This window comes from Daphnia magna, unplaced genomic scaffold (genome assembly GCF_020631705.1).
Source record: "Daphnia magna isolate NIES unplaced genomic scaffold, ASM2063170v1.1 Dm_contigs160, whole genome shotgun sequence".
NCBI classification, from domain to species: Eukaryota; Metazoa; Arthropoda; class Branchiopoda; order Diplostraca; family Daphniidae; genus Daphnia; species Daphnia magna.
Window position 1 is genome coordinate 96,136 of NW_025533146.1, and position 72,089 is coordinate 168,224.

Sequence of the window (72,089 nt, forward strand, 5' to 3'; positions counted from 1 at the left end):
GAGATGCAGAACTTGTGGTAAGTCTTTGCGCTTTTTCATTCTATTGTGCTCTAGTTGTGCGGAGGCGGAGGCTCTTAGGGGCTTCCGAGGGGGAGGTGGGCAATTCCCTGCTTCCTCGGCGGTTGATCATCCCCGGTAACGATTGAAAAATCGGTAGTTAGGACGAAGAGGGGTTCTTCGGGAAGCGGCAGGTGGTCGTGGGTGACGATCTAGGGATCGTGGGTAGACGGAGTGTCATCCGTCAGGCAACGACGGTCGGTCGTTGGTGGGGGAGTAGGAGTTTCGTGCAGAAGGCGGTAGATGAGTGGGGGTACTGGAAGAGGCAGGGGAAGACAGCGCCCTCGAGACGAATTTGGGTTATTTACGCCAAGGAGTGATCAGGCAATCGTAGGCAGTGCCAGCGGAATCCTCAGTCGTTTGGACGACATTGTAGGGGAGCCGGGAGGATTAGCCGAGAGAGAAGACCGTTCAGGGGTTATAGCAAGGGAAAGTAATTTGGGACAACACCAGGCTAGTATTAGCGAGGAAGGAACTGTAGCGTGGGCTGACGGCGAGGACAGCTTCGGAAAGCATTGAAGGTGGGTTAGAGTGGGATTTTGAGGTTTTTCGGCGCAGATCCTCGGTGGTAAGCGCTCTATTGCTACGCAGCAGGGCCGCCAGAAATTCTGTTGTAGCCGGGGTAGTCGCACCCCTTAATCCCGTAGGGATGGCAGCCCAGATTAAATTCCAGACTCCCCCCACATTCACCGGGCGGACTGGCGAAGACGTAGTAAGTTGGATCCATCGCTACGAGAAGGTGGGGAGATACAACCGGTGGGGCGAAAACGAGCTCAGGGACCACATCGAGATGTCGTTAGAAGGGGCTGCGGGTAAATGGTATGCATGCATGGAGGCATCAGGCAACCTTCCTGCCGCGTGGTCAGACGCACAAGGGCACCCGGTGATCGCAGGAGTAAAATCAGCGCTGTTGACACAGTTTACGCCCGTAAACTATGTGCAACATAACGAGATTAAACTGCGCGGGAGGAAGCAGGGAATTGAAGAATCGACTCTAGAATACTACTACGACGTGCTCGATCTATGCCGTAGGGTAGATCCGCAGAGGGCTGAGGCCACGAAGCTAGCACACCTCTGGCAGGGATTGCGTCCTAGTGTCCTAGAAAATCTATGATGAGTTTAAAGCCCATCAACTGCAATGAGTTTCTCCAAGAAGTAAAACGCTTCCAGGAGATGACCGATCGAGAAAAGCAAGACGAGTGGGCGATGGGAGTTATGGGAAGGGAAGAAAGAACCTAGCATAGCCCAGCGGGGCAGCAAGATGCGTACCTAGCTACAAGGTTGGAGAAAATCGAGAAGATGTTTGAAGAATTAATGCAGAAAGGCGATAATTTCAACCAAGGGAGAAACATTAATAGAGGGAGAGATCCAAATGCCACGCCAAATTGGACACCCGATGGTAAGCCCATTTGTTTCAGGTGCAGGCAGCCGGGGCACCTAAAACAAAATTGCCAGATTCCCATGGAAAATCGGCAAGGAAACGGGAATGGGGGGAACCACCGTGCTATGAGAGATACTCAAAGGACTAACCCCACGTTCCTCGGCCTCCTAAGGGAAGAGAGTGGCTTAAGTTTTCCATTGCTTCACAGTGACGTAACGAAACTTGTCGTCCAGGATGTTATGTGTAATGGGAGAAAGATACCAGCTGTCATTGACACGGGGGCAGCAGTGTCCGTTTGTTCACCCGGGGTAGCCACGTTATTACGCCTTGAGATAAAACCCTGGCTAGCGAACAGGCTCGTGTCAATTAACGGCCAGGAAATACGTCCCGGAGGAGCGGTAGAGTTGGAAATATCGGATGGCGAGTCAAAAGTAGTCGGCGGAGTTCTGGTGTTAGAAATGGGGGGAGTTGACCTCTTGCTCGGTAAAGACTTCCTGGAGAGATTTGGAACGAGAATGAAAATAGGGGCTCTGCCTGAATTCATCATTGGAGACATTCCAATGGGGATGATATCAGAGAAAGATATTGAAACACCCGAGCTGGAGCTGGTGTCCCGAGTAGGACGCATGAGACCCGCACGTTCATCGGTGGTTGTCGAAATAGAGTTGACATCAGGAATCCCGGGGAAGAACGGGGAAATGATAGAGCCCTCGACTAGCGTACTGGAGCGGAACGGCGTCTCAACGGGGCGATTGTTGGTAGCGGATTGCGAGACGTTCAATCAAGTGCTGGTATCCAATTTCTCAGATCGAAACCAGTGGGTACCGAGAAAGATGGTCCTGGGGACGCTAGAAGAGAGCACCGTAGCTTAAGAGGTGGTGAAAAAACTGGGGGAAGCTCAGCAAGTGGTGGCCCAATGGTTACATAGAGTGCAATAAAAACAAAAGGACGCTTATGATGCAGGACGAAGAGTTGCAACAAATTTCAAGGTTGGGGATGAAGTCCTGGTGTATGAACCTTTTCGCAAAATAGGGTGGTCTGAAAAGTTACTACATCGATGGCGAGGACCCTACGTGGTTAAACGTGAAACGTCGTCGTTAAATTACGAGGTAAAGTTGCCACGGGCGCGGAAATCAGAAATTGTTCACGTGGTCAGCATGAAAAAATTTGCTAGAGGTTCGCCAGAGGTGACGAGTAGGCCTAACGAAAAAAACTTCCTAGAGGATACTTTACCAGTAACGCCACCACTGGAAGGGAATCAACGGCCAGTAAAAACTGAACCCCGACGTGGAAAAGACCTAATCGGCGAGCTGCGTCAGCAGAGAGAGGAGAAAGGGGAAAGAACTGCACGGATAGAAGCAATCCAGGAGGAGCCAGAGGAGCAGGAGGGTGTCGATCCTGAAATATCCCACCCGGAACCACAAGCACCTGAGCAAAGTAAGGGAGGGGAGAGGAGATCAGAGAGAAGTCGAAAAAAACCCAAGCGCTATGGCAACCTAATAACCTTCAGCCCCTTTATGCTACTCTTGACGCTACTATGTGTGGCAATGCCATGTGGGGCATCTCCTCGGGAAAGATTCGTAATGAGTGGGGTAGTTTTTCAAAATCTTGGGGAAGTCAACTTCAGCTATTCGGAATGGGTAGTCGTGACTGAGGTGTCTTTTCGACAAGTTGAGGCTACCCTGGGCCATCTTGGACAATGGCTGGCGGATAAACTAACACAGCACGAAGGTGGGCCGCTAAACGGGGATTATAAGATCGGTAATCGAATCGAAGAACAATTAACGGAACGAGTGACAGGCTGCCTAGAGGAACTAGAAATAGTCAAGAGTAGATTCAATCACCTGAAGGAAGCAATATCCGGGAAACAGCAGAGGGCCAAGAGAGGATTAATTGATGCCGGTGGGAGTGCCCTGAAATGGCTTTTCGGTGTAGCGACGGATCGAGAACTGGAGGGGCTTAGTAAACATCTCGACTCTCTGTCAAAAGAGACATCCGGTATTGTGAGCACTCTGGCTGAGCAAGCGACCCTTGTCAATGAAAGCTTGTGGGAACTACATGAGCACACTGTAGTCTTGGGTCAATTGGAGCGAGCCCATCAGACGCTGGAAAAGGAATTAAATAGAGCCAAAATAAATTTCGTAAACGCAATGAATGTACTGGAACGACAATCAATAGTCACGGCAAGAGTGGATGAGGCTTTTCGAGCAGCACACCGGTTATTGGAATGGACCAAAATGAGAGTAGACGACATAATCATTGGGTTAGCTCTACTGGCGTCTGGCCGATTGCCTCCCGAGATGTTTCCTCCCGCACAATTAAGAACGGTTCTGTCAGAAATCCGTTCCTCTCTAGCCTCAGGGTGGGCCCTAACACCCGCACTTCAAAGAGGAGATCTTTGGCGGGCTTATCAGGAGGCTAATGTTGTGACAGCATCAACAGAGAATGGTCTCAAGTTATTCATTCATGTCCCTATAGAAGAATTTGAAAAGACTTTTGAGTTATAGGAAATTTTTGTGTTACCCGTGTATGACGCAGAAGGTGGGGTAGGACTTCGTCATTCTTCTTTACCCCAATTTTTGGTAGTAGCAGGGAATCAACAAACGTTCATCGAATTAACCGAGGAAGAGGTAAGATCCTGCAAAGATAACTCGGGTTCGGTATGCCCCCTCGCAAGGGCCATCGAGCGGAAAAATGCAAAGAAAACGTGTTCCATGGCGTTGTTTTTACAAGATATAGAAAAGCAAAAACTTGATTGTGAGCAAGTGTTTGTGAAATGGAAAGGACCCGAAGCTTTGTATCTTGGACAGCGTCAATGGGCGTTGTCAATAGGGAGAACCCAAACGTTGGTAATCACGTGCCCGGCGCGAGCTGGAAGTCGGAAACAGTATAAACGAGAGTTGGCGACCGTCGAAATTGTGGAAATTCCAAAAGGGTGTTCGGGTCAGACGGATGACTGGATCCTTCAGGCAAGCTATCAAAGGGAGTTATCCACTTCTTGGGAGGATTCCCCGCCATCCCAACTGAAGGGCATCAACTGGACACTCCCAACAGGATCGATAGACAAGCCCCAAAAATCGACGTCAACGTCACTACAGGCTATGATCGCCTCGACCCTTGCAAAAAAACAAGGCAGCCAGAACAATGGTCGATATAGTTGGGAAATCTATACGTCAGCTGAAAGAAGAGGATGAAACCCGAATACGAATACGAAAAGCAACAACATGACCGGGAAGAATCGAGGTGAGAAAGCGACTCGAGGTGTTGGAGACAACAGGCAGCGTGGAAGGTGCAGGTGACGGAGAGCAGGCTGCACAAAAGAAAACTCAACTGGCTAAGTTGGAGATTCGAATAATAGAACATGAGCAGCACTGTTTGGTGACGCTTCGAAGTCTGGAGCAGTTAACTAAATAGAAGCGGAAAATCCCCCTACTGATGTTATTCCATGTTCTGATGACTGTTTTATTTTTTCTTGATGCTTCGCATAGTGTTGACCTTGTAATGGGTAGATCAGGTCAAATGACTTCCATAGTTTAGTCGAAAGAGGCTATAGCACTCTTACAGTATCTGAATAAAAGTAAAGAAAGCTTTGAACCGTAGGCCTTAGTGGGAAACAGAAGTAAAGCGAATTGTAGAAATTTTAGCTAAACGGAGAAGTCTCGAAATTTAGATTCGTTTTTCTGGTTAAAAATAAATAATAGCGGTCGGGACGACTCGCTATCTAGGAAGGGAGATGTCGCGGCTATTGAGGTCCCATGGACTAGTTGTCACGTCCGGCGCTTCTGTATCGGCTATTGACCGCAACTCTACCCGATATGTCCGGCAGTCTTGTCAGCAGATATTTCTCCCGGTAGCTGCTGTCTACGTTAGTGCATAAATACTTGTGTGTCCCTTGCTGCGGCCACCCAGTCTAGTTATAACTGTTTGTTAGTACTGTGTGTGTGTGAGCGCATCGACAGTGAATACGATCTTAATCGCTACTTGAGTCTCAGCATTATTCCTCCGTGCTACAGTATTCACATTAAATACAAGTATATTTGATTCTAATTACATGTAGAAGTATAAACTCATAATATAACAGTGTATTCACATTGAATACAAGTATATTTGATTCTGTTTACATGTAGAAGTATAAACTCATAATATAACAGTCTATTCCCATTGAATACAAGTATATTTGATTCTGTTTACATGTAGAAGTATAAACTCATAATATAACAGTGTATTCACATTGAATACAAGTATAGTTGATTCCGTTTACATGTAGAAGTATAAATTCATAATATAACAGTGTATTCACATTGAATACAAGTATATTTTATCCTGTTTACATATAGATGTGAAAACTCTTGGTATCAGAGTTTATTCACATTGAATAGAAGTATATTTGATTCTGTTTACATGTAGAAGTATCAACTCATAATATAACAGTGTATTTCACATTTAATACAAGTATATTTGATTCTGTTTACATGTACAAGTATAAACTCATTATATAACAGTGTATTTACATTGAATACAAGTATATTTGATCCTGTTTACATATAGAAGTAAAAACTCATGGTATCACAGTGTATTCACATTGAATACAAGTATATTTGATCCTGTTTACATATAGAAGTTCAAACTCATGGTATCACAGTGTATTCAGATTGAATACAAGTATATTTGATCCTGTTTACATGTAGAAGTATAAACTCATAATATAACAGTGTATTCACATTGAATACAAGTATATTTGATACTGTTTACATATAGAAGTATAAACTCATAATATAACAGTGAATACAAGTATATTTGATTCTGTTTAACATGTAGAAATATAAACTCATAATATAAAAGTGTATTCACATTGAATACAAGTATAGTTGATTCTGTTTACATGTAGAAGTATAACCCCATAATATAACAGTGTATTCACATTGAATACAAGTATATTTTATCCTGTTTACATATAGATATTAAAACTCATGGTATCAAAGTGTATTCACATTGAATACAAGTATATTTGATTCTGTTTACATATAGAAGTAAAAACTCATTATATCACAGTGTATTCACATTGAATACAAGTATATTTGATTATCTTTACATGTAGAAGTATAAACTCATAATAAACAGTGTATTCACATTGAATACAAGTATATTTGATTCTGTTTACATGTAGAAGTATAAACTCATAATATAACAGTGTATTCACATTGAATACAAGTACATTTGATTCGGTTTGCATGTAGAAGTATAAACTTGTAATATAACAGTGTATTCACATTGAATACAAGTATATTTGATTCTGTTTACATGTAGAAGTATAAACTCATGGTATCACAGTGTATTCACATTGAATTCAAGTTTATTTGATCCTGTTTACATATACAAGTATAAACTCATGGTATCACAGTGTATTCACATTGAATACAAGTATAATTCTACAATTGCTCGAGTTCGCGTAGCGAAGGGCAGTTGGGATTGTATAATAATAGTGAGATCTTGGTTAGGTGTTGACCTTGCAATCTATTCAACAAAACAGCTTTTTTAAAGTACCACAAAATGCAACAAAAGAAGAACGCACACGTCACCTCAGGGCTCGGCCTACCTGGCCACCTCAGACCCTCCGGTGAAGCTTTCCATAAACAAACAAAACAAAAAAAAAGGAAACCAAATATAAATGAACATGATGGCTGCTGCTTCTTGGCAGGCTTCTGCTTCCCCGATTATCGGTTTCCGCCTGTGCCTGAGCCTCCTGATCGGAACCCGAAGTGCCGCTTGCCTCTGAAAATCAATACGCAGAGGAAAAAACAAATTAACAACATATTCCTTGGGATGGCGGGAGGGAATCTAGTGTGAACCAAGGTCTCACTATTATTATACAATCCCAACTGCCCTTCGTTCGCTACGCGAACTCGAGCAATTGTAGAATTGTACAACAATAGCTCGACCTTGGTTAGGTGACTTCAAAGTACTCCCAAAGAAAAACTATGATTTAACGGCCCAATACCAAGGTATTTGCCTCTAAAGACAGATCTATCTGTCTACGATAAAAGCGCGTGAAAGTGGATTCTGAACTCCTGCTTCCCATTTTCAAAATGCCCTCAATCGACATGCCGGAATCCGCTGCTTGAGAAGCGGAGGCACATCGCGTCGAATGAGCGGAGTAGATTGAGGTGTCTATACCGGTCTTCTCTAAAGTAGCCTTCAACCAACGGCTCAATGTTGACGCCCCGACCGAATGATGAGGTGTGCGTAAACTCAAGAACAACGAATCCGATTGAATCCCCTTACGGAACTGGTCAGAAATTAACAGGTAGGCCTCCAGAGTAGCTACCGGGCAAACCCGGCTGACCGGAACTAGCCTCTTTAGGCTAAAGACATGAAGAGGGGCCTCGCCACGCTGCCACTTCCGTGGCCTCGCTAGGGATAGCTTCGCTCCGGTTGCGTCAATGGCAATAGAATTGCGGGCTAGGCCGGCCAACTCCGAGACCCTGCCAAGGGAAGATAGAGCCAACAGCATAGCGCATTTCCGTGACAGGATTGAAAAAGGCAAATCCTCATTTACGTCCATGGCCACAAAATAATCCACAACCGCTGCAACATCCCAAAAACCGGTGTATCTGGGCGTTGGAGGGGTCCTGTTATAAATTCCTTTAAGTAAACGAATAACCAAAGGGTGTTTACCTATCTTAACTCCTTCTATCCCTTGCAAAGTGGATGATAACATCGAACGATAAACATTTATCGTCCGATAAGCCTTACCTTGACTTGCAAGGGCGCCCAAAAATTCCAGAACCTGTCCTATAGAAGGAGACATGGCATCCGAACCCTGTCGAAAGTTCCAACCAAGCCAATTCTTCCACGCTGACTGATAAGCAGCTGCCGTGGACTTACGAGTTCCTTCCATGAGTAGCTGGACCACATCCTCCGAAACGCCCGCGGCTTGGAGCTCTTCTCTGATAACCGCCAAGCGATCAGGATGAGGGATCCAGCAAGCGGGTGACTCTGGCCGAGCGGTCCTGTCAGAATGCCTTCCGTGGGTAGTACCAGCGGTGGCTCGCTCACTAGCTCCAGGACTGTCGGGAACCATGCCTGGGCTGGCCACCATGGAGCTAATAGCGTGATTTCCGCTTCGTCCCTCATGGTCTTGCTCAGAACCTTCTGAATTAGGCAGAACGGAGGGAAGGCGTAGCCCCTGATCCACCTCCAGTTGACGCTGAATGCGTCCACGGCAAGCGCTCCTGGCTGAAGGCACCAGCTGACAAAACTGTCCAGCTGCCGATTCCAAAGGCTCGCAAACAAATCCACTTTGAGCGTCCAACGCCGATGTAGGTGCTCGAATACGTCCTCGCGTAGTCTCCAATCGCTTGCGTCTGGTGTTGATCTTGAGAGGCGGTCTGCAACGAAATTAAGGGCACCTGGGAGATGAATCGCGTGAACTGACAGCTCTCTGGTCTCGCACCATTTGACTATCTGGGCACTGATGTCGGTTAGACATTTAGATCTGGAACCTCCCGCCTTATTGATATAGTGTACTGCCGTAACATTATCCAGCATGATCCGCACCGAAACGCCCACCGAATGCACCGTAAAAACTCGTAGGGCGTACAAGGCAGCCACGAGCTCCAGCTCGTTAATATGGCGAAATAAATCCTGAGATGTCCAAGGTCCTTTCTTCGTAGCGGAATTTAACGAAGCCCCCCAACCCAAGCGCGATGCGTCGGAAAAAATTATCAAATCGGGCTCCGAGATAGCCATAGCCTTCCCGTTAGTCCTCTCGAGATTATTTGCCCACCAAGACAAATCCGACTTGGACCCCTCGTCTAACTTGACGCTGACCGACAAGTCCATCTCTGACAAGAGTGACTGGGCATTGTAAAGCCTCTGCAGATGGCGAAAATGAGCCTGGGCATAGGGAACCGCATGAATGGCCCATGCTAAGCTCCCTAAGATCCTAGCTATACTTCTAAGCTGGATTTTACTCCCGGTAGCTGCCGATCGACAGATCTGCATAATCTGGTGCACTTTGGAAGGCCGTAAAGACAAAGATAAGGACGACGAGTCTATCATAAGACCAAGAAACTCCCGATTTTGCGCAGCTATCCCAACGGACTTTCCCTCGTTAATCAAAAACCCACAGGTCCGTAAAAGATCTGTCACTCTACCAAAATCCCTCTCTGTCCCCTCTTTGTTCTGGTTTAAAATGAGAAAATCGTCAAGATATACTGTGACTCTAATACCGCTTTTCCTTAGAAAGGCGGCCAGTGGCTTCAAAAGTTTGGTGAAGGTCCATGGGGCGGAAGAGAGGCCAAAGCAGAGGGTAGTGCAACGAAAAGAGTCCCCCTCCCAACGAAACTGCAAAAATTTTCTCATGTCAGGATGCATGGGAACGGTAAGATACGCGTCCTGAAGGTCGACTTTAGTGAAATAGTCTCCCTTCCGTACCATGTCCCTGAGAATTGTTACCCCTTCCAATTTAAAATGCTGATGTAGGACAAACTTATTCAAACCCTTTAAGTTAATGATAGGCCTAAAACCCCCTGAACTTTTGGCGATCACGAAAATTCCACTAAGGAACCCCTCCTCTGCTTTCGGAATCCTTTCTATTGCTCCTTTCTCCAAAAGAGCTAGGACCTTTGAACCACAAATTCTTTTCATCTCTGGTGACATATGCATGTTAACACCCGGCCTGGACTGAAAAGGTGTACTCTCAAAAGGAATTCTCACTCCTTCTTTAACCGAATCCAATACCCACTGGTCGTCAGTCAGGCAAGACCATGGCTCCAAAAAATGATCCAATCGGCCCCCAATCTTCTCATTGGGAGGGTTAGAAACATGGGTAGAAAAAAGTGAAACTGACCTTCCAATTCCGCGGCCCATGCTGGAATTAGAGCTGTGGAAGCCTCTGCTGCCACTCCCAAAGCTGAAACCCGAATGGCTGGAGTTCCTCCAATTCCTTCTGTCTCCACGAGAACTATTTCCGTTCCTAAAACGGGCTACCGAAGCAGTCCTGGTGTCCGCTCGGTTCAAGTTCCTCAACTTCTGGTCGTCCGAAGCCTCCTTCACCATCTGCTTCAGAAAGGATCGGCCAAAAAGCGACCCGCACTCCTTCGGGCTGAAGCGGTTGGGCTCCAAAAGAAGGGCCTGGAAACGAGGATCGGTCTGCTTCAAAATATTCTCCCGACGATGCATAGTCACGCTATGAAAGGAATGACCCCACAGCTGGAGAGCCGAGACAGCTGCATCGGCCATCGACGAATCTTTGAGGTCAGGATCACAAGAAAGCTGGCCCCACAAGTAGAGAAGCGGCCTGGCCACGTCCAACAGCCTGAACTGATGGCTCACCAATGTCTTCTCCTTCATCTCCGCCTTCGAACCCTCTCCTCCCTTGAGCTCCTTCAATCGACGACTCATGGAATGGACCAACTTTGGGACCTGAAGATCGAAGGATCTCGAATCGAATGTCGGGGAAAAAATACCTCTCAGTTTTTTGGCCTCTGTGGACTTCAGTAGAGATGACATCCGACCTCTAAGCTCCTATGAAAGAGCTCGATCCAGGCAGAAAACCTTGGTAGGCGGCTGGGCAGCGACGTTGTCTACCTCCGTCGGCAACTGAGAGTTCCCTGGTTGTGAACCGTCCAAATGGATATCCTCCTGATCTGTCTCTCTAGGCCTCCTAATAACCGAACGGCTACGGTCTGGACGGCCTCCACGTGAGCGAGAGCGACTCTTTCGTCGTCTTACCGAGCGACTCCTGCCTGAACTGCGATCTGAACTGCGATATCTCGATGATGTTTCTCTCCGGCTGAACGAGACTGGTCTAAGCTACGACTTCTATCGCGGTAGCGATGTCTCGGACGTCTGGCCTCCCCCGATTCGGACGAGGAAGACGAGGCAGTAGAGGCAGAAGGATCACTCGAACTAGACATGTCGCAACAATGAAAGCTGAAAAAGGTCTGAGGTGGCCAGGTAGGCCGATCCCTGAGGTGACTTGTGCGTTCTTCTTTTGTTGCATTTTGTGGTACTTTAAAAAAGCTGTTTTGTTGAATAGATTGCAAGGTCAACACCTAACCAAGGTCAAGCTATTGTTGTACAATTGATTCTGTTGACATGTAGAAGTATAAACTGATAACATAACAGTGTATTCACATTGAATACCAGTATATTTGATTCTGTTTACATGTAGAGGTATAAACTCATGGTATCACAGTGTATTCACATTGAATACAATTATATTTGATTCTTTTTACATGTAGAAGAATAAACTCATAATATAACCGTGTATTCACATTGAATACAAGTATATTTTATTCTGTTTACATGTAGAAGTATAAACTCATGGTATCACAGTGTATTCACATTGAATTCAAGTATATTTGAACCCGTTTACATATAGAAGTAAAAACTCATGGTATCACAGTGTATTCTCATTGAATACAAGTATATTTCATTCTGTTTACATGTAGAAGTATAAACTCATGGTATCACAGTCTATTCACATTGAATACAAGTATATTTGATTCTGTTTACATGTAGAAGTATAAACTCATAATATAACAGTGTAGGCACATTGAATACAAGTATATTTGATTCTGTTTACATGTAGAAGTATAAACTAATGGTATCACAGTGTATTCACATTGAATTCAAGTATATTTGATTCTGTTTACATGTAGAAGTATAAACTCATGGTATCACAGTGTATTCACATTGAATACGAGTATATTTGATCCTGTTTACATGTAGAAATAAAAACTCATAGTATCACAGTGTATTCACATTGAATACAAGTATATTTGATTCTGTTTACTTGTAGAAGTATAAACTCATGGTATCACAGTGTATTCACATTGAATACAAGTATATTTGATCCCGTTTACATGTAGAAGTATAAACTCATAATATAACAGTGTATTTACATTTAATACAAGTATATTTGATTCTGTTTACATGTAGAAGTATAAACTCATAATATAACAGTGTATTTACATTGAATTCAAGTATATTTGATTCTGTTTACATGTAGAAGTATAAACTCATGGTATCACAGTGTATTCACGTTGAATTCAAGTATATTTGATCCTGTTTACATATAGAAGTATAAACTCATGGTATCACAGTGTATTCACATTGAATACAAGTATTATTGATTCTGTTGACATGTAGAAGTATAAACTTATAATATAACAGTGTATTCACATTGAATACAAGTATATTTGATTCAGTTTGCATGTAGAAGTATAAACTGATAACATAACAGTGCATTCACATTGAATACCAGTATATTTGATTCTGTTTACATGTAGAAGTATATACTCATGGTATCACAGTGTATTCACATTGAATACAAGTACATTTGATCCTGTTTACATATAGAAGTAAAAATACGTGGTATCACTGTGTATTCACATTGAATACAAGTATATTTGATTCTGTTTACATGTAGAAGTATAGACTCATAATATTACAGTGTATTCACATTGAATACAAGTATATTTGATTCTCTTTACATGTAGAAGTATAAACTCATGGTATCACAGTGTATTCAAATTAAATTAAAGTATATTAGATCCCGTTTACATATAGAAGTATAAACTCATGGTATAACAGTGTATTCACATTGAATACAAGTATATTTGATTCTGTTTACATGTAAAAGAATAAACTCATGGTATCACAGTGTATTCACATTGAATACAAGTATATTTGATTCTGTTTACATATAAAAGTATAAACTCATAATATAACAGTGTATTCACATTGAATACAAGTATATTTAATTCTTTTTACATGTAGAAGTATAACCTCATGGTATCACAGTGTATTCACATTGAATTCAAGTATATTTGATCCCGTTTACATATAGAAGTATTAACTCATGGTATCACAGTGTATTCTCATTGAATACAAGTATATTTTATTCTGTTTACATGTTGAAGTTTAAACTCATGGTATCACAGTGAATTCACATTGAATACAAGTACATTTGATCCTGTTTACATATAGAAGGAAAAACACGTGGTATCACTGTGTATTCACATTGAATACAAGTATATTTGATCCTGTTTACATATAGAAGTGAAAACTCATAGTATCACAGTGTATTCACATTGAATACAAGTATATTTGATTCTGTTAACATGTACAAGTATAAACCCATAATATAACAGTGTATTCACATTGAATACAAGTATATTTGATTCTCTCTACATGTAGAAGTATAAACTCCTGGTATCACAGTGTATTCACATTAAATTCAAATATATTAGATCCCGTTTAAATATAGAAGTATAAACTCATGGTATAACAGTGTATTCACATTAAATTAAAGTATATTAGATCCCGTTTACATATAGAAGTATAAACTCATGGTATAACAGTGTATTGACATTGAATACAAATATATTTGATTCTGTTTACATGTAGAAGTATAAACTCATAATATGACAGTGTATTCAAATTGAATACAAGTGTATTTGATTCTGTTTACATGTAGAAGTATAAACTCATGGTATCACAGTGTATTCACATTAAATACAAGTATATTTGATCCTGTTTACATTTAGAAGTAAGAACTCATAGTATCACAGTGTATTCACATTGAATACAAGTATATTTGATTCTGTTTACATGTAGAAGTATAAACTCATGGTATCACAGTGTATTCACATTGAATGCAAGAATATTTGATTCTGTTTACATGTAGAAGTATAAACAAATAATATAACAGTGTATTCACATTGATTACAAGTATATTTGATTCTGTTTACATGTAGAAGTATAAACTCATGGTATCACAGTGTATTCACATTGAATTCAAGTATATTGGATCCCGTTTACATATAGAAGTATAAACTCCTGGTATCACTGTGTATTTACATTAATACAAGTATATTTGATTCTGTTTACATGTAGAAGTATAAACTCATAATATAGCAGTGTATTCACATTGAATACAAGTATATTTGATTCTGTTTACTTGTAGAAGTATAAACTCATAGTATAACAGTGTATTCACATTGAATACAAGTATATTTGATTTTGTTTACTTGTAGAAGTATAATTTCATGGTATCACAGTGTATTCACATTGAATACAAGTATATTTGATTATTTTTGCATGTAGAAGTATAAACTCATAATATAACAGTGTATTCACATTGAATACAAATATTTTTGAGTCGTTTACATGTAGAAGTATAAACTCATAATATAACAGTGTATTCACATTCAATACAAGAATATTTGATTCTGTTTACATGTAAAAGTATAAACTCATGGTATCACAGTGTATTCACATTGAATTCAATTATATTTTATCCCGTTTTCATATAGAAGTATAAACTCATGGTATCACAGTGTATTCACATTGAATACAAGTATATTTGATTCTGTTTACATGTAGAAGTGTAAACCCAAAATATAACAGTGTATTCACATTGAATACAAGTATATTTGATTCGGTTTACATGTAGAAGTGTAAACTCATGGTATCACAGTGTATTCACATTGAATTCAAGTATATTTGATTCTGTTTACATACTGAAGTGAAACCTCATAATATCACAGTGTATTCACATTAAATACAAGTATATTTGATTCTGTTTAAATGTAGAAGTTTAAACTCTTAATATCACAGTGTATTCACATTGAATACAAGTATATTTGATTCTGTTTACATGTAGAAGTATAAACTCATGGTATCACAGTGTATTCACATTGAATGCAAGAATATTTGATTCTGTTTACATGTAGAAGTATAAACAAATAATATAACAGTGTATTCACATTGATTACAAGTATATTTGATTCTGTTTACATGAAGAAGTATAAACTCATGGTATCACAGTGTATTCACATTGAATTCAAGTATATTGGATCCCGTTTACATATAGAAGTATAAACTCCTGGTATCACTGTGTATTTACATTAATACAAGTATATTTGATTCTGTTTACATGTAGAAGTATAAACTCATAATATAGCAGTGTATTCACATTGAATACAAGTATATTTGATTCTGTTTACTTGTAGAAGTATAAACTCATAGTATAACAGTGTATTCACATTGAATACAAGTATATTTGATTTTGTTTACTTGTAGAAGTATAAATTCATGGTATCACAGTGTATTCACATTGAATACAAGTATATTTGATTATTTTTGCATGTAGAAGTATAAACTCATAATATAACAGTGTATTCACATTGAATACAAATATTTTTGAGTCGTTTACATGTAGAAGTATAAACTCATAATATAACAGTGTATTCACATTCAATACAAGAATATTTGATTCTGTTTACATGTAAAAGTATAAACTCATGGTATCACAGTGTATTCACATTGAATTCAATTATATTTTATCCCGTTTTCATATAGAAGTATAAACTCATGGTATCACAGTGTATTCACATTGAATACAAGTATATTTGATTCTGTTTACATGTAGAAGTGTAAACCCAAAATATAACAGTGTATTCACATTGAATACAAGTATATTTGATTCGGTTTACATGTAGAAGTGTAAACTCATGGTATCACAGTGTATTCACATTGAATTCAAGTATATTTGATTCTGTTTACATATTGAAGTGAAACCTCATAATATCACAGTGTATTCACATTAAATACAAGTATATTTGATTCTGTTTAAATGTAGAAGTTTAAACTCTTAATATCACAGTGTATTCACTTTGAATACAAGTATATTTGATCCAGTTTACATATAGAAATAAAATATCTTGGTATCACAGTGTATTGTAGGTTAAATCAGGAAGCCACGCCTAGTGAACTCATCCCTCTCCCGTAGGTAGCTGTGAAGTATGAACAGGGTGTTCTAGATGTAGTGTTCCAAAATGGAAGTTGTCTATCCCGCGGGAGGTCAAAATGTAGTGTTCGTGTGCGGACCACATGAACCAATATGAACTATATCACCCATGTGGTAGAAAACCCATTCTTTCAAGTCCTAAGTTTATTGTTCGTGTGCAAAGCACACGAACCAACGAGATTTGATCGCCATCTAGTGTCAGATTTGCGTGCGGAGCACAATAATACCCTAGTTTTTCCTAACTCTATTTAGGGTTCGTGTTTCCAGTACACGAATCAAGATGGACGCTATCACCTACGTCGTATGTCAAAATGTATTGTTCGTGTGCGAAGCACACGAACCTTGAAGAACTAGAACACCCTCGTGGTAGGTCGCCTATTCTGTCAAGCCCTAATTGAAGTGTTCGTTGTGCACGAAGCACAAAGGGTTTGGAACTACTAAGATTCAGGTCCACGTGTGAAGCACGTGGACACAGCAACTCATCGACTCCTTCCTAAGAATTCCATTCCCCTTTCTTGAAGATTGGACCTAGTGAGCTACCAAGAGATCAACCTGCTCTGAAAGCTAGTCTTGGAGGTTTTTATGGAAGCTGGGGGCCGAGTCGTTCTACTCTTTCTGTGATAAGTGGTGTTTCGTGTAGATTCGTGTAAAAGGATCGTATGCTATTCCTCAGTGGTAGGACGAGCGGTGCATGGAAGTCAGAGACTAACGTGAAGCGCTCGTCGCCTGTGTCTTTATTGGTTCCCCCCTGTCTTCAATAGTTAGGCTCGATCCATAAGGAGAGCTTTGCTATAAGCGCTGTCTAGAACCTTCTGAGGATAGCCCCTTATTCTGAACTTGTGTAGGAGTGTCTCCGGCTCACGGGTGAAATCAGAGTGCTTACTACAATTCCTGTTGATCATAAGGAGTTGGGCGTATGGGATTGAGCTTTTAAGATTTACTGGATGTGCTGAGGTCCAATGTACGAATTGGGTTTCTTTTGTCGGCTTCCTATATAGGCGAGTCGACAGTGAGCCATCATCCTCAATCTCTATTAGCAAGTCAAGGGCCTCAAGTGTTTTACCACCGTAGACAAATGTCAGTTTGATGTTGTCATCAACTACACCCTCAAAGAGGTTTGGAATGTTTTCATTCGCCCCTGTCCATATCGCTACAATGTCATCAATGTACCTCCCAAAATAAAGAAGCTCGGCTGGTGGGTTCTCAATAAGGTGTCGTGTTTTTCTATACATAAAGGCGTTGGCCATAAAAACTGACATCGAGCAACCCATTGCTGTTTCCTTAAGCTTCCTGAAATACTTTTCATTTTGGAAATGGAAGACATTGTTTTGTAAAAGCATCTGTAGTATGTATCTAAAGATCTGGTGTGGAGGAGGAGGGACATGTCATTTTTCTCGCAAAATTCTTTAACTACGTCAAATTGTTCCATATAGAAGCTGGTTGAGTCGTCTACCGCTTCTACCCAGTCGATGGACGAGTAGAGCGATACTACATCAGCTGAAAACAGTTTAGCTCCTGGCGGGAGATTTGGCACTGTTGCCAAATCCCTTAAAAGCGCTGCTGTGTCTATCAGTGATCCCGGGATGCACGGTAGTAAACAAGCCGCAAGGTTCTGCAAGGTACTCATCTAGAGCCTTGAAAGGACTCCTACTGCCGCTATGATTGGTCTCTCTGCGAATGTCCCGGTGTGTTCCCGCTTCTCTTTATGGATTTTTGGGAGAAAATATGTGGCAGGTAACGAGACCTGCTGGTTCCTAACTCTACTACCCTCCGCCTTTGTGATACAGTTATGTTTTTCAAGTGCATTTGTAACTATGATTTTGTGTTTATGTATTTTCCCTATGTATCCCTCTGCCTCTGTTTTTGATAGCTCCATAAGTGTTTTTATCCCCTAGTTGTCTAAGTGCCTCTTTTTTGTAATCTTCCCTACTCCAAATAACTGTTTTTCCCCATTTATCTGCTTTTAAGACGTACCAGCGTGTGTCATTGATCAACTTCTTCCAGGCTTTGAAAGCGCTGGTTGAGAAGTTGGTCCCTATCCTTCCCTTCTGTATTTCGGTAGAGCAGAGCTCTGACCAGAGTACATTAGACTCTTTTAATGCCTCAGGTGGTTCCCAATCTGATTTAAGGATCCTAGATATCATGCTGGTTTTGTAATCCCCCCCCCCATTCACATTCCAGTGTAATTTCAGATTTATGCTACGTCTTAATTTCCCTAGGTCACTTTCTAGTGTTTCCCTATTAAAACTTACTTGTGGGATGAAAGAAAGGCCTTTAATTAAGGCTTCTCTTGCACCCTCATCAAGCTGTGCCCCTACGTCGTTACAAATTATTTCCTGAAGCAGTTCCTCCCTCCCTGTCGGTTTTGATCTTGCCCTTCATTTGGTACGTAGCAAAGAGGTTGGTACCGAGCGACCGAACTCGTACGATGGTCGTTCCGTCCCGTTGGTTCGTCGCGTTGGATCCTTTTGTTGAGGCAGCATTCTACAACCTGACTAACAAAACGGCGCACTGGTTGCGTAAACCGAGGGTTGCTAGGCAACCGTTTGAGAGACACGGGAGTTCGTCTGCTCGAGGGGGGCATAGTAGAGTCACATCGAGACGGACACGAGGAAAGTCCTAGTGGCCCCACACCTAAAACTATATCTGTCATCCATTGTGTAAGTAAATTTACCGTACTGTATTACCAATGGTTGAGTCTGGATTTGGTAAATAAAATTCGATTGCGAAACCTCTGAATGTGTTTTAACAGGTTATGGGCCCAGGCCACGCTAAGCTTTGAACACATTACAGAATGGCTCAGAATTTTTCACTAGATGTGATCAATCACACTAGAAAGTTTGATGGAAAAGAATTTACTACTTGGAAACACAACATGGAGATGTTGTTCACACTGAAGAACGTGAAACTCATTGTTGACGTAAGTTACCCAACTCTTTTAACGTTGGATGAGAATTAGCATATTCTAATACTGGACAATCGCCTTCAAAAACTTACAGGGTGAACTCACTGAACCTGAAAGAGAATTCGATGATGAAGATCCACCTATTTTGTTAAACGGTGATGATGTTGAACAATGGAAAATGAGAGATTGCTATGCAAGGTACCTCATATTTAATAGCTGCGATGAGATCAGAAAGCAAGCTTTACTCAACAGCAGAACTAGCCATGAAATGTGGACTAGATTGGAGACTCAATATTTACAACGTGCTGCAGACAACAAGCACTTGCTGCACAGAGATTTCCTCAATCTACGGCCTAAACCTAGTGAAGACATTATGATACACATAACAGCCCTAGAGTCTATGGCGACTGAACTTAACGACCTAGGAGTAAACGTGACGGAGCACGATCTGATTACAACTATCATGTGTAGTTTACCAAGTAGATTTGGATTCCTATCCTCTTCTTGGGACAATGTGCCAGACAACGAACGATCAATGGATGCTCTTCGGGCAAGAATCGTGTCTGAACAACGGCGAATTGATCTCCGAAAAACTGAAGAGGAAGGTTCAAAGCCTTTAACAAACACTTCAGATATAACTGCTCTGCAAGCGTATGGTGGACAAAAAGGACATTTTCCTCGCGTCTATCGAGGAGGTCGTGGCCGAGGTGGTTCCTCACGAGACACTATAAACCGTGACACAGCAAAATGCACCTACTGCGGGAAAGCACGCCACTACGAATTCGAATGCAGGCTTCGTATTGCTAATGAAGGAGACAAACAAACAACCCCGTTCAAAAGACCCAATCGTGAGAGTGAAGGCAGTTGTCCCCCACGGAAAGTGGATTTCTCCTTCATCTCTGTATGCTATCTCACTACAACGGACCCTGATGCTCTTTATCTTGACTCTGGAGCCACTCGACACATGAGTGGAGTACACGCCTATTTCCAAGAGCTGAGAAACATACCACCCGACAGTTGGCCTATCAATGGAATCGGCGGAACGGTCCTACATGCAAAAGGTGTCGGAACTATCAAATTGTCTGCCCTTGTACACGGTGAGATCACCCATGGAAACCTGAGGGATGTGCTGTACGTCCCTGGATTAGGAGTAAACCTCATATCGGTTGTGTGTCTATGTGTCAATGGGTATACAGTATCCTTCGACGGTGCACATGCAAGCGTTAAACGGAACAACACTGTGATCATGACAGCATCACGGTCAGGTGAAACCCTTTACAAAGTCAATGCGGTCGTCTCAACCCATTCGACCATGTGCCTTGCAGCCGCCACCGCTCAAACAACACTCAACACATGGCACGAACGTTTGGGACATGTGAACCGTCGAGCTGTCCTACGCATGGCATCAGGCATTGGTGTCACTGGGATGGACATTACTCCTGGATCTACCACCCTGGACGAATGTTGTCATGGCTGTGAAGTTGGAAAGATGCACAAGCTTCCATTCCACAAGAGCCAATCCTTGTTCACAACCATTGGTGAATGCATCGTCTCCGATCTAGTCGGTCCATTACAAGTGGAATCCATTGGGGGTGCACGCTATTACGTCATATTCAAAGACGTTTTCAGCAAGTACAAGACTGTCTATTTCCTCAAGCAAAAGTCAGAGACAGCCGATTGTTTTCTTGCATACGTCAAAAAGGTGTTCACTGACACTAGCCAGCGTGTCAAAATGCTTCGCTGTGACGGAGGTACGGAGTACATCAACCGTTATTTAAAAACCTCTCTTGAAAATCTTGGTATCAAACTTCAAACAAGTGCGCCGTATACACCGGAGCAAAACGGGATTGCTGAAAGAGATCATCGGACAACTGTAGAATCTGCTCGCAGCCAAATTCATGCCCGTGGCATTCCGCTCAAGCTATGGGCTGAAGCTATCAACTATTCAGTCTATGTCTTGAACAGGACCCTATCGAATACCAAAACCATTACCCCGTTCGAGCATTGGCATGGAGTGCAACCCGATATCTCCAATCTCCGTGTTTTTGGTTCGGTCAGCTATTTCTTAGTCCCTGATGATCTACGTCAAAAACTGGATCCCAAAGCTACGAAAGGTGCTTATGTTGGTGAAAGTGAAGAACAAAAGGCTAGTCGGGTGTTTGTGGAAACAACCGGACGGACCCACATCACGCGACATGTCAGAGTTTACGAAAATCTCCCGTTTTGGTCACCGGTAATCGAGTCCGACTCAAGTGTCGCACAACCACCGCAACCACCTCAAATTGATGCCAATACACCTGAGGCCACCATCCATCTGTCACCACCGGTTCCGACTCTCGGGACTAAAACTAAGCTCCGCGCTGTTCACCTACCGGTCCGGAAATCCGCCAGAGGTCTAATACCAAAGAAACAGTTTCCGATGGACATGGATTGTACCACTGTGGATACAAATCCCCGAGATGCGTCTATGTACTGTTTCATATCACTGGCATTGAAGTCAACTTCCCTGTACTACGAACCGAAGACATTCCGTGAAGCTGTGGATGGCCCTGAAGGTATTCTGTGGAAACGGGCTGCGGACATCGAAATGTCTTCTCACATCAAGAATGAGACATGGACCCTTGTTCCACTGCCTCCAGGCCGGGACTGCATTCCCAGCGGATGGGATTTCAAGATGAAAACCGACAGATTTGGCCTCCCTTGTCGCCGTAAAGCTCGATTTTTCGCAAAAGGCTATCGACAAGTCAAAGGCATTGACTACCAAGAATCTTTTGCACCTGTCGTTCGCTACGACTCTCTTCGAGTCATCATCTCTATCGCAGCTCATCGTGATCTGGAACTCATTCAACTTGACGTGACAGCCGCCTTTCTCAACGGTAATATCGATGAATTAGTGTACATCGCTCAACCCGAAGGCTATGTAGTCCCTGGTCGAGAAAGCGAAGTATGTCGACTGAACAAAGGAATCTATGGAATATGCCAAGCCTCCCGCATCTGGAACAAAACCCTCCACGACGCCCTCATCGACTATGGATTCATGCAGAGCACTGCGGACCCTTGTGTGTACCACCAGATAACTAATTCCCACTATCTCATCATTGCCATTTGGGTTGACGATGGCCTTGTGGCCGGCAGTTCCATGAATGTTGTCAACGAAGTAGTCCAATTCCTCAACAGGCGATTTGAAATAACTGCTATTCCTGCTGACCTCTTCGTCGGAATAGTACTCACTCGTGATCGACCTAACCGAAAAATCTACATGTCGATCCCTCAGTTCATCGAAAAAGTCCTGGCAAATTTCCACCTCTCCGATGCGCATCCGGTGTCCCTTCCGGTACTCAAAGGTACACCTCGTCTCTCTCGTGAATCATCGCCCTCTTCACCTGCCGACGTTGCTGCTATGACTACCATCCCTTTCCGCGAAGCCGTGGGGTGTCTGATGTATGCTGCACTCACAGTACGTGTAGACATAGCTTTCATGGCTAGCCAACTGGCTCAACATTGCCAAAATCCGGGGATGGAACACTGGAAAGCCGCAACACGTGTGCTGAGATACCTATCCGGAACACGCAATCATGGTCTCTGCTTCGGCGGAAACGGATCCACCAGGCATGTGCTAGTCGGCTATTCGGATGCGGATTATGCAGGAGATCCTAGCACCAGGCGGTCCACCTCTGGCTACGTGTTCACCTTTAATGGAGCAGCCGTCACTTGGTCGAGTCGCAAACAACCCATTGTAGCACTGTCCACGATGCAGTCCGAGTACATTGCCGCTAGTGATGCAACCCGCGAAGCCGTGTGGTTGCGTCGCCTACTTGATAATCTCGGGGAATGTCAGACTGATGCAACTTGCCTCCGTTGCGACAATGAAAGTGCTATCGGACTGGCGTACAATCCTTTAGCCCATAAAGGTGCGAAACACATAGAGGTGCGCTACCACTACATTCGTGAGCAGGTTACTGATGGAACCATTGATGTTGTGTATGTTGACACCAAAAATCAACTAGCGGATGCTCTCACAAAAGCCGTAGATGGTGAAACTTTTTGTAAATGTTTGAGTGGATATGGTCTCGCGCAGGTGCCTAAAGAATCGACCTGAGTTATGGTTTCACAGCCCAATATTTTTTTTTTGTTTGTTTTGTTCATTCTTAACTATCTTCCAAGACATGTGTGAAATGTTTTTCTTTTGTTTCTTTGACCGAGAAAATTTCGTTCCATTCATCCTGTACTGTTCTATGTCATCACACTAAGTGTTATCTTTGTTTTATGTCAGTTTTGAATGAGAGAGAGTGTTGAGGCAGCATTCTACAACCTGACTAACAAAACGGCGCACTGGTTGCGTAAACCGAGGGTTGCTAGGCAACCGTTTGAGAGACACGGGAGTTCGTCTGCTCGAGGGGGGCATAGTAGAGTCACATCGAGACGGACACGAGGAAAGTCCTAGTGGCCCACACCTAAAACTATATCTGTCATCCATTGTGTAAGTAAATTTACCGTACTGTATTACCAATGGTTGAGTCTGGATTTGCTAAATAAAATTCGATTGCGAAACCTCTGAATGTGTTTTAACACCTTTCCCACCCGGTTGGGGTCCAACGGAATGTCGCTGGGGTGGGTAGGAGGGTGCGCCTGTTGTTCGTGTTGGTGGTGGTGGATTTGTGTAACGAGAGTTCTGATTCCCCCTGTTTTCTCTGAGATGTGGTGCTATGTATCTGTGGCCGTTTTTTGACGGTTCATGAGTGCGTGGTTGTATTTGAACTGTTGGTGATAGTGTTCGTCTAGCCGGGGGGTTGCTGTTCGTTCGGGCGGCCACTGGTGGTGTTGGGGCCGCCTGTCTGCTTGTAGAGGGTTGGGGAGAACTGACTCTAGGGGCGGCTATTTGGGTAAGTGCTGTCTTTTCTGTCGTTTTATTTCCCCCTTTACTGATCGTTTTATTGTTTTTATTGTTTTTCCCTGAGTTTTTATTGTTTTTCCCTCTGTTCTTATTCCTGTTTGTGTTACCTTTTCTCTTCTTACTCTCCTTGTTTTGTTATTTTCTGTTTTGTGCGGTGTTGGCATCAGGTACAGTATCCTGCACAAAAATCCGAACACCGATTTAATTTTTTAAAGCCACCCATTTGGCGGGGTAGTGGGTTTTTTGTTTTTTTGTAAAGGGGGAGGGTAGACGGGGTGATGGACACGACAGGGCAGGGTTGGGTAAGTCTAGACCTAAAAAAATGCCTTAAGGTATTACGCTTTAAGGCAAGTTACAGGTCAGGACATTTTTGCAACCCCCAGTGTGGTGTGTTTTTTTTACGACAGTTGGAAATTTAGGGCTTGGGCTTGGTAATGTTGCTTACCGAAACAATTTAGCTTATGGTCCAGCTGCATGTGAAAATTTACGTAGTTGTCAATGGCGTAGGTGTAGCGTTTCTGAATGTGATGCTGGATATCGATGTTCGATTCCAGATGAGGTGATGAATTATTGTGGATTGCCTACGAAAAATTCTCGTTCATATATAAAACAAGTTTTCATCGAGCAATATGTGGTTTTTGTTTATTAAATAACTTAAAAAATAATAATTCACTTCGTTCTAAAAAAATTTTTATTCCCAGCATATTCGAATGAAAATATTATAAAAGATACGAAATATTTCGCAATTCCTTATAGGGAATCGAACATTGATCTACGGCGTCGCAATCAGATGCTCTACGCATATGCCATCGGTATCGATATAATTGTGCACAGGCAGCTCTCTGACTTATTTTGGGTAAGAAATATTACACAGCCAAAATCCAACATTTCCAACTTAATGAATGTGTTAGTTGTACATGTCGTTTTTAAAAAACACATCACCCTGGGGGTTGCAAAAATGTCCCGACCTGTTACTTGCCTTAAAGCGTAATACCTTAAGGCATAAAAAAAAATTTCTAGACTTACCCAACCCTGTCCTATGTGTCCATCACCACGTCTACCCTCCCTCTTAAGGAAAAACAAACAAAAACCCTTTACCCCGCCAATAGGTGGCTTTAAAAAATTAAATCGGTGTTCGGATTTTTGTGCAGGATACTGTACCTTGGTTGCCGAAGCTTCCTTGGTTGCTCCAGTCGCTTTCGCTCCCTTTGCTTTTCCTGGAATTTTATGACCTGATGTGTTCGCCCAAGCATTAGATACGTGTGGTGTGATTCGTAAATTATCCCCCTCCCCCGTGATATAAAAAATATAAGTGGATCTGTGCGTGTGGTGTATGGATGGATGTGAGAGAGTCTGCTTTCTTTTATATACTTGATGGAAGTATACTCATCATGGGAAAACCTCCAACCCTCAGAGAGATCGAGTATCTCTTTCCTAAGTTGTCTTTCAACCTCCTCTTCAGCATTAATCAATGCAAGGCTGCATTCTCTAGCGCAGGACATCATCGCTGCGTTAAGCTTATCAAACAGGTCTTTATTGGCTACTCTACGCATGGATGGACATTAAAACTGTTTGGCTAGTGGGATAATTGGAGGGCAGGTATCAGGTAACTCGTTAATAAACGATCACGTTTTCAACCTCAGCTAAGAGTTTCCCTATATGAATACACCTAGGTACCAGGAGCGCCTCTACCGGCAAATCTGGTGGAGGTAGGAGGTCGAGTATAGATAGTGATTCCGTGTCCTCTGATTGTTCCGCTAAAATGACCAAGTTCTCTTATGTGTCTGTGGATGCATTGTGTGTGTTGGGTGTGTTATTATTGAACGTCAACGGAACCTTGCTAAGAGGCTCCTCGTGGCCAATCGGTGATTCTAATGCCGGCTGTAGTGTTTGTGTTAGGGTTTGCTCCTCGTGACCGCCTGGTGTCAGGTCGATCGTCAGCGGGCTATCCCTTTGTGTGTGTGTGCCCCGGCTTGAATTGTTTGGTGGTGTGGATGTTGTTTGTGATGTGGTAAAACTGACGCTAGGTGGTGGAAGCTGTGGTGATTGCCCTGTGTTTCTTTCTATTATAACCCCCCCTAGATTGCGATGGTAGATATCTGTAGTTGTTTAAGCTGACATAGGTGTTATTTGTCGTGGGGTTGTGTTATTGTAAAGTGCCCAACTAAGACTACCTGGAAGTTCGCCGTCTACCAGTGAGATGAGGGTTCCTTCTATGTTCCCATCTAGTCTCCCAAAATAAGCCCGGTTAATCTTGGTGTAAGTTTTCTTGTTCTTAGTGGTACGGAGAGGGAGGCATGAAAATCTAGAGCTGTCGATGGTAATTGTACGAAGTAACTCGGGATCAATTGTATCATCGGATAGAATTTATTCCTCAGTTGCCCTATAGAAGTAGTCCCAATTACCCGTCTTCCCTTTAGCGCTGGGGAACCTGAGAACTAAGTGTTTCCTGGTTATTTGGCTTTACCATCTAATTCGTATAGGCTCACTCTCATTTTCAAAAGTTGATAAAAAAACTGGAAAACCGCAGTTACCGTTCCGCAAAGTAGCACTTTCCGCAAGTGGATTCCACAAATTAGTGTCCTTCCCGCAAGTGGATTCCGCAAATTATTGTGCTTCCCGCAAATGGATTCCGCAAATTAGTGTGCTTCCCGCAAGTGGATTCCGCAATTTAGCGTTCTCTCCACGAGTGGATTCCGCATTTTAGTACACTTTCCGCAGCAAAAATCCCGCAAAATAGTACCCTTCCGCAAGTAAAATCCCACAGAATAGTACCCTCCGCAAGTAAAATCCCACAGAATAGTGCCCTTCCGCAAATAAAATCCCTACAAATAGTGCAACTAGTGCAAATAGTGCAAGTTAAATCCCTCGTTTAAGTGAAAGCTTGAAATTAAAGTTTCTATGTTCCTGAAACTCCTACTCCTGAACACTACTACCTGAACATACCTATTCAGTCCTCTCTTGACAGTGATACTACAACAACAACAAAAAAAAAAAAAAAAAATCATTAAAATAAAAAAACTGGGCATCACATTCAGCAAATCCAGGAACATCCAATGTACAGAATGGAAAATTTGCAAGACCCAAGTCCATCCGCCCCTGTGTCGTTGAAATTGAGTGATCCAAATTTATCGTTGTGTGATTTATCATACGCCTAAAAGGTGAAACTCACCCAGGAAGTCACCCGTCTCTTTGGACAACTGCATAAGATGCAACCGAATCAAGCCGGCACAGCTCTTATCCTTCACCCCAAAACTACGGCCCAAAAACTCCAAATCTTTGCTACCTCCCAGGTACTAAAGTACAAAGTGACTATTACCAACATAGAAGCAGAATGGCTCAATAAAGGTGTAATACATGGGGTTCCAATCGAATTGCATGGAAGCAACGAACTAGACACCCTCATGGAGGAAGTAGGAGTCACAAACTACACAGGTATCCCATCGAAAGCAGGAAACAGCATCACAGTTATACTCACCTTCCCGACGACCATTATCCCCCGAAGTCTCCTGATTGCTGATTGGAGCTACCCAATTAAACCTTATATACCAAAACCATTACAATGCAAGAAATGCTGGAGACTTGGTCACTCCCAGAAAACATGTAGACAAGAAACAGTATGCCCAAACTGTCACGAAGGTCATCTACAGAACGAAGACTGCAACCATCATAAGTTCTGTATAAATTGTCATAGTAGAGACCATAGCTCCACTGATAAGGATTGCCCTAAATCCAAGAAGAAACAAGACATTATCAGGATGGCTATCAAGATGAAAATTTCGTTTAATGAAGCTGAAGCAAGGCTGAACCAAAATACTTACCAGGACTGGACTTTCGACCCAGAGATCCATCAAGCTGAACACCCCATAAATTCACAACCCAGTAAGCAGCAAATTGAATCAACCCAAGAAATAGAAACACTCAAATCAAGGATCGAAACACTAGAAAACAAACAAAAGTCTACAGAAGAAGCACTAACGAAAATTGAGTTGAACATAGCCAAACTGGTCAAAATTGTGGAAAAAATAGCTTCCTTAGAAAATTCTATTCAAGAGGGCTCGAACAAATTACTCAACCAGCTAGACCAAAAATTTGCCATGCTGCTAAGCAACATAGCAACGAATAGACGTGCACCCTCAAGCAAAATTCCTAAATTGATGGGTAAAACAACCACCAGCAAACAGTATGAACCAGAAGTAACAACACCAGGACGATCATACCTGCCCTCTTCCCCTGAAATCGACATGGATGTAGACGGAATACTATCAGGAACATGGATAAACCAACGAACAATTGAAAATAATGAATAAGAAGTTAAAAATCTTACAATTCAATGCAAGGGGCCTTAAAAAGATAAAAAAAAACGAATTTCAAGCATACCTCTATCACATAAAACCTGATGTCATCCTCTTATCCGAAACGTGGTGGAAGGATAACTTCGTACCAACCATCCCAAATTTTAAGATGCACTTCTGTAATCGCCCATCAGGAAGAGGAGGAGGTGTAGCCTTACTGATACGTAAGGACTGGCAAACTACCCCGATCGCTATACCAACCCTCTCAAACTGTGAAGCAATTGGGGTTACCCTGACCATCTCGGCCTCAAGGAAAATTGAAATACAGTGCTGGTCCAGTTATAGAACCGCCTAGCTATGGAACCGGCTCGGTTATCGAACCGATTTTTCTTTGCCGTGTTTCAGCGCCACCGTTGGCCGTATAATGAACTATATCGATTTTCTATGGCGGGAATGAATGGGTTTTGCCTTTTAAAACATGAAAAAAAATATTACTCTAATGGTTTTTATCTTTTTAGGCAATGTTGTACATCGGTTCAATGACCCAACTAATAATAATAGGCGGTAAAGTTATTCATACCAAATACAATAGAAAAAATTAGTCATTTTGTTACTTTTCTCTGCGTCTGTGTTCTGGTGTCTGAAATGGGAAAGCCCGTGTTGGTAAATGTGCGTAGTAAGAACAAACCAAGAAAATGTTTATCTTTGGAAGACAAAATGAAAGTTATCGAACTTATTGAGGGGAAAAAATCTGAAAAGTATATTGCGTCTTTGTTTGGTGTTTCGAAATCACAGATACATCGAATAAGTGTAAACAAAGAAAACATTAAGGAATTTTCAAGCAGGAAAGTGTTTAAGCCGTCAAAACAACGGATGTCAAATGATTCGTGTTATCCCGAATTGGATGCTGCTGTTTTAAATTGGTTTAACGCCATGAGAAATCCTACTTCTAGATGCAAGCCACTCTCTCTCTCACGAGCTCACATTCAAGCTCGTGCATCCCATGAAGCCGAGAATAGAGGAATTTTGAATTTTAAAGCATCTGACGGGTGGTTTCGCAATTGGAGGAAGCGTTGCTCTATCGGGCCTAGTGTTCGTCTTTTTGGAGAGGCTGGAGACGTTAACCTCACTGAATTGGAACCTCTCATTAAGGTTTTTCCTTTAAATTTGAAATACTTTTATCCTAAATTACGTTAGTTGATTTTTTATAGGCGATTCGTGACAAATTGGTATGCTATAGAGCATCTCATGTCTTTAACATGGACGAAACGGGCTTGTTTTTTCGTGCTTTACCGACACGTACGTACGTAAGCAGTGAGGAAGGATGTCGAAAATCCATCAGGGGTACAAAGGCTCTTCGAGCAAAAGACAGACTTACGCTCGTTTTGTGCGTAAACGCGACAGGCTGTTGCAAAATTGACCCCCTTTTGGTTGGAAGTTCCAAACATCCCCACTGCTTTCGTGATCAACCTTCTCCAATCCCTTATGTATCGCAAAAGAATGCTTGGGTTGATCGTGATGTCTACAAGGGTTGGTGGAATAATGTATTTTTGCCTTCCGTACGCAAATTTACCAACGAGCCAGTTGCTCTTTTAATGGACAACTGCTCTGGGCACGACCCAACTTGCCTTGACCCAAACGGACAGGTCGAAATCATGTTTTTCCCGCCGAATTGCACCTCAGTTTATCAACCCCTTGATCAGGGAATAATTTCTGCCTTGAAGACTCTCTACAAAAAGGAAATGTTAACCAGATATATTGATGCGTACGAAAAATTTGACGAGCTTCAAGAATTAGCAAAAAAGGTACTTTACATACGACAATAACTATCAAATAAGCAAATAATATATACGATATATACAAATAACAATAAATAGCCTAAAATATCTAGATTAATATAAGAATAATAAATATCTGTGTTATCTAATATCATATATATATATACAAAGAAAAATCTACATCTATTATACATATTAAATAATAAACATTTCCTATTTTAATACTATAAATAGGCCAAGCAGGGAAGAAAAGGTCTCCAATTCGGTCTCTCGGCTAATGTTTTAGATGCTGGACAAATTGTTAAGAAGTGCTGGGAGTGCCTGGAGAGTACAACTATTTCTGCGTGTTTTATCCATTCTCGTTGTCTTCCGCACCTTCCAGATGAAATTGGTTTTGGTGAAGCACGCGATTACAGGACACAGCTACAGCGACGTACCATTACTGATATCTGCGACATTTTTTCGAACTTTTCAATTGAGCCATGCAATTTGAATAAGCTTGAGTCTCTGGGTCTAGGGGAGTTGACCGAAATAATCCATAAGGAGGGTGCATCATCAGGAGCTGGTTTGATTGAAAGATGGTTGCATCTTGAAGCTGACCCAGAAGTTGTTGCAGCTCAGGAAGTTGAATGTTTTAATGAAGTCAGTGACAATTTTGACCGGTCCATTTCGAATGAAGCGGAAGCGGAAGCGGAAGCTTCTTCGTTAATGAACGTAGAACCCCCTCCTTCACCCCCTAATCCAGTTTCAGTTAATAGCATTGCAAATTTATCAGACGAAACAATTAAAAGTATGTTATTAAAGTATTGTGTTGCTGCTATAGAAAAAAATATTGAAGATCCCGTGTTATTAGGATTAGCTCAGGGCATCAGATCCCATTTAACTAAGTGATATGATTTTGACTAAGTCTTTTCGTTAAATTTTATCTTTTTTAAATTACCTTTATGACTATAACTCTTTTTGTGTCGTTTTGTTTTGTTTTTTCCAATTTGTTAATCGAGTTTGTACAATAAACTGCCATTTTTTTTACTGGTGATGGGTCATCCTCTTTGTGGTAGAATCCTCTTCTTGGTAAAGAAGTTGAGGAATTGTTAAAACTTATTATGATAGCTTCCACTATTCATTCTTATCTTCTAGCACCATTTTCCATTCCAGTCCTTCTACCAACTCTTTTTTCTTTTTCCTTCTGGTATGACAACAGTTCTTCTAGTTCATCAAACCACTTCCTCTGTGGATGGTCCCCCACCAATGAAGATACACTAGTATCTTACCATTAATAGCCATAGACTATATTACACATATATTAAAAATCTTTTTAAGTTAGTCATAGCAGCGGTTCGAACACGGGACTCTAGATCCATAGCGACCAGCATTACCCCTCTGCTATGTGCCCTTACATTCTAAGACCGTCAAAGTTTGAGGGATGAAAGAACCGACGATAGGTGGCACTAAGATCGGGTGCTTGGTTATTGAACCATTCAGTTATAGAACCGCGCACAGGCCGGTTCTATAACTGGACCAGCACTGTATTTTCAATTTATTGTCCAAATGGAAACTCTACCATCTCTAGTCTCTTATCCTATCTGTCAAACAGGAAAAATGAATGCATTGTCGGTGGAGATTTTAATGGACATTCACCAAGATGGACCAAAGACAATACGTTCAATACGTTGGGCAGGGAAATTGGACAATTCCTAACAGGTGCAGATCAACTAATCTTAATCACTCCGAGAGGCCTAATTACTAGAATGGATCCAAGTACACGCAGGTGCAACACGCTAGACCTCCTAATAACCCATCCAAGCCTCGCCTATCATGCTAATTCCATGGTCGGACCCTTCTTAAGCAGTGACCACTTCCCAATCCTCACTGAATTGAACTCTACAGACCGCATCAACAAAGAAAAAATTCAACCCAGATGGACTCTGGTAGTTGACAAATGGCCGGAATGGAACAGGAAGATATCTGATTACCTCCGTAGAGAGCATATCCTGACAATAGCCAACCCAAAAGAGGCATTCAAAATCTTCTACACTGCTATCACACAAGCAAGTAAAGAAACTTTCCGCCTGAAATCAAATAGAAGTCAGACAAAGTACCCCCAAAGACCATGGTGGAATCCAGAGTGCTCAAAAAGAGTTGCATTATGCCGCAAAGCATGGAGAACTTGGACCAAATGGTTCACGCCTGAAAATAAATCAGACCTCAACAGAGCAATCACGGAAAAAAAGAAAATTATTCTGACCTCGAAAAGAAATGCATGGGATAAGTTCCTCGCCTCCATAAATATGAATAAAGATCCCAAGGCTACATGGAATTTCGTAAAGAAAATGTCCAATTTACCAGTGAAATCTCCCCAGTGCAACCATTTTATCCTACCAGACGGAACGGAAATCACCCAACCGCATCAAAAAGCCCAAATCCTAGCAGAAGTTTTCACAAAATATCAACGAACACCAACACCCTCTGACAACAACTCCAAAACCCACGTTAAACAGATGGAAAGAGAAATCAGGAAAGCCTCACAGGATTGCTGGATAGAAAGTTAAAATCAACCGATAACACTTACCGAAATACAGGAAGCCATAAACCAGCTGAAGAATACCACCATGGGAGACGACCTAGTCCACAACACTATGCTAAGGAACCTAGACAAAACAAACACCGAATTATTCCTTCATCTTTTAAACCTATCCTACAACACGTCATACATACCTAGACAATGAAAAAATTTCCACCATTATCCCTATTCCCAAACCAGGAAAAGTACCTTCGGACCCGGAAGCATACAGACCAATAGCCTTAACTTCCTGCGTTAGCAAGCTGATGGAGAAAATGATCAGGAAACGACTGGCATGGCACCTTGAAACTAATAAACTTCTACCAAGCAATCAAGCAGGATTCCGCCAAGGCCGTTCAACCCTAGACCAGATCCTGACCATGGAGGCTCTCATTAAACAAGGTTTCAACAAAGGCATTAATACCTATGCTGTCTTTCTAGACATTGCTGGAGCGTACGACTCGACTTGGCACCTCAGATTGCTTTTCAAACTTTCCCAGCTTAGTATTCGGGGCAAACTCCTTCTATGGATAAAACATTTCCTGGAAAAAAGAAAGATGAAAGTAACAATTGATGGAGGTAAATCTGACACCGCAAAACAAAGAATAGGAGTGCCCCAAGGATCAGTCCTGAGTCCCATTTCCTTCCTAGTGATGATGCACGATTTCCCATCAAGAAAACTGAACACTAACATCATCTTCGCAGACGACGTAGCTACCCTATGCAGAGCCCAGAACAATCACACTGCACTCCAGATCCTTCAACCCCACCTAAACGCAATAGGAAAGTGGGCCACGAAGTGGAGATTGAAATTCGCCGTCCCCAAATGTGCGTTAGTTGTCTTCTCAAGGCAGAGACATCCCCCAAAAAATCCAAAACTCGTTTTAAATAGCCAGATAATCAACATGACAAACGGATTCAAACACCTAGGAGTGATCTTCGATTCCAAACTAAGATGGGACGCCCAAGTGGACTATGTGTGCTCCAAGGTAGAAAAGAAAGGACTGGTGCTAAAATGCTTGAACCAGCAAAAGCTGCTGGCTGGAATCCACGCAAAATAAATTTCTACGCCTTATCCTGCAAGCCTTCCGCTCCACCCCCATCATACAATTACAGCTGGAACTCGGGATAGAACCACTCCTAGACAGACGTAAATACCTTGCAACAAGATATTTAGTAAGAGCTACAACAAACAACCACAATAACCCAGTTCAATCTTTACTAAATAACTTGGAAAATTCGATCCACACCGAGCCTGATCCTAATCAACGACTACCTTAACGAATGCCTTAATGATAGGGGAAGAATAGAGGCACACCTAATAGGACACTTACCTCCGCCATGGGAAATCAAGCACTTTCCATTCCAAAAACTGGCCATCAGCAAGAGGGAAGCCATCTTGAACCCTCCTAAAACAAGAGCACTCTTTGACAAATTTCTAGTTAACATGCCCAAGTACAGCATGGTATACTTCACTGACGGTTCCCATGACCATATACAAGATGTAGCTGGATATAGTGTATGGTGCCCAAAACGTCATCTGGCAGAATCCTGGAAACTGCCAGAAGCTCGCAGCTCTACAACGATGGAGCTATGTGCAATAGAAAGAACATTAGATATTATCAAAGAGTATGAAGCACAAGACAACGTACTAGTATGTGACTCTCTATCTGCCCTCCAATTGACTACAGGTTCAAAATCCACCAAAAGTGTTCTAATTAACAAGATCCTGCAAAAACAAGAAGATATAAGAAGCTCTAAGAAACAAATAATTAAACTGTGGATCCCCAGCCACGTAGGTATTGCAGGAAATGAAAGAGCTGACTCCCTAGCCAAACTTGGACACACATCCTCCCTTGTAAATGAGAACAACAATAACTCAGTAGAAGAAATCCTACAAGAAATTAAAAAAAACATCAACAAAGCCACACTTACCAATCTCACCTCTATACAAAGCTCTTCAAACAGGATAAATGCTATGCTGCGTACAGAAATGGGCCCCCTCCCCTGGCATCTGATATTTTCAACTCCAATCAACCGTAAACTTCATAGACTTCGCAGTGGGCATAACAAGTTGTCACCTATCATGTCTAAAATAGACGACACAATAGACTCCCAATGCCGAACATGCCACATCTCTCTTACTTCCGAACACATCATTATCCACTGCCCAAACTTCCAACCTGAAAGAGACAAACTGAAACAAATAATGCAAAAATTGAATACTGATTTCTCTCTACCTACTGTACTCGGCATTAACTCATCTATTCCCATTTCCAACCAATATGTTATACAAAAAGCACTTGTGAAATTCCTTGGAGAAACTAATATTCTCAGCCAACTGTAAACAGAAACGCCGAGGAAACGCGACTGTGACCCAACAAAACGCACATGAAAACTCCCGGAAATATAACAGTGACACCTAACGGCGCAAAAGGAGTCTAAAGAGACTCCAAAACTGGCTGCAAAAACAGCCGGGTGCCTAAAACTTGAAACTTGAAACTTGAAGTATTTTTGATCCTGTTTACATGTAGAAGTATAAACTAATAATATAACAGTATATTCACAGTGAATACAAGTATATTTGATTCTGTTTACATGTAGAAGTATAAACTAATAATATAACAGTGTATTCACATTGAATACAAGTATATTTGATCCTGTTTACATATAGAAATAAAAACTCATGGTAGGATAGTGTATTCACATTGAATACAAGTATATCTGATCCTGTTAACATATAGAAGTTGAAACTAATGGTATCACATTGTATTCACGTTAAATACAAGTATATTTGATCCTGTTTACATGTAGAAGTATAAACTCATAATATATATCAGTGTATTCACATTGAATACAAGTATATTTGATTCTGTTTACATGTAGAAGTATAAACTCATAATATAACAGTGTATTCACATTGAATACAAGTATATTTGAATCTGTTTACATGTAGAAGTATAAACTCATGGTATCACAGTGTATTTACATTGAATACAAGTAAATTCGATCCTGTTTACATATAGAAGTAAAAACTCATGGTATCACAGTGTATTCACATTGAATACAAGTACATTCGATCCTGTTTACATATAGAAAATAAAACTTATGGTATCACAGTTTATTCACATTGAATACAAGTATATTCGATCCTGTTTACATATAGAAGTAAAAACTCATGGTATCACAGTGTATTCACATTGAATACAAGTATATTTGATTCTGTTTACATGTAGAAGTATAAACTCATAATATAAGAGTGTATTCACATTGAATACAAGTATATTTGAATCTGTTTACATGTAGAAGTATAAACTCATAATATAACAGTGTATTCACATTGAATAAAAGTATATTTGATGCTGTTCACATATAGAAGTAAAAACACGTGGTATCACAGTGTATTCACATTGAATAAAAGTATATTTGATCCTGTTCACATATAGAAGTTAAAACTCATGGTATCACAGTGTATTCACATTGAATACAAGTATATTTGATTCTGTTTACATGTAGAAGTATACACTCATAATATAACAGTGTATTCACATTGAATACAAGTGTATTTGATGCTGTTTACATATAGAAGTAAAAACTCATGGTATAATAGTGTATTCACATTAAATACAAGTATATTTGAGTGAGTGTGAATACACTGTTATAGCATGAGTTTTTACTTCTATATGTAAACAGCATCAAATTTACTTGTATTCAATGTGAATACACTGTTATACCATTAGTTTTTACTTCAATATGTAAACAGCATCAAATATACTTGTAATTAATGTGAATACACTGTTATACCATGAGTATCTACTTCTATATGTAAACAGGATCAAATATTATTGTATTCAATGTGAATACACTCTTATAGCATGAGTTTTTACTTCTATATGTAAACAGCATCAAATATACTTGTATTCAATGTGAATTCACTGTTATACCATGAGTTTTTACTTCTATATGTATACTGCATCAAATATACTTGTATTCAATGTGAATACACTGTAATACCATGAGTTTTTACTTCTATATGTAAACAGCATCAAATATACTTGTATTCAATGTGAATACACTGTTATACCATGAGTTTTTACTTGTATATGTAAACAGCATCAAATAAACTTGTATTCAATGTGAATACACTGTTATACCATGAGTTTTTACTTCTATATGGAAACAGCATCAAATATACTTGTATTCGATATGAATACACTGTTATACCATGAATTTCTACTTCTATATGTAAACAGGATCAAATATACTTGTATTGAATGTAAATACACTGTTATACCATGAGTTTTTACTACTATATGTAAACTGCATGGAATATACTTGTATTCAATGTAAATACACTGTTATACCATGAGTTTTTACTTCTTTATGTAAACTGCATGGAATATACTTGTATTCAATGTGAGTACACTGTTATACCATGAGTTTTTACTTCTATATGTAAACAGCATCAAATATACTTGTATTCGATATGAATACACTGTTATACCATGAATTTCTACTTCTATATGTAAACAGGATCAAATATACTTGTATTGAATGTAAATACACTGTTATACCATGAGTTTTTACTACTATATGTAAACTGCATGGAATATACTTGTATTCAATGTCAATACACTGTTATACCATGAGTTTTTACTTCTATATGTAAACTGCATGGAATATACTTGTATACAATGTGAATACACTGTTATACCATTAGTTTTAACTTCTATATTTATACTGCATCAAATATACTTGAATCCAATGTGAATACACTGTTATATCATGAGTTTTTACTTCTATATGTAAACTGCATGGAATATACTTGTATTCAATGTGAATACACTGTTATACCACGAGTTTCTACTTCTATATGTAAACTGCATGGAATATACTTGTATTCAATGTGAATACACTGTTATACCATGAGTTTTTACTTCTATATGTATACTGCATCAAATATACTTGTATTCAATGTGAATACACTGTTATACCATGAGTTTTTACTTCTATATGTATACTGCATCAAATATACTTGTATTTAATGTGAATACACTCTTATACCATGAGTTTTTACTTCTATATGTAAACAGCATCAAATACACTTGTATTCAATGTGAATACACTGTTATACCATGAGTTTTTACTTCTATATTTATACTGCATCAAATATACTTGTATTCAATGTGAATACACTCTTATAGCATGAGGTTTTACTTCTATATGTATATATGTAAACAGCATCAAATATACTTGTATTCAATGTGAATACACTGTTATACCATGAGTTTTTACTTCTATATGTATACTGCATCAAATATACTTGTATTCAATGTGAATACACTGTAATACCATGAGTTTTTACTTCTATATTTAAACAACATCAAATATACTTGTATTCAATGTTAATACACTGTTATACCATGAGTTTCTACTTCAATATGTAAACAGGACCAAATATACTTGTATTCAATGTGAATACACTGTTATACCATTGTTGCGGATTGGCCGCAAGGAGTAGCGGATCGACCGTCAGAGGGACACCACCGAGTTCGTCTGTCTCCCAAGCCAGGGAGGTTAGTCGAGTCGAGAGGTGTGATCCTGGTTACAGCAATTAAGAGAGTGCCCTGTTCATCCACTGGCTACCTCTCGCGAAGAATCCCCCTTTCATCTGTAAAGCATCCTCCCTCTCGGGTGGATGACTTTACGGATTAAGACAAATATATTACCACGGAACTCGGAGACGTTTCCCCACAATGATGACAGTGTATTATTAGACTAGGCCATAAGAATTACACGGGAAAGGACATACAATATGACAAGAAAGGGAATAACGAGCCAAACCATAACGACCAATAGAATAAGGGCAATTTGGAAGCTTACCGATGTAGCGCGAGCGTTACGGGAGCGCACGTTGGTAAAACGATACGAAGTGGCTCGGCGTAGCGAGAGCGGGACACGGTGGAAAACAGACACGAGATGGAGACGATTGGAAATACAATTCAGAGAGGCACTTACGGAAACAGGTAGTCGGAGAAACACTTGTAAGAGAAAACACTAAGGCAAGTTAGGTGTCGAACTAGTGTTGTTGAAGGCAACTGAACATTTAGCGAGCTGCTAGCTGTCTGATCTTTCTTAGATTTTGAGTTCACCAAGAAACCTCGCATCTCGTCAAAGTGGCGTGATGCTGTTGACGTGTCGCTATGTCGCGCGTGCAGCCAATCAGAAGGTGTTTGTTTAATGGCTTGATTGGCGTCGCGCGTGCGACCAATCAAACGGATGTTTATTTAATGGCGTGATATGCGTCGCACGTGTGACCAATCACGGAAGTTTGTTTAGTGGCGTGATAATGCGTCGCACGTGTGAGTCAGACAGCAGGTGTTCAATTAGGTCAACGCTAAGATGTCTATGACAAATGGTTACTATGCGGATTACAATATTCGAATAATATGCAAAAGAAGAGTAAATGCAAGAGAGTAAAATGTAGACATAATTATATACCAAGGGAGAGTAAACATAATATTATAAGAATGCGGGTGTCATAATTAAATGTATTTGTAGGCCTTCGTTACATCGCTCCGGGCGGCGTAAGATTACGTCCCGTAATCAGACTTCATGTTCGTGATAAGAAGTTTTAACTTCTTTAATCGGAGGACAGCAAATACCGAAGAGGCCAAGACAGCAACAAATGCGTAAGACGATGAGGACAAGGATGAAGATGACGGTGACGACCAAGGAGATTATGATGACCTCCCACCAGCTGGTATATCTCTCGACTCCTGCTGCTGTCAGTAGAACATCAGCTGCATGAGGACGATGATTCGATGGGAAATCAGCAGGTGATTGTTCATTCATGGCGGCTACGATGTCAGCTACAACGTTCATGTGGTTGAGTAAATTATCGTTATAAGCTGGATTGCTGCGATGGTCATAGTCGAAGGCTTTCACGTCTTCGTATCGGAAGGAATGAGCCAGTGTACGCTCCGGCAGTACAATATTCGGGTCGATCCTTTTCCAAGTGTTGTTGCGGAAGGCGTAAGGTTTAACGTTGAAATTGACGAAACCATTCGTCCAATAGCATGGGGAAAATTTCACTAATTCCCAGCCATCGAGATTAATGGTATAGTTGTTAAATTTCGGCTGTGGTCCGCATGACGTAATTACAGTTTCGAATGTGACGTTCACTGAGTTACACTTAACCACAACAGCAGTTTGTCCGAAAGCTTGTAATTTCGTGCACTGTGGTAATTTTAAATGTGAAGCGGCAAGCCAACCGTTGTACTGAGCGGCTGCAATTGCTCTTTCATGTTTTTGCTTTCCGGGCATCACATTCTAACCTTTGAATCATACGCACTAATTCATTTTCACGATCGGTAACACGGTCTTGAGTATATTGTTTATTTGCCGCTTGTCTAAATCGTCAGCGCTAGATGGCGCGGGAGTCTCTACGGTGATTGGCAGAAATTTTTCCATGATGGCCGCCGTTACCAGGGACAATTTTGATTGGCCGACGATGTTAAAGACTGTAGTACGGTTGGAGCAGTGCTGTTGAGTTGGAACGCAAGGTGGCTGAGGAGTTAAATGGAAATCCAGTTGGCGGCGATCATCCAAAAGACGAAAACATTTTTCATCTCTCAATTACAGATTTTGCGGAAGCTTTGCCGATAGGTGTCGAAAAATCTTCATCTTCCATTTGTTGATAAAGTTGAACTTGTTCGAGCACACAATTCAGAATTTCCGAATCGATTGTTTGTAACCAGTATCCGACAATTTCCGGATCACGTCCAAAAACATATTTGTTGTCCGATAAAGTCATATGATGTTCACCACACCTTTTATTGTTCATCATGTCGTAGCACTCGGTTGGCGTCGTATCAATAGAAATTTTGTCCGGCACGATCACTAATTGGCCGAAAAAGGTCTTTGTAATACGGCGAATGTTTATCCACTGCGCGCAAATAAAACCGGGAAGTTTTACCGCGGCACGTTCATCACTGTAAACGGTGTATTTCACTTGCACGGTATCGGTATTGTTTGTTTCCGGTTTGCAGTTTGAATCGGAAAATTGAATAATTCCCATATTCTTCGGTTCAGAACAATCGCACACAGTTGTCTCAAATGCCTGCGGGTGTAACCCGTAAAAGCATAGCAGCAGTAGGAATGGTAACGAGGACATTTCGATGTAAAAATATATGGTAAATGACATAACAAAAAAAAATGAACAGTATACTGGCCAACTTAGTCTAAGTCATCATGTGGGTTTACTAAGCTAAGATAATCAAATATGAAAAAGAAATAATGGAAGTAAACGTCAAAGTAAAAGAGAGAAAACAACAAGAAAAAAAAAAATTCTGACGGCTTTTGAAAGGTCAACGATTTCCCGTCGGCTTTTCATCGGCTATGCCACGGCAAAATAATAGAAAAAAATAGGGGGTGTCGTAATATAACAGTTTTTTATGGTAGAAGGACACAATATTTTTTGAATAAATTTATATCGTTAGAAAGAGGGGAAAGTGAGCTTAATTATCAAAAAGAAAGAATAGAAAAATATTGAATCATGTGGAAATGCTGACGAGAAAGAAACGTTTCAAAGTTTTACGGCGGAAAATTTTTTCTGCCGCGGAAGGTCACGCGCATATCTCGTTTTTTTTCTAAGTCCAATGCAGGGGAAAAGTACAAATGGGGGGAAGAAGCGGAGGGGAATAAAAATGGAATAGGGGGAGTAGAGAAAGTAGCCTTCGGCAAAAAAAAGAACTTAGAATATTTTCAATATTGCTGCGGCGGGGAAGCTGCAGTAGGGAAACGAAAGGGAAAGTGAAAAACTTAGCTTATGTTGGGGTGTGTAAGAATGGAATGCGCTAGCGGTGGCGCTGTTATATGTGTAGTGTATATGGGAAAAAGTCTTTTCAGAGATAGCAAAGCTATAGAAAATCATAAAAGGAAAGTGATATATAGTGGGACTTAGAAAAATTTCAACTGTTTCGTTCGTCTACGAATTTCTTAGAGAAATGGGAGTTGTTAAATTGAAATGGCATACATTACTGTCAAAATTTTACTTATTATTTTTTCTTTACTTCACTTTTTACCATTTCCAATGTTGTATTGCTACTGGGTAATTGTAACAGATGGACTTCTAATAAATTCTACTATTTCTTTCAAGTTTTTTTTTTCGATAAATGTCTGCTACTTCTATCGTACAGAGTGAAATATGGGAAGTTTTGCAATTTATGGGCCTACTCAGAGAGGGAACAACTCAAATGCAAATATTTCAAAAGAACACAGAGGCAAGAAGAAATAACAAATTATTTTATACTTGTTGGACACGAAGGTTGTTTTATGGTATCGTAACATAGTCTAGAGAAATATATTTCTTTTTTTTTTCCTCTATTTTCTTTGTCTTTTTTTTTCTTTTTTTTTTTGAGAGAGAACGCATGAAATTTTGTGTTTGTTTGTTTGTTTGTTTTTTTTTTTCAAGAATTTATTGTTCTCATTTGTCTTTGTTTGTTTGTTGGTTTTTTTTTTTTTTTCGTTTGTTTCTTTTTTTTCTTTGGTATACCTTTCATTTGTTTTATTTTATTTATTTTTTTTTCTTTTACTACTAATGGAGAGACTTACTTCTCTCTCTCTCTTCTTATGTTTTATTTATTATATTTTTTCGAGATGTCATAAAACAACCAATGTATTTCTACTTAAAAACTACAAAGGGTACAACAAAAAAAAAAAGAAAATCACGACGGCGACGTCATTGTGGAGGCCGACGGGTGGTGGCTCGCGGCGACCCGTCTTCTTGTAGTGCTGCTCGGCGCCATCGTCGGATCAGCAGGTCGATCCTTCTGTGCCGCCAATGCAGGAACTCCCGAGAATCGGTGCTGGGAGCCGGTGAATCGCGGTCGATGTCTGGATGATGTTGAGGTTCGCTCGTTGGTGTGGCAGGAGTTGGTGCTGGCATCCCAGCTCTTGCCCCGGGGATGGTGATTACGAGGATGTCTCGTCCGCTTCCGTCCAATAAAGTCATTCGACCATTCCATCAGTAAAGCGAATTGGTTTTCTTCGATTTCTTTGCGGGCGTCATCCGATAGCATTTTGGTGTTCCGGCTTTTCTACTGACAAATCGTCCTTGGACTCTGTTGGTGGATTTTCGGACTCGTTAGTGTCGCGTGTGGAGTTGTCATCGGAAATTGGAGTGGAATGACGCTGACTTGTAGCATCGGCGCATATTTCAGCGGATGGCAACTGATTTTCTGTATTTTGATGAGATGAAACGGCGACGTTCTCTTGGCTTAACTTTCGCTGATCAATTTCTTGAGTCGGAAAATTAGTGTCAAATGGGAGGGCGTCACTGTCAAAGGTATCGTCTGGACTGTCACTGTCGGGTCCGATTTCATTTTCGAAGATATCGGTAGTCTGAGTCGCAATCGATTTGCGGAATCGATTTTCAAAATCCAATGAGTTTTCAATGGATGGACAATCTTCAGTCTTCCAAAGCATTGTTTCGTACAAAGGTTTCAAACGATTGACGTGGGTACGTTGGCATACATAGGAATTATCGGCTATATCTACTGTATTATTGGTATGTACTTTTACAACTCTATAAGGGCCTTTATATTTCGAAGTGAATTTCCTACTGTCACCTTCTTTAACTACACGAATATCTAATAAAACTCTATCTCCTACGACATATTTTCTTTCTTTCGCACGTTTATTATATTGTTCACGCTGACGATTCCGTGCTTTCTCGCTTTCTTCACGGACTCGCTGAAAGCTATAGCGTAATCGATCAGCTAAATTTCCTACATAGTCGGATACAGATTTAAAAGTTTGAGGGGAAGCGTCTAAAAATTCATTAATGGGAAGATTAGGGTCTCTACCGTGAACTAAATAATAAGGGGTTTCAAGTGTCGAAGAGTGAACTGAACTACGATAAGCGAATAAAACATCGTCTAACATATTTTCCCAATTTGAATGTTCTCCGTCTTTCAATTCTTTTCTTAACATCGCGGTTAGTGTCCGATTAAACCTTTCTGTCTCGCCATTATAGCGGGATTGTAGGCCTTTTCAATCTTTAATTTTTAATTTTTTTAAAAAAAAAAAAAAAAAACTAGCGGGATTGTAGGCCGTTGTCAACCTTTGTTAAATTTAAAATTTAAAAAAAAAAAAAAAAAAAAAGGTGAAATTCGTTCCACGATCTGAAATAATGGCTTTAGGCATACCATGTCTTACAATTATTGTTTTATATACACATTCTGCCGTGGTTTGGGCAGTTTGGTCTTTTAGAGCAACTGCTTCCACCCAATAATCAGTTCCACAACTAAAATAATCTATAATTACCATTAGGTTAGGGGAGCAATAGGGCCTAAAAATCCATGCCTATTACTTGGAAAGGGGCTTTAGCAATTTCATGGGGGTGCAAAAGTTATAACTATTTCCAAAAAGTGGGCTAAAATATCCATGTTTCTTAAAGGCTTACAATGTTTCCAAAATATTATTCTTTATATGTAGGCCAATAATAAAGCTATTTGACTTTCAACCCATACGTTTTGTGCGGAGCTAAATGTCCCTGTAATTCTTTTAACACTAAATGGCGGAGCGATAAGGGTAACACTACTTGACAATTAATTTCGTTACGCTTACTATTTTTGGAAGGCACTTCGTGGCGATAAAGTGTACCTTCTCTAATTTCAAAATATTCGATTTCTTTAGCCCATTCGGGTTTAGATTGGCTATTTTCCTCATTGAGCTCTCCTTTCTCTAAATAATTTCTAATGGCTACACAAAGGTCGTCTTCTAGCTGTTTTTCACAAATTAACTTAATATTATTTGGTACCGGCTGAATACTAGCTACTTTCAATCGTGATAAACAATCAGCATTTTGATGAATACGTCCAGGCCTATACTTTAATTCATAATTTGTAGCAGCTAATAGTATAGCCCATCTACCTAACCTACCGTTATTATCTTTCTGATTTTTCAGCCATTGCAAAGGACGATGGTCACTAATAATTTCAAAGGGTTTATCCAAGAGATAATGTCGGAAATGTTTAATTGCATCAATTACGGCTAATGCTTCTTTTTCAGTTGTACTGTATTTCATTTCGGCCTTGGTCAATTGTCTACTAGAGTAGGCTATTGGATGTTCTTGCCCATGCTGCATTTGAGACAGCACGGCTCCTATTCCATAATCGCATGCGTCACTAAAAAGCAAAAATTTTTCGTTAAAATTTGGATAAGCGAGGACTGGGGGAGTTACCAGAGAAGTGCGTAATTTCTCAAAGGCAACCTGTTCCTCCGTTCCCCAGGCAAAAGGTTTTCTACTTAGATCTTTATGCGTTAATCGAGTTAACGGCTTAGCTATTGAACCGAAATTTTTAATAAATCTTCTATAATATCCAGCAAGCCCAAGAAATGATCTCACTTCGTCAACAGAAGTTGGCGTTTTGTAATTCCCTATCTTATCAATTTTAGCAGGATCGGGTTTAATACCGTCCGTTGAAATGACATGACCTAAATAATTTACTGAACGTTTAATAAACTGACATTTGTTAAGTTTTAATTTTAAATTTGCTTCTTTTAATAGGGTAAAAATTTCTCTGATATCTCGTAAGTGATTTTCAAAAGTGTCTGAAAAAATTATGACATCATCCAAATATACTAATGCTTTACTTCCTAAGACGTCTCTTAGTACATAATTCATTAATCGTTGAAAAGTGGCTGGTGCATTACACAAACCGAATGCCATTCTTTTAAATTCGTAAAGATTATTTTCTACAACAAAAGCGGTTTTTTCAATATCTGGATCATGAACTTGAATTTGCCAATAGCCGGAAGCTAAATCGAGAGTTGTGAAGAATTTTTTTCCATATAATTTATCTAAAGTTTCGTCAATTCTTGGCATGGGAAAAGAATCTTTCTTTGTAATATCATTTAATTTCCTATAATCGACGCAAAATCTTATTTCTCCATTCTTTTTCTCTACTAATACCACGGGTGAAGCCCATGGAGACTGCGAATATCGAATTACGTTTGCTTGGAGCATTTCTTGCACTTTGTCTTCTAATAATTTCCTTTGGTTATTTGTTACTCTATATGGGCGTTGTCGAATGGGGCCTCGTCCTTGGGTATCAATTGTGTGTTTAATAAGGTTAGTATTCCCTAGTTCGGAATCTTTTGAAGCAAACAAGTCGTGGAAGTCATTTAGTAATTTAGAGAGCGGTGCTTGAAATTCAGTGTCGACTTCTGAAATTTCAATAGGCTCAGTTATTTCGTTAGGCTTAGCTTCTCGTTGATCTAAAGCTATTTTTCCGATGACATGATGAATAATTTCAATTACGCCTAATTTGGTGTTTCTTGGGATTTTGACTTGGTTTAACGAATGGTTTTCAACTATAATATTATACGTTCCATCTCCCGATACTTTTCCGATAAATTCTTCAATATAAACTCCTGCCGGCAAATTTCCTACTGGTGTAAATATAAATGCGGTGTTAGGGGAAACATACGGAAATGAACCCTTTAGCTGGCCTACAATTACGAGCGACGTCTGACGAGATAGCGTCGTCTTTTTGACCGTCGTAACTGCCATTTCCGGTACCCTAAAAACAGAAGATGAGCCTTGCACATCTCTAGCTAGATAAATTTTCTTCGTTTCTCCATCAAGCTTAAATGCGTGTTTCTGAATTGCGTCCCATCCAAGGATACAATCTTCAGAAATCCCATTTGTAATGACAAATTCTTGTTGTAAAATTGACTCTCCGTATCCAACGGGCAAAGTCACTTTTCCCAACGTATGTAACTTTTTCTCCCCTACGTCATATAAATCGAAATCAAGCTGATTGCAGATCACCTGACCTCTAGGGGGCAACTTTTTTAATAATCTCTCGTGAATAATACTTTTAGACGCGCCTGTATCAAATAATGCTTGTAACGGGACCTGGAAAATTTTTAATGGAATTCTTGGAGTTGATTCATTCGTAATGGTTGTTAATTTCGCGACTTGTCGGGATTTAAAATTAGGCTCTTCATCAACTGACCCGAAGCTACAGTTGATCCTTACTGGTTTCCCTGGTTTTGCGGGGAACCTGGTATGTTAGGCCTATTGGTGCTTCTGAACTTAGGGCAATTATTAGATTTATGGCCTATGTCCCGGCAAGAATAACATATAGGCGGCTGAGCTTGTTCTAGTCCTTGACGTTGATAACGGCGACAATCTGCCTGAATATGACCGCGATAGCCACAAAAATTGCAAATTATCGACAGCTGTGTAGGCTTATTGTTGGTGTCGTTAGATGATCTCGGAAACGATGGTGTAGCGTTTGTAGGCCTATTCTGTGTGTTTGAGAATTGTCGATTGCCACTATTGTTAGGGAAGCGCGGTGGAGGTGGTCTACCATTACTATACTGGTTAACAGTAGGCGTTTGAAAAGAAACTTGCTTCCTGTATGCTGCGTTTGCCGGATAAGAGACGTCGTTTTTATTTAGTTGAAGTTTTTTCACGGTTTGCATAAGCTCATTAAGTACATCTTTAATTTCTTCGCTTTCTGTTTTCTTTTTTTCGACAGGTTTATCCCCGTGGCAAATATTGGCAACTGCCTTATTCACAGCTTCCTTTTGGTCTATTATCATCTGCTTAATTTCTTTTAACTCGGCACTGCTGGTGTCCTGTGACCCGTCTATGGATCGAATAAACTCCTGTTTTTCGCGATCGGTTTCCAACGCTTCTAGTCTGAGGGCGTACACCCGTGTTGCTGCAACCAGTTCGTTAAAATCTTTAAATTCCTTATATTTGACTTTTGTCTGCAATTTGGAGTCTAATCCCTCAATAAATTTTTGCATGAGAATAACTGCAAACGATTTTTCGGAATGACCTAAGGGATACGCGCGTTTAAAAATTTCCCGTATACGTAGCGCGTAATCGACAACTTTTTCACCTGGCTTACGTTTGGCTTTGTTAAACTTTTGAAGATATAAATCAACATTTTCATCGCCATGAAAATGGTCAAGCAATGCTTCTTTAATTGACTCATAATCATGCGGATGTTCCTTTAAAATTGCCTGAATGACGGAAAAAGCTCTGTCCGTTAATTTAGCACGTAACATCTGAATCGTTTTTTCTTCTGACCATCCCGACCCATCTACTATACTTTCAAATGATTCTAACCAAGAGTCAAAACGAGTAATAGGGCTTCCGGTGAAAGGAGGAAGTAATTGTAACCTGGAGAAAGTATGCTGGTTATTTTGAAAATCGTCCAAATCTCTGACTGTTGCTGCTCTGGTGGGGGAAGTACAGTAGGCCATGTTGTTGTTTTGAACTGGCAATCGAAATCCTAAATTTCCCTGTTGCGAAGTCTGAGACTGTGCTGGAACGCTGCTCGTAGGCGATCGAGATTCGCTGTAACGTCTGCGACGCTCCTGGGTGGTGTACTCAGTATGCGTGGGCGTTGGGTCGAACATCGACGACGGGCGAAGCGAATAGGGCGGTGGACGGTGTGTCGCACTGGTATCGGTGGTTGAGGGGTTCTCTCCTCTTGATGGTGTGCTGGTTGTTGGGCCGCGGGTTGTTGAGGTACGTCCTCCGCCGTATGGGACGGTAGGAACCGTTGCAATCGGACCTTGACTTGGGAGAGTGTTTGTTTGATCTCCTCTGCCAGCTGCACGTTGTTCGGGTTGACCGCTCCCGGGAAGTTGTCCAATTTCCTCAGCAACGAGTTGATTTCCGGAACTAGCGGTTCCAGCGGAGTCAGCAGGCGTAGCTCCCGCAGGTAGAAGATTAAGTTGCGGACGTCTATCAGGAACGACTGTTGATGGGTCAGTAGCTGCACTTCCAAGTGGGAGGATAACTCTCTCACTTCGTACGTTAGATGTAGGTAGCGTATTTCTCGGTGTCTGATTGAAGTTCCAAAATTCTGAAAAGAGGCTAGGACTGTCTCGTGTTTCTGTGGTGTCACGCCTTGCAGTTCCGTGATGCAGTGAATTTGACTCAGCAGAAATATCAGGAATTGTCTCGCATGTGATATGAAGATCGATGTCAGCACGGACGCTTGGGCTTCCGATTGGGTTGTTTTCTTCACCTGTGCGTGTAGTTTCACCTGTAGGATCGACGTCAGATGTCTCAGCAGAATCGTTGGTTCTGTCCACACCGTCGTTGGATTCGTTTCGGGTAAATAGTGGTTCGATAGACGGATGTCTTGAATCAACCAAATTAGCTGTACCCAGGTCTTCGGATCGGTCGACTGAAAGTCCGCTTCTCTCTCCTTCAGGCTCTTGATCGCAAGGATAAGGTACGGAAGCTGGCTCGTTTTGGGCTGGAATATCTTCTGTTGATTGTTCTTGATTTTGTTGAATAGATGTCGTAGGCTCAGGTTCAGTTGATTTTCCATTCGGGGAGTTTCTCGTGAAAAACCCTAACACAGCTTTTGCTACTGAACTAGACTTAGGCGAAACTTGTGGAGGAGACTTAGCTGGAGACATACGCGCAGCAATTCTAGCAAAAAAAGAGGGAGAACGCTTCCCTGAAACGGTACCAGAGGCCAAACTACCTCTGGGTTTCCGTCTGGAAACAAGATCAAGACGAGCTACGGCTTCGTACGCACCGTTAGATCTAAGCTTACTTAACTGAGAACTAACTCTAGATGGTTGTGTACTTACAACGGAAGAAGCGGGTTCACTAGCTGGTTCAGCAATTGGTTTGGGAGTGGTACAAGATGGACATGTACCAGGTGCAATTTGGGGTTCAACATGCAACTTATCGAAATTAAGTGATCTAGCTACAGTTGGCTCACTCAGCCGGGGAACGTTAATTTGGGGCACACTGGGTTGTATGGGAGTTCTTGGAATTCTCGACCCGCCAGTAATAACATCATCATTCATTGTGGTTGAGTTCAAAAAGCGCTGCCACCATTATGTAAAGCATCCTCCCTCTCGGGTGGATGACTTTACGGATTAAGACAAATATATTACCACGGAACTCGGAGACGTTTACCCACAATGATGACAGTGTATTATTAGACTAGGCCATAAGAATTACACGGGAAAGGACATACAATATGACAAGAAAGGGAATAACGAGCCAAACCATAACGACCAATAGAATAAGGGCAATTTGGAAGCTTACCGATGTAGCGCGAGCGTTACGGGAGCGCACGTTGGTAAAACGATACGAAGTGGCTCGGCGTAGCGAGAGCGGGACACGGTGGAAAACAGACACGAGATGGAGACGATTGGAAATACAATTCAGAGAGGCACTTACGGAAACAGGTAGTCGGAGAAACACTTGTAAGAGAAAACACTAAGGCAAGTTAGGTGTCGAACTAGTGTTGTTGAAGGCAACTGAACATTTAGCGAGCTGCTAGCTGTCTGATCTTTCTTAGATTTTGAGTTCACCAAGAAACCTCGCATCTCGTCAAAGTGGCGTGATGCTGTTGACGTGTCGCTATGTCGCGCGTGCAGCCAATCAGAAGGTGTTTGTTTAATGGCTTGATTGGCGTCGCGCGTGCGACCAATCAAACGGATGTTTATTTAATGGCGTGATATGCGTCGCACGTGTGACCAATCACGGAAGTTTGTTTAGTGGCGTGATAATGCGTCGCACGTGTGGGTCAGACAGCAGGTGTTCAATTAGGTCAACGCTAAGATGTCTATGACAAATGGTTACTATGCGGATTACAATATTCGAATAATATGCAAAAGAAGAGTAAATGCAAGAGAGTAAAATGTAGACATAATTATATACCAAGGGAGAGTAAACATAATATTATAAGAATGCGGGTGTCATAATTAAATGTATTTGTAGGCCTTCGTTACACATCTATGTGTTATTCCCTGGTTTATCTCAATACAAACTGTAAGTTACTGAATCCTACTTTATTTAAAGATTGTTTACTGGTTGTGGTTGTATTCAACCACTCGGCCTCCACAACAATTGGTGACAGCGTCGGGACATGGCCATAGAAAAGTCTCGCTATTCTTTTTTTTTGCTAGACTTGCCACGTGAATTCCGTTCCGAATTTATTTTTTTCCCCCCTCTCTTTATGGCCTAAGCTATCAGTTTTCTCGTGTTGATTGTGTATCTTCAGAGATGCAATTCTTTTTTCTATTTCATATTGGTGTCCTTCTCGCGAAATATTTTTTGCCGCGCGTTCATTGTTCTTATCCTTCACACCCACCAAACATTCTTCTCTCTCCAGCCTCTTTCTTGTCTTATTTTTTTATTTTTTTATTTATTTTTTTTTTCTCTCTCCGCCACCCTCACCTCCTCTCATTGGTTGAATCATTCTCGCTTTCGCGCGTCCACTCCTCTCATTACTATTGTGTGTGAGTGACTTTAATTTCGCGTTAGCAAGGGCAGACGAAAACGGGAGACACGTGGTCAGAAAATTAGGAGGGCCGCGTGTGAAGCTAATTTGTTTCGAGTTGTTTTTTTTTGTGAAATTTTTTCATTTAGGAAGCTATCGTATGTCTAAACGTCCAAAGCAACAGACAGTTCCGTTTCAAACGATTACAAGAGCAATTGCCTCTACAGCTCAAGCAACAGCAGGGAATATCCCTATTTTAGCATCATCACCGACAAGACCTTCGCGCATTTTGGCTAGATTGAGTCCAGTGACGATGGCAACCAACGATGACCTCATACAGGCACTCACGGCATTCACCCAAGCGGCTGCGAACGATAGAGCACAACAGCAGCAGAAGCATAATGACTTGCTGCAGGCACTACAGACTCAACGGGCTGAGAACACCGCGTTACGGAATCTGATAACTGCAGGACCATTAGTAAATAGACCCTCTAGTTCAGTAGTTGATAGCATCCCAAAGTTTGAAGGACGTGTCGATGAGGACGTCCGGGGATTTATTGATCATATCGATAGAGTAGCAATTTCAGAAGGTTGGACGGATGCTCATAGATTACAAGTTGGAATAAGACGTTTATTAAAAACGACTCTTTTATGGCATGTTCAGACCGGTCAAATGCATGGCGATTGGGCAACGTGGTCGGCGGCATTGGTTACTAATTTTTCTAGACGATTGTCTTTTGCAGATTGGAATCGACTAATGCAAGACAGAATTCAACAGCCAAATGAATCGGGGATGGAGTATGCGCTAGATAAATTTCGACTGTGTCGTCTTTCACCAACACCTCTCACGGATCGAGACGCCATTCCTTTTTTGATTAACGGCCTGGCCAGATGGAAACATGTAGCCGCCATGACAGCAGCCGCGCCAATTGATATTCCAGCTTTCCTTACGCGAATCCAGCAGCTGGAGCAACTGGGTGTGTCAGCGAGACCAGAAGTGGCACCAAATCATCAAGTGAATACTCAGCCACCACTCCAGCCTGATTTGACAGCAGCGTTCAAAAGCTTCAGCGACACGTTGGTAACAGAGTTGGCGTCTAAATTGGAGAGACGGTCAGCAGGAGTGTAGGAAGAGGCCGATGAGGTTTACCTGGAGCAGCAAGACCTCCGATGGAATGTTGGATCAGTCACAATACGGGACATAAAGCTCGGTACTGTCCGACACGGCCGGAAAACACAAGCGCTGGTCGTTAGAGGCAAGGCCATTGTTGACCAGCTATGCTTCTCTACCTTGCCGCCTTCTCCTTCCCTTGATTAAAGTAATTGTAGATAAAATTGGCGAAGTAGTAGCACTCGTAGACTCAGGAGCCTCCGGTAGCGCCATTAAATTCAGTGCGGCCAGTAAGTTGGGAAAGATGGCGTTGAGATCAGGTGAGGGAAAGTATAAGTTACGAGGTGTTGATAATAAGATCGTGCCAGTAGACTCATTTTGTTCTTTAATTATTGGTTGGGAGGGTAAAAAGACGAAGTTGTCAGAAGTAGCAGTAATTAAAACATCACCTTTTTGTTTAATTTTGGGGGTAGACTGGATAGTGAGTAGTAAAACGAACCTTGTTGTAAGGGGAGGGAGACTTGTTTTAGAAGGGAAGGGTACGGATATTAATAAGGATGAAGAAAGTAAAAACATTGTTGATTGTAAAAATTGCGAAGAATTGAAAAAGAAGAAAAAGAGATTGAAAGTGAGATTCGCAGACGAAGTAGAAGAAATCCCTGAGGAGAGTTTAAATGTTTCAGACGAACTGATTGAGATGTACGAAGAAGAGTCTACACCAGAACGTTGCCGTGCGGGACTCGCCATTAAATTAATTGATTCAGTGTCTATTCCAGGTGATTCTATGATGTTTGTCGCGGCGAAAATACAAAGAAAATTCACCGGAAATGGAGTAGTAAAGATAAATCGCTGCTCTCACCCAGGAAAAGAGTGGATGGTGCCATCAGCAGTAGTGCAAATCAAGAAAGGTAAACTCAAAGTCCCGATTGTCAACTTACAGTCTGGACCACTACAATTCAAGAGGCGTGACCTGATTACGATGATTGACATCGACCTAGATGCGGAAGTGACGATGGAGACAAAGAAAGCAAATTCACTTATTATCTGTACAGCGACAGCAGAAGAATCAGTGCCAAAGCCTTGTCCATCATGGGTCCAGAAGCTGAGACTCGGCGATGAATTGTCGGAGGAAGAGAAAATCAGTTTGTTGGAAGTTATCAAGCGACGCTGGAGATGCTTCCCTAATAAAGAGGGTCAGATTGGTAAAACGGACCAGGCCGAACACTTGATTGACACGGGCGACGCGCAGCCAGTCCGATAAGCACCGTACCGAGTGTCAAGGTATGAAAGGGAAATAATCGTTGACGAAGTGGCCAAGATGATGAGAGCAGGAATGATCCGGCCTTCGTCAAGCCCTTAGTCAGCTCCGGTTGTGTTGGTAAGGGAAAAAAATGGTAGTCATCGATTTTGTATAGATTATAGAAGATTAAATTTAGTCACTAAGAGAGATGTGTACCCGTTGCCATTAATTGTGGACGTTTTTGATCGCCTATCGGGCGCTAAATTTTTTTCAAGTCTCGATTTAGCTAGCGGCTATTTGCAGGTTCCAGTGGCAGAAAAAGATCAGTGCAAGACCGCATTTATTACACCAGATGGACTTTACGAATTTCGACGCCTTCCTTTTGGGCTGAATGACGCGCCATCGACCTTCCAGAGATTGATGGATAAAGTGCTGTCGCGTTTGAAATGGCACATGTGTCTCGTCTATTTGGATGATGTGCTGGTTTTTGGCAGGAATTTCCAAGAACATCAAGAACGACTGGAGCTTGTGCTCATGGCACTAGAAAAATCAGATTTGACTCTAAACGTAGAAAAATGTGTGTTTGCAACGTCTCGAGTAGAGCATTTAGGTCACGTGATTGATGGAAACGGCATCCACCCGCATCCGGATAAAGTTCAAGCTCTTGTTAATTTTAAAACGCATTATGTTAAATCCTTACGTGGTTTCTTAGGCCTAGCTTCTTATTTCAGACGCTTCATGCCAGATTTTGCGGTTGTTGCCAGCCCGCTTTACGGTTTACTCAAGAAAAATGCGCCTTGGATTTGGTCGGAGAAGCAGCAGTCGGCCAAACAGAAATTAGTGCAGTATTTGAGATCCGCACCCGTCCTGGCCCATTTCAATGAGAAACTGGATGTAGTCATTCAAACTGATGCAAGCAACTTCGGATTAGGAACCGTGTTACTACAAGATGATGGGGCTGGGCCACGGCCAGTGGCATTTGTAAGTAGAACGCTATCAGACTCGGAATCGCGTTATCATGCGAACGAGCTAGAAAGTCTTGCGCTCGTTTGGGCGCTTAAGAAATTTCGTTCATACATTTATGGACGTCGGTTTTTGGTAGAAACGGATAGCTCAGCGGTAAAATGGATGTATAAAAAGAAAGAGTTAAGTGGTAAATTTGCAAGATGGATTCTTTCATTACAGGAGTACGATTTTGAGGTACGCCATTTAAAAGGTACAAGTAATGTTATGGCGGATGCTCTCTCTCGCAATCCGGACGGAGAATTGCCGGAATGTGAGACAGATCATGTTATTTGTATTTTGCAAAGTAATAAGCCTTCGGGCTGTGCTCCGCATGAATTGGCCTTCCTCCAGCAGGTGGACAGCCAATTGCGTAAAATTTGTTTAGATTTAAGTTACCCAAACCCCGGTAGAAAACCTCATGAGTTTGTTGTACATAAAAAAGTGTTATATAAAAAGAATTCTGGTCCCGGTAGGAAATTTCTTCTTGTTGTCCCCTCCGTTCTTCGTAGGAAAATTCTCAAAAGTTGTCATGATGATTCCCATGCAGGGCATATGGGAAGGGAAAAGACTTTCGCAAGGGTTAGTGAGCGCTATTGGTGGCCTAAAATGTTTGCTAGTGTAAAAAAATATGTTTCTTCTTGTATGTACTGTCAATTGCACAAGCATGCCGTTGGTCAAACCGTCGGAAGATTACAACCGATTTCACCGCCAGCTCACGCATTTGAAATGTTAGGCATTGATCATCTGGGTCCTCTTCAAACGACCGATTCCGGAAACAAGCATGTAATTATGGCGATCGATTATCTGACGAAGTGGGTGGAAGTGGCAGCCGTTCCAGACACGTCAACCAACCACGTCATTTCATTTATTCAAGATAACATCATCCACCGCCATAGCCATCCGAAAAGGCTCGTAAGTGATCAAGGTCCCGCTTTTTCATCCAAAGAGTTCGACGCTAAAATGACAGAGTGGAGAATCGACCATATTCCGGCTACACCAGAACATCCGCAAACGAACGGGCTTTGTGAGAGGCTGAATGGGACAGCAACATTGGCAATTGCAGCATACCTGAACACGACACACACGGATTGGGACGTGAAACTACAAGGAGCAGCGCTAGCAGTTAACACAGCGAGGCAATCAACAACCGAAATCACCCCTTTCGAGATGGTCTACGGCAGACGTCCAGTGATGGCACAAGAAAATAAGTTTCCGTGGCCACCAGAACGTCCGGAACCATATGCAGTGTTTGTGAAACGAGAAGCTGCAAGACTCAGAATTATCGAGAAACAACGGAAAGTGAAAGAGCGTGTTGACCGTAGTCGCCGAGTGACTCAGGATTTACGTGTTGTTGAACTTGTACTTGTGAGACGCAAATTAACAAAGAAGGGTAAAACAAAAAAGTTTTTGCCGAAATTTGTTGGTCCGTATCAAGTGGTGAAGAAAGTTTGTGACACGACTTATTTGGTGGGGGACTTACCCGCAAAGCGGAAGAAAACCAAGTTTAGAAGATTCAACGCTAATGTGTGTCAGGTCCGCCGCTTTCACGCTCGTGAGGATGTCGAGTGGGAGCAGGGAGATAATTCGGAAGAAGAAGAGGAAAGTTCTGACTCAGAGGAGGAAGGAGAAGTCATCAACAACACGGAAGGGCCGAAGGAGAATTTGCCGTCAGAGACAGTGTGTGAGGAGCAACAGCCAGTCCAGCCGGGAGAGCCGCAGAGAACAAAGGCCGGTAGACAGACTCGAGCACCGCGGTGGCACAACGACTACGAACGGCATTGACCACGGCTTGAATTGTGTTTTTTTTTGTTTTTTTTGTTTTTTTTTGTTTTTTTTTGGTTTTTTTTTCTTATTTTCATCCGCATTTATTTTTTTCTCATTTTTTATTCATGTGTCTTTCACCTTACCTGCATATGCAAACTCCATCATCATTCCATTTGAAAACGAAGCCATCCGTCTATTTCCGTCTAGTTCTTTATTTCTTTTCTGTCTATGCTATTCATTCTTCTTACAGTGCCACTAAAAGCTGCCATAGGGTAGGGATTTGTTTGGTGTTTTTTTTCTTTTTCTTTTTGTGTTGAAACGTTTTGTCTCTCGAAAGGTGTAGCTGAATGTGAATATGTGTTTCGAATCGTCAAAAGTCAGGAAAGGCCGAATGTTGCGGATTGGCCGCAAGGAGTAGCGGATCGACCGTCAGAGGAACACCACCTAGTTCGTCTGTCTCCCAAGCCAGGGAGGACAGTCGAGTCGAGAGGTGTGATCCTGGTTACAGCAATTAAGAGAGAGCCCTGTTCATCCACTGGCTACCTCTCGCGAAGAATCCCCCTTTCATCTATGTGCTATTCCCTGGTTTATCTCAATAAAAACTGTAAGTTACTGAATCCTACTTTATTTTAAGATTGTTTACTGGTTGTGGTCGTATTCAACCGCTCGGCCTCCACAACACCATGAGTTTTTACTTCTATATGTAAACAGCATCAAATATACTTGTATTCAATGTGAATACACTGTTATACCATAAGTTTTTACTTCTATATGTAAACTGCATGGAATATACTTGTATTCAATGTGAATACACTGTTATACCATGTGTTTTTACTTCTATATGTAAACAGCATCAAATATACTTGTATTCAATGTGAATGTACTGTTATACCATGAGTTTTTACTTCTATATGTAAACAGCATCAAATATACTTGTATTCAATGTAAATACACTGTTATACCATGAGTTTTTACTTCTATATGTATACTGCATCAAATATACTTGTATTCAATGTGAATACACTGTTATACCATGAGTTTTTACTTCTATATGTAAACAGCATCAAATATACTTGTATTCAATGTGAATAAACTGTTATACCATGAGTTTTTACTTCTATATGTAAACTGCATCAAATATACTTGTATTAAATGTGAATACACTGTTATACCATGAGTTTTTACTTCTATATGTTAACTGCATCAAATATACTTGTATTCAATGTGAATACACTGTTATACCATGAGTTTTTACTTCTATATGTAAACTGCATGGAATATACTTGTATTCAATATGAATACACTGTTATACCTTGAGTTTTTACTTCTATATTTATACTGCATCAAATAAACTTGTATTCAATGTTAATACACTATTATACCACGAGTTTCTAATTCAATATGTAAACAGGATCAAATATACTTGTATTCAATGTGAATACACTGTTATACCATGAGTTTTTACTTCTATATGTAAACAGCATCAAATATACTTCTATTCAATGTTAATACACTGATATACCATGAGTTTTTACATCTATATGTATACTGCATCAAATATACTTGTATTCAATGTGAATACACTGTTATACCATAAGTTTTTACTTCTATATGTAAACAGCATCAAATATACTTGTATTCAATGTGAATACACTGTTATACCATGAGTTTTTACTTCTATATGTATACTGCATCAAATATACTTGTATTCAATGTGAATACACTGTTATACCATGAGTTTTTACTTCTATATGTAAACAGCATCAAATATACTTGTATTCAATGTGAATACACTGTTATACCATGAGTTTTTACTTCTATATGTAAACTGCATGGAATATACTTGTATTCAATGTGAATACACTGTTATACCATGAGTTTTTACTTCTATATGTAAACTGCATGGAATATACTTGTATTCAATGTGAATACACTGTTATACCATGAGTTTTTACTTCTATATGTAAACTGCATGGAATATACTTGTATTCAATGTGAATACACTGTTATACCATGAGTTTTTACTTCTATATGTAAACTGCATGGAATATACTTGTATTCAATGTGAATACACTGTTATAACATGAGTTTTTACTTCTATATGTAAACTGCATGGAATATAGTTGTATTCAATGTGAATACACTGATATACCATGAGTTTTTACTTCTATATTTATACTGCATCAAATATACTTGTATTCAATATGAATACACTGTTATACCATGAGTTTCTACTTCAATATGTAAATAGGATCAAATATACTTGTATTCAATGTGAATACACTATTATACCATGAGTTTTTACTTCTATATGTAAACAGCATCAAATATACTTGTATTCAATGTGAATACACTCTTATACCATGAGTTCTTACTTCTATATGTAAACTGCATCAAATATACTTGTATTCAATGTGAATACACTGTTATACCATGAGTTTTTACTTCTATATGTAAACTGCATGGAATATACTTGTATTCAATGTGAATACACTGTTATACCATGAGTTTTTACTTCTATATGTAAACTGCATGGAATATACTTGTATTCAATGTGAATACACTGTTATACCCTGAGTTTTTACTTCTTTATGTAAACAGCATCTAATATACTTGTATTCAATGTGAATGCACTGTTATACCATGAGTTTTTACTTCTATATGTAAACAGCATCAAATATACTTGTATTCAATGTGAATACACTGTTATACCATGAGTTTTTACTTCTATATGTATACTGCATCAAATATACTTGCATTCAATGTGAATACACTGTTATACCATGAGTTTTTATTTCTATATGTAAACAGCATCAAATATACTTGTATTCAATGTGAATACACTGTTATACCATGAGTTTTTACTTCTATATGTAAACTGCATCAAATATACTTGTATTCAATGTGAATACACTGTTATACCACGAGTTTTTGCTTCTATATGTAAACTGCATGGAATATACTTGTATTCAATGTGAATACACTGTTATACCATGAGTTTTTACTTCTATATGTAAACTGCATGGAATATAGTTGTATTCAATGTGAATACACAGTTATACCATGAGTTTTTACTTCTATATTTATACTGCATCAAATATACTTGTATTCAATGTGAATACACTGTTATACCATGAGTTTTTACTTCTATACTTATACTGCATCAAATATACTTGTATTCAATGTGAATACACTGTTATACCATGAGTTTCTACTTCAATATGTAAACAGGATCAAATATACTTGTATTCAATGTGAATACACTATTATACCATGAGTTTTTACTTCTATATGTAAACTGCATCAAATATACTTGTATTCAATGTGAATACACTGTTATACCATGAGTTTTTACTTCTATATGTAAACTGCATGGAATATACTTGTATTCAATGTGAAGACACTGTGTAACGAACCAACTGCATTATTTACGCTTTACAGAAGATGGCAAATCTGCACGGACCTTGAGTGTACGCAAGGTGTACACAAAGGCAACGCCCACATGACCAAGTGACCACACGCCACCGCCATCTAAGCCACACCCAATGTGCCACTTGCAATTCTGTATAAAAGCAGTGTTATTCGCAACAATATTCAGAGTAGTGCCATGCTTCTTGGTTTGATTGTATTGCTATTGTAGAAGTCTAATAAATACACGCCTGGCAAACCTTACAATTGGAGGTCCCAACGAGACTTGAAATTTAAATAAAAGATTTTGTCACCGGTATAAGAGACTTCGAAACAGTAGACAATAAAATTGAATCAGGAGGATAAAGTACTAATAATTTTTTTTTCTCTCTATTTCTACTTGCGTCGGTCAACAAAATCCATCACGGTAAGCGAATGCAGAAATCTTTTTTACCACAGACTACTCTCAGGACCGACTCTATTTACCCAGACTTAACTAACGAAACTTCACCACCACTAAACCCATATTTGAAAACCCATGATATAACAAATCCTGAATCTGAAATCAAAACGCCAAGAGCCGCATTTATTCTCAGCTGGAAAGAATTAGTTGAAATAGAATACAAGTATACTAAGGAAAAATCAAAAAGTTATCAAACAACTTCAACAACAACCACGATAAAACAATTGGAAGATAGAAAAAAAGAGGCAAATACAGCGGCGCATAACGCCTTATACCAATTTGCGTACTCAATATTAAATAAAACTTTAAATACGCCAGACGAAATCACTCACGAGACAATAAGTAAAACAACAAAAACTATAAGAGATCAGATTCAGTCACTCGGAGGAGAATTTAGTAACGTAGACACTCTTTTACAACAGTTAAAAACTGTTAACGGTAAAGAGAAAGAATTCTTGATCAAAGTAAACACCGTTCTACAAGAAGAAGCACTTGCGCAACAAGTCGCAGAGAAAAAACGAACAGAAGAAATCAGTTTAGAAAACTTTAACTTACAAAAACAAATTGCAAAAAAAGAAAGGAACCCAAATCAATTGACCGAAAAAATAATAGAAAGTAACGAATTCTTAAAGAATTCACTAGAAAAAACTTATCAGCGAATCAGTGAATTAGAACAAATAATTCGAAAAAACACAGAAAACGAAGAATATCTTAAAAAACTATTGAAAAAGAAGGAAGAAACCACAGCACACGTGGAAACCGAAGGTCAAGAAAATATAAACAAACTCCAAAACGAAAACAAGTTACTCCTAGAAAGTTATAATACCGTTAAGAAACACGAAAAGGCACAGAAAGAAAGAAGCGACGAATTAGAAAAGGAGGTAAGAGAATTGAAAAACTCTCTCGAAACAACAAAGGGAGAAAGAAGCTGTCTACACAAAGGGAAACTAGAATTAGCCGCAAGGAATAGAAACCTCGAAAGACAAATAAGAGATAAAGAAACACTCATTTCAACACAGGAGAGCAAGATACAATGCCTTGAGGAACGTCTAGTGGAGTATAAAAAAAAAGAAGCTTTTTTCATCGAAGCAGAGAGCGCAGACAATTCTAGAACAGAAGAACATACAGGAGAAGTTTCAAAACTAATAGAACAAATCAACGATCTAACATCACTAAGTGAAATAAACGACAAATCATTACATTTCGAATTAGATACCGAACACGTTTTAAAGCAACAGCAAACTATTGAAACTCTAAAAAAACGAATAGAGACCCAGAATAAAACAATAGAACTATTGCAGAAACAGAACGAACTTTTTAACAAAGAGAAACCAAATTTTAAAATCATGGGATTTGACCATGAAACTCCTGAGGAAGCTGAGACTTCGAGACACAACCCAATAGGAAAATCAACAGAAAAAACCCCTACCGCAGAAGAAATAGACATGATCAAAACCTTTACTCAGCCAATAGTAAAAGTATTGGGGGAACTGTTCTCTCGAGAAGATAAAAAATCCATCCCTCCATACAAAGGAAAAAGCACCGACAAAATGATAACGGAGTGGCTTAAAACAGCTGAGCACGTAGCAAGAAACAACAATTGGGACGACACCAAAAAATTACGATTCTTTTCAGACAGACTTAAAGGTGAAGCTCTGGATTGGCACGAAGAATACGTATCAGAGCAAGGAGATGAACTTGAATACGATGACTGGCGATCAGCAATCATAGCAAGATTCCAAGACGCTTATGACCTAGCCGCCTTAAAGAAAAAATTATTGCAGCTAAAACAGAAACCGGAAGAAAACTGCAGAGCATTCGTGTCAAGACTAAACAACCTATACGACGGAATCGAAGGAAAAGAAGAAAAACTTGACCACAACAAGACAGTTGTGGAAGACCAGCTCTTGAGTAAAGTTAAAAAGATGCGGGATACCACCAAAATTAAAATTTTAATCCAAGGGATCTTACCAAAAATAAAAACGGAACTTTACCTACGAATGCCAGAAGATGCCAACGACCTCGATCCACTATGCAAACAGCTGTTTATTTCGGAGCAGATCTTGCAAAACAAAGAAAAAAATGACGACAAAGAAATAACAGCAGTCATTGCCGGCATTGCACACCATGGAAAACAACAGGATTTCGAAATAGAGAAATTAAGACAGAAAATTTTAGAGATGGAATGTGCTAATAAAAATGAAATATCACAGGAAAAAACTGCAGTCCTAGCAGCAACTGACCAATACGAGCCCCGCAGATCACAATCACGGGAACACAATTCAAGACCACAGTATCCGAGAGTACGATTTAACAATAATCAGCAAAACAGCCGCGAATAAAGCTACTCACGCAGCCGAGAACCAAGTTTTTTCAGAAGCAGAGAAGCCAGCCCATATAGAGAAAACTATAACGCCCAGAGGGGAAGGGAAAGTTTTCAAGAATCAACAACGCAACGCCAAACACCTTATTCATACGGGCCACATCAAAATGGCCAACGGCAACTAAACCAAAGACAATTTCAACGGCCACCGAATAATTTGTATCCACCGCGAAGGAATATTTACCAACCCTAAAATTTTGGGAACCCTCAAAATCAGCCATGGCGTGAATCGACTGGTGATCAGTATCAACCACGAGGTCAACCTTTTCACAACACACAACCAGCGAAAAACAGTGACATTACGTGCTACAAGTGCAATAAAAAAGGACACATTGCAAGAGAATGTTGGACAGATATGGCACGTATCAACCGTCAACCACGACGTCAAATGTAGGAAACCACTCACTCTATAATTCTAATAGCATTAATCACTATCATGTAAAACCTAACTTTACGGCGGAAATACCTAAACTTATACGTATCCCAATTAGAATTTGTGAAAAAGAAACAAAAGCTTTAGTAGACACTGGTGCAGCAGCAAGTTTAATTTCATCTAGCTTTTATTTTAACATAAGTGATAAAAATTTAAAACAAATAAGAAACAGCGATGATCCGATATTTAGGACCGTATCAGGAAAAGAGCTCAAATCATTAGGCCAATTGAATTTAAAATAACAATAAATAAGAATCATTTCATTAACCACAAATTTTATGTAATGGAAAATCTTAATGAAAATTGTATCTTAGGATTAGATTTTTTGGCTAGCAATAACGTAAAAATTAACACTAAAAATAAGCAGATCAGTTATGATCACTATGGAGAAGAACATAGTTTTTGCGAGAGTATATTGCCATTGTATAGCATAACTTTTTCCGAAGTGGGAATAAATATCCCACTAAGACCTTTATCCAATGTAGAAGAAGAGGAACTTCCATTAACTACAAAAGACTACATTAATTTAGAAGCTTTTAGTCAATTAGATTTATCAAACCTGGAAAATAGAAAATTAGAAAAGAAGGACTTTAAAATACCTAATTTTCCTAATGAAGTAAAAACAAAAATTGAATGGTTGCTTGTAAAAAACGAAAGATTGTTTGCAGATAAAGAGTCAGACCTTGGGTTGGCTATTAATGTCAAACATTTCATTAATACGGGAGCTAGCGCACCAATTAATCAGCGTCTGCGTAGAACGCCTGAAGCACTAAAAAATACGGTAAAATCGAAGATTGATAGTATGCTACAAAATAAAATAATAAGAGAAAGTCATAGTCCATTCTCAGCAGCAATTGTAATGGTTAACAAAAAGGATGGTGAAATGAGAATGTGCATTGACTATAGACAATTAAACAAAATAACGATAAAAGATAGATATCCCTTACCTAGAATAGATGATACCGTAGATGCATTGTGCGGTTCAAAGTATTTTTCAACATTGGATTTATTAAGCGGATACTGGCAAATAGAAATAGAAGAAAGCGATAAATATAAAACAGCCTTTATATGTGAATTTGGACAATATGAATTCAATCGTATGCCATTTGGATTGACAAATGCACCAAGCACTTTTCAAAGAGCAATGAATAACATCCTGAAAGATGTTTTTTTTAAGTTTGCATTGGTTTATCTAGATGACATTATTGTTTTCAGTAGTTCGATTGACGAACATATAAAACATTTAGAAGAAGTTTTTAAATTGTTGACAAAAGCGGGTTTAAAACTAAAACGAAAAAAATGCGAATTCTTTCAAGAGAAGTTGGACTATTTAGGTTACATAGTATCAGAACAAGGCATAACACCAAATCTTAAAAAATTGGAATCAATTATTAATTACCCTGCACCTAAAAACACAAAAGAATTGAATTCATTTTTGGGACTAGCAAGCTACTATCGAAAATTTATCAGAGCTTTCGCTGATAAAGCTCATCCATTGACAGCACTGACAAGGAAGTCAGTCGAATGGAAATGGGGGCTGAAAAGGAGAGGATGGACTTGCAAACAATGGATTAAGACAAAGAAAATAACCGGATCTTTCTGGATAGGGTCTTTTGACACAGTTTATTCACAGGAAACAAAATTACTCTCAGCAATTGAATGCTGGGAAATGGTAAATTATAAAAAATGTGGGGGTAATCTTATGCAGGCAGGAACAACAACGTTGAGTTTTACATCAACTCCTACAGGGGAAGGGAAGTGGTATGCTATAAAGGAATACCATGCATTAAATTGCTTAGCGGAAGAGATAACATTAAAACAAGAGACACCAGAAAGCTTAGTGGAAAGTCCATTTGGATTTTTAAACACCACTCAGCAAGAAGGGGAGTATACACAAAATCATAACACCATAGTATGGGGAGATAGATCAACAAATTCATCAAATTCACAAATTATTTTTAAAGGTGAAGGGTATATAGAATTAACAAACTCAATGGTTAATGTAAACACTAGCCGTCTTCTAGATAATAACAAACAGATAGAAATAACTTTCTCTAACAAACCAGATATAAATAATAAAGAATTTACCCAACCTGGATTTAAAGTAGTAGGGATACCTTTGACATTTCTTATTTTTCCAGGAGAGACGACCACAAAGTTATATAAAAATTTTAAAATTTCATTACCATCCTGTGAGAACCAAGTAAATGTAGATACATGGTCTTGCAATGAATACGCAGACCCAATAGCGAGCAAAGTAAAACGGTCGACTAATAACGAAATTGAATTTCTTGACAATCGTCCTAAAAAAGAAGCTATGGGAAAAAGACTTTACAGCATATCGTATGCATGGGGTTCGATACGATTGGGACATCCTATAATAACAAACGTAGAAGAAAATGGAATAATGATTAAAAAAGATACAATTGCGTATCTCATGGTTAATGGCTCATCAATAAACACGCAAGTATCAGTCCACAACCAATATGATATCCAAGACCCTTTGCCAACAGTAACAAAATTCGAATACATCGTAGATCATACCATAAGGCTTATAAACACTAACATCTGCATCGTGGCAAATGAAAACAGTCAAATTATGGCAGAAAATTGCACCGAAAACACATCAAGGTGGATCCTGGATTTAACTAACTACCAATGGATTTCTCTGGAAACAGGCCTATGCATCACCTTACATGATGAAGAAGAGGGACGAGTTAGATTGGCAACACTAAAAACATGCAGTAGACAAGGAACAATTAGTGAAAGTCAACAATGGGTTATCGAAATCCTAACAACGAACCCAGATGTGTTGGACAATTTCCCAGATGCATCCATTGACGAATTCGAAGAAATCCAGTTGGAACAGAGGACATCAGTTACAACGACCGTCAGTTCGCCAATTTTTGGAGGATTATTAAAACGGAACCATGGGAGAGGAAATATCATATGGGACATGATAGGATGGGGACTAATAAAACATGGTAAGTCACCCGATGAAAAATGTTTAACACACAATGGCATTAACAAAGCAATAACACTCGAAACATGCGATCCTAATTGGATCAAATGTCAAACAAGCCTACAAGAATTATTAACAAGTAATGACCCCTTGGTGCAATCACAAACAACCGTGGCTAACTGTAGCGAAGCATCCAGCAAGGGCCAAGTCTTCGAATATTCCTCCGACTTCACGATAAGACCATTTAACACAAACAACTGCATTAAAGCAAACACAACGATGCTCATCCTGCACGAATGCTCAGATAAAAGTTCCATCTGGGGAACATTCGATCACACAGGACAATTAATGGCCAGTGATAGAACAGGACTTCATTCAGGCGCTTCGGGCCGGAAATGCCTAGCAATACGGATCGACAAATTATCGTTGGGACACTGTCATGGAACAAGCCAGAAACAACATTTTAGCTTCGAGTACCGGAATCCACATCAACCTAGAACATTGTCGGCAGCAGCAATAATATCTCTACATACTCAACACGCTTTATTTGGAAAAAATCTACCAATCTTGCCACCATTGAACCATCGTGATCCAAAGGAGATTAACTATAAAACAAACGCAACGGAAGGAATAACTAAAAATTCGACCATAACGACAAAGTCAGCAACATCCATGACTGCTACAACAGATAAATCAGTCATACCTTCCATTGCAGCCAAGGTAACAACAAGTGCGAAGACAGAAACAACAACAACAACGATTAGGCCGACAACAACCACAACAAAACCGACAACAACCTTCAGAACAACAACAACAAAATCAACTACTACCACAAAAAAGCCGACAACAACCACAAAAAATCCGACCACAACCACACAAAAACCGACCACAACCACACAAAAACCGACCACTACCACACAAAAACCGACCACCATCATTCAAAAGCCAAGTACTACCACACTAAAAACAACCACTATCACACAAATACCAGTCTCTACACCCAAATCAACTACAACATCAAAATCTACTACAAAATCAACAGAAGCAGAGAAATTACCAACAATAACATCAACAACCGCATCAACAACATTAACTAGTACATCACTCAAAACGACTATCACGACACAGTCATCTACAACTACAGAAAAAGTTAACACAGAAACCACAACGACAGACACAATAAAACCAAAATCTAACCAAGCTGAAATTATTTCGTCCACCGAGCCAACTATAAGCCTAAAATATCTTACACCAAGTCAAATAAGAGAACAGCCGAGCGAAACAACAACCACTGGAATAACAAAATCAAAGGATAGCGAAGAAAAAGATATAGACAAAATTGAGAGACAACACAATTCAACCCGGGATAAATCAGAATTTCAAGACAAAAATTCAAATGATCAATTTAAGGCTTCAAGACATCAAAAAGAAAATACAGCACACGAAATTGTAGTAGATGACTTTCGACCGCTAAATGACGCTAATACAAGTAACGGTCTACCAAAATCCACTGAGGAGCTAAGTAACTTGATAAAATACGAGCTTGGAAAAATGCACGAGCAATACAAAATCAGTATTGAAACTGAACATGACAATAAATTGGCAAAAGAAATTCGGGATGTGTACTGCCAGTTATCAAAGATAAAACGAACGCAAGCCATAATCTTAGCCCAAACAAATGGATTGCTTGCAGCCGCCGCACTCGGACTTCCAATGTGTACAAGGATATATGGTTTTGGTCAAGCCATGACATTGCAACAATGCGACCCAAAAAGGATATCACTAACAGCAAAAGAGACCAAATGTGGGTTCCAGCCATTTTTCGTTTACGGAAAAAACAACTGTACGATAGGACTCGACGGATGGTCTATTCATCCGTATTCGGAGTGTTTTTGGAAATCACAATTGATAAACATCAACGGATATCCTCATACGTGGCAACATAACGCAACAGCAGGAGACTGGATTAAACAAGAGGCGACCATACACACCTCAAATCTGGATTTAATTGCAGAATTCGAAGAACTGCACTTAAACAGTTTCGACTATGGATTAAGGAACCACCCAGCTCATGGAACAATGGAAATGGAACAGCTGAACATCCTAAATGACCTGGTGGGACGAATTAATGAAGGCGAAGGCAAAGAGTTACCTGACATCCTAGTAACAGAAGAACAGGACAATCAAATCGGACACATGTTTTCCGGGTTTGACACCTTAAAAATCATGGCTCTCTCAGCGATAGGATTCATCCTATTTCTCATCTGTCTAAGAATTTTTATTGCCTGTAATCCTATTCCACGGATTAAGGAAAGCTTCAGACGACGCAAGCAATCACGTAACGTAAGCGAAAGTGATGGTCAAGAAATGGATTCAATGATACCAGAACCCATCTACAGCGCTGGAGGAGCAAATGAAAAACCATTCATTAGGGAATTTGCACCTTTAATGACGTTAGCAACAGAAACGCCAAAAGAAACCCTTACGTCGATAAACACACCGAGTGCACCAAAGAAAGGAAAATTGTATCCTATCGAAGAATTAAAATGGGAAAACGAGCAAAACAAGGAATGTACGGGAAGTCATACGACCTGCAGCTATGTCGTTGGCTACGGAATGGTGTGGGAGGATCTATGCAGATGTACTCCAGAAGACCATTTAAAACGCACAATTAACAAATAACGATTTAAAAAAACAAAAAACAAAAAACAAACAAAAAATCGTAGATGTAGAAAAGGATTTTATTTCCAATCAGTAGTTAAAACAAAAACAAAACCAAAACCAAAAACAAAAACAAAAACAAAAACAAAATACAAAAACAAAACCATAGTGAAAAATAGAGTACACCGACGGAAAACAAATCAATCTTCCTCAGCTGAATCAGTCAAATGATTCAAAACAGCCAAACGGACTTGTCGGTGCTCAAGTCGTATCTGGATACCGGAATACGTCAGCTCCGGATATATATTGGAAACCGAAACCGAAGGATGATAAATATCATCCCCGGATTCTGCCCACCACAAGAACCATGCGTGCAGCAGTGGAAGAATATCGCGAAGTCGGGCGTAGCCAGGATATTCACTATATAAAAAAAATAAATAAATAAATAAATAATAATAATAACTACAAAGAAAATAGAACAAAAATAACAAAACAAGAAAAGAATTCCGAAAAACAAGAAAAGGATAACATAAATGAACAAAAAGACGGACTTACTTGTAGTAGAAGTCGTTACACCAAACAGGCTGTACCACGGATAGGGGAGCAACGGGAAAGGATACACCACTCCGAACCTTGTTGAACAACTCTTCGAACAACTGCACATCGGCAGTCGTGAAGCGACGAAATTCACAACACGGATTTTTAAAGATCAACGGGTGGAAAAGCGAAAAAGCCATTCTAATTTCAGCAAGATGCTGAGAAACGAAATCTAACGTATACATGATGACGGAAAATGGGGGATTAAAAAAAAACAGCAACAGAGACAGTCAAGCGACAACTGAAGAAGAAAGACCACGCTACACCAGACTACTTCGATCGCCTTGATGCAATCTTAAAAAAAAAAAAAAAAATAATAATAATAATAAAATAATAAAAAAAATTAAAAAAAGGGAGGGGGGAGAAAAAATAACCTTCCATAAATTTTTGAAGAAGGGAGAAATTGTGTACGAGACGAAACTCTATATAAGGTGAAGTCGTAAAAATCTAGCATTTACATATAAGGTAAGAAGTTTTTGGGGATCAATTAAACAAAAGATTCACATATATTGTAGAAATGTTTCTCAGACTAGAAGACAAAAGAAATCTAAAAAAAAAACAAAAAAAACATTGACATTCAAAGTAGATTTCTTTAGTAGATAATCGTAAGCAACCTTGAGCATGTTAGGGGTAGGTACTCCAACTATATAACAGACAAACAAGCAAGAAAAAACTTTTTAGTTGTATTACCAACCTTCCACGGAAAGATACATTAAAAAAAAAAAAAAATGGACCCAACCAAGAAAAACGTAGAACTAACAAATGTTGACTGGAGTGACGAAATCTTGATGACTTGGATTGAAGAAGATACCCCGCAATTGGAAATAAGTGAAACGCTACCAACAGGAAACGACTGGGAGGACGAACTCTTAGCTAATCTAATGGGGTAATGAAGTTAAAAGTGATATACAAATTAGTGCGAACGCAAGTGAAAGTATGCAGATATCACGGAATATAAGTATGGAAGAAGACGTAACAAGATACAGCAATAGTGAAAGCGATTGTGAATTTATACAAGAAAAAAGTTCTATATCACCATCAGAAACGGAAGAAGAAGAAACATCATCGAGTAAAGTGGGTTACTACTACAGTAAAATAGAAAGTGACTTAGACCCATCGTCGTCAGACAGTGAAACGGTTGTCAACTGTAAGGCAGTAAGTCTAATCAACAACGAAGAAGAACAGGAAACTTGGTCCTTGCCAGTTCCCTTAATAACACAAACGGCCTACTGTAAAAACTGTATGATGAAAACATTCCCAGCTATGGACACGGAGATGGCACGAAGAAGAATCGTAGCCATAACGATGTTGATGAAAGGAGAATTCAACTACAATTTGCTGGAAGTATCAAGAGAAATGATCAGAAACCACCTACTAGAAGCAAGAGAAAATGGGAAAAACATAAAACAAATTCTGGACACTGTTTTCCCCAATGGAACAACATTATTACACGGGAGTGTGATAAAAGAAAGATTCGATGTGACGGATATGTTCCTTCAATACGGAGCTGATAGCAATATTTACGAGGAGGGGATAACAATAGCACACCGAGCAGCAGCGGATAATAATGTCCATTTACTCCGTATTCTATCCCATCACGGTAATACATTCAACATCCAAAACAGCATGGGAGAGCCACCATTACTAGTGGCTATAGCTCTCAATAATATGGAATGTATTAAATATTTGTGGATGGATCGCATTATTGTGCACCAAACGCTGGATGAAGAAACAGTGCTACATTATGCTGCTAAATATAACAACAAATTCGTCGCGGAAGTATGTCCAGCGGAATTCATCAATAGAAGATCACGCACATCAAAGGAAACTGCATTACAAATAGCTGTAAGGCACAGGCACACAGATATTATAGAAATATTGTTACGTCGAGGAGCTCGAGATGATAACCTCAATACGGACGGAAAATATGCACAGGACTATATAGATGACGAAACTAGCATTCGAAATCTATTCCGAAAATTCCGAGTGATAAAAAGAAAAAACAAGTCTATCAACAGCCAGACATCATCTAAAAGAAAATAACACCCCATTATTTTAATCATCACCAATGCTACAATATTTTAGGCGCTTCTTATAACTATATATTTTGGCGCAATTCACGTTGGCTTCCTAAGACCTGTAGTCTGCACACAAAGGTAAAATTGGAGGACCAATTTATCCTGCCGCATAGGGGGGAAGGAATGTAACGAACCAACTGCATTATTTACGCTTTACAGAAGATGGCAAATCTGCACGGACATTGAGTGTACGCAAGGTGTACACAAAGGCAACGCCCACATGACCAAGTGACCACACAGCACCGCCATCTAAGCCACACCCAATGTGCCACTTGCAATTCTGTATAAAAGCAGTATTATTCGCAACAATATTCAGAGTAGTGCCATGCTTCTTGGTTTGATTGTATTGCTATTGTAGAAGTCTAATAAATACACGCCTGGCAAATCTTACAACTGTTATACCATGAGTTTTTACTTCTATATGTAAACTGCATGGAATATACTTGTATTCAATGTGAATACACTGTTATACCATGAGTTTTTACTTCTATATGTAAACTGCATGGAATTTACTTGTATTCAATGTGAATACACTGTTATACCATGAGTTTTCACTTCTATATGTAAACAGCCTCAAATATACTTGTATTCAATATGAATACACTGTTATACCATGAGTTTTTACTTCTATATGTAAACAGCATCAAATATACTTGTATTCAATGTGAATGCACTGTTATACCATGAGGTTTTACTTCTATATGTAAACTGCATCAAATATACTTGTATTCAATGTGAATACACTGTTATACCATGAGTTTTTACTTCTATATGTATACTGCATCAAATATACTTGTATTCAATGTGAATACACTGTTATACCATGAGTTTTTACTTCTATATGTAAACTGCATCAAATATACTTGTATTCAATGTGAATACACTGTTATACCATGAGTTTTTACTTCTATATGTAAACTGCATGGAATATACTTGTATTCAATGTGAATACACTGTTATACCATGAGTTTTTACTTCTATATGTAAACTGCATGGAATATACTTG

The 72,089-nt window shown here is 40.0% G+C and overlaps 2 protein-coding genes and 1 long non-coding RNA gene across 3 annotated transcripts; 2 read left to right on the forward strand and 1 right to left on the reverse strand.

The window, feature by feature from the left end:
- The first annotated feature begins 29,278 nt into the window (after nt 1-29,278).
- On the forward strand, nt 29,279-31,165 carry LOC116935929 (tigger transposable element-derived protein 6-like). The gene is made up of 3 exons (XM_032943130.2): nt 29,279-29,505; nt 29,565-30,158; nt 30,366-31,165. The coding sequence occupies exons 1-3, from the start codon at nt 29,287-29,289 to the stop codon at nt 31,020-31,022; spliced, it is 1,470 nt and encodes a 489-aa protein (XP_032799021.2). The 5' UTR covers nt 29,279-29,286; the 3' UTR covers nt 31,023-31,165.
- Nucleotides 31,166-33,149: 1,984 nt separating this feature from the next.
- LOC123467197 lies at nt 33,150-34,269 on the reverse strand. Its single transcript, XR_006641663.1, has 3 exons — nt 34,163-34,269; nt 34,026-34,100; nt 33,150-33,233 (listed from the first exon to the last, which is right to left on the reverse strand). It is a non-coding gene; the product is annotated as an uncharacterized LOC123467197 (long non-coding RNA).
- A 30,953-nt stretch (nt 34,270-65,222) lies between these two features.
- Nucleotides 65,223-68,241, forward strand: LOC123466389. Its single transcript, XM_045167228.1, has 3 exons — nt 65,223-66,896; nt 67,158-68,156; nt 68,206-68,241. Exons 1-3 carry the CDS (start codon nt 65,223-65,225, stop codon nt 68,239-68,241), a joined length of 2,709 nt encoding a protein of 902 aa, XP_045023163.1.
- Nucleotides 68,242-72,089: the final 3,848 nt, after the last annotated feature.

Excerpts from the sequence above, each read along its gene's own strand:
- LOC123466389 (XM_045167228.1), top strand. The coding sequence starts at position 65,223 with ATGGTTAATGGCTCATCAATAAACACGCAAGTATCAGTCCACAACCAA. Across the intron at positions 66,897-67,157 it reads CATCTACAACTACAGAAAAA|GCTTCAAGACATCAAAAAGA; the intron begins GTTAACACAGAA and ends GATCAATTTAAG. Across the intron at positions 68,157-68,205 it reads CCATCTACAGCGCTGGAGGA|CAACAGAAACGCCAAAAGAA; the intron begins GCAAATGAAAAA and ends TAATGACGTTAG.
- LOC116935929 (XM_032943130.2), top strand. The coding sequence starts at position 29,287 with ATGAGAAATCCTACTTCTAGATGCAAGCCACTCTCTCTCTCACGAGCT. Across the intron at positions 29,506-29,564 it reads AATTGGAACCTCTCATTAAG|GCGATTCGTGACAAATTGGT; the intron begins GTTTTTCCTTTA and ends GATTTTTTATAG. Across the intron at positions 30,159-30,365 it reads TTCAAGAATTAGCAAAAAAG|GCCAAGCAGGGAAGAAAAGG; the intron begins GTACTTTACATA and ends TACTATAAATAG.